A 72,089-nucleotide genomic window follows, 5' to 3' on the forward strand; every position below is an offset into this window, starting at 1 on the left:
CGCAAGAATTGCTATTGAACTCAAAACGATGCTAACAGTAACATAATGATAGTTGCCAATAAACTCAGTGATGCTTACAGTAATGTAATAAGTGTTTGGAACAACCTCAAAGTGATGCTGAAAGTCATGTAGTAAGAGTTGCTACTAACCTCAAAATGATGCTAACCGTAATGTAGTGATAGTTGCTCATGAACTCAAGATGATGTGACAGTGATGTCAGAAGAATTGCTAAAGATCTCAAAATGATGCGACAGTGATTTAGTAAGAATTACTAATGAACTCAAAATGATGCTAACAGTAATGGAGTGAAAGTTGCTAATAAATTCAAAGTGATGCTCACAGTAATGTACGAAGAGTTGTTACGAACCTCAAAATAATGCTACAGTCATGTCGGAAGAATTGCTTTTGAACTCAAAACGATGCTAACAGTCATGTAGTGATAGTTGCTAATAAAGTCAAAATGATGCTGACAGTAATGTAGTCAGTGTTTCGAACAACCTCAAAGTGATTATGTCAGTAAAGTAGTAAGAGTTGCTTCGAACCTCAAAATAATGCGACAGTGATGTCAAAATAATTGTTAATGATCTCAAACTGATGGGACAGTGATGTTGTAAGAATTGCAAATGAACTCAAAATGATGCGAACAGTAATGTAGTGATATTTGCTACGAACCTCAAAATAATGCGACAGTGATGTCAGAAGAATTGCTAAAGATGTCAAAATGATGCGACAGTGATTTAGTAAGAATTGCTAATGAATTCAAAAATGATGCTAACAGTAATGGAATGAACGTTTCGAATAACCTCAAAGTGATGCTGACAGTCATGTAGTAAGAGTTGCTACGAACCTCAAAATAATGCGACATTGATGTCGGAAGAATTGCTAATGATCTCAAAATGATGCGACAGTTATGTAGTAAGAATTGCGAATGAACTCAAAATGATGCTAACAGTAATGTACTGATAGTTGCTATTCAACTCAGTGATGCTAACAGTAATGGAGTGAACGTTTCGAATAACCTCAAAGTGATGCTGAAAGTCATGTAGTAAGAGTTGCTACGAACCTCAAAATAATGCGACAGTGATGTCAGAAGAATTGCTAATGATCTCAAAATGATGTGACAGTGATGTTGTAAGAATTGGTAATGAACTCAAAATGATGGTGACAGTAATGGAGTGAAAGTTTCGAAAAACCTCAAAGTGATGCTGACAGTCATGTGGTTTGAGTTGCGAGTAAATTAAAAATGATCCTGACAGTGATGTCGTAAGAATTGCTATTGACCTCAAAACGATGCTAACAGTAACGTAATGATAGTTACTCATAAACTCAGTGATGCTTACAGTAATGTAGTAAGTGTTTTGAACAACCTCAAAGTGATGCTGACAATCATGTAGTAAGAGTTCCTACTAACCTCAAAATAATGCGACAGTGATGTCGTAAGAATTGCTAAAAAAACTCAAAATGATGCTAACAGTAATGTAGTGATAGTTGCTAATAAACTCAAAGTGATACTGACAGTAATGAAGTAAGACTTGCTACGAACCTTTAAATAATGCAACAATAATGAAGTAAGAGTTGCTATGAACCTCAAAATAATGCGACAGTAATGTAGTAAAAGTTGCTACGAACCTCAAAATATTGCTACAGTGATGTCGGAAGAATTGCTAATAAACTCAAAATGATGCTAACAGTAATGTAGTAAAAGTTGCTACGAACCTCAAAATATTGAGACAGTGATGTCGGAAGAATTGCTAATGATCTCAAAATAATGTGACAGTGATGTCAGAAGAATTGCTAATGAACTCAAAATGATGCGAACAGAAATGGAGTGAAAGTTTCGAATAACCTCAAAGTGATGCTGAAAGTCATGTACTAAAAGTTGCTACGAACCTCAAAATAATGCGACAGTAATGTATTAAAAGTTGCTACGAACCTCAAAATATTGCTACAGTGATGTCGGAAGAATTGCTAATAAACTCAAAATGATGCTAACAGTAATGTAGTGAGAGTTGCTACGAACCTTTAAATAATGCAAAAATAATGTAGTAAGAGTTGCTACGAACATCAAAATAATGCGAAAGTGATGTCGGAAGAATTGCTAATGATCTCAAAATGATGCTAACAACAAAGGAGTGAAAGTTTCGAATAACCTCAAAGTGATGCTGACAGTCATGTAGTAAGAGTTGCTACTAACCTCAATTTAATGCCACAGTGATGTGGTGAGAGTTGATAGTAATTTCAAAATCACGCTAAAGTGATGTAATGAGAGTTGCTTCTTACCTAAGAAATGATGCTACAGTGATGTGGTGAGAGTTGCTACGAACCCAAAAATGATGCTACAGTGATGTAATGATAGTTGCTACTTACCTAAGAAATGATGCTACAGTGATGTGGTGAGAGTTGCTGCCAACCTCAAAATGATGGTACAGTCATGTAATGAGAGTTGCAAGGAATCTCGAAATGATGCTCCAGTAATGTCGTGAGAGTTGCGACTATCCTCAAAATTATGCTACAGTGATGAAATGAGAGTTGCTACAAACCTAAGAAATGATGCTACAGTGATGTGGTGAGAGTTGCTACGATCCTCAAAATGATTCTACAGTGATGTGATGACAGTTGCTACTAACCTAAGAAATTATGCTGACAGTGTTGTGATGAGAGTTGATAGTAATTTCAAAATCATGCAAAAGCGATGTCATGAGAGTTGCTTCTAACCAAACAAATGATGCTACAGTGATGTGGTGAGAGTTGCTACGAACCTCAAACTGATTCTTCCAGTAATGTCGTGAGAGTTGCTACAAACCTCAAAATGATGATGCAGTGATGTCATGGGAGTTGCTACTAACCGAAGAAATGATGCTACAGTGATATAATGAGAGTTGCTACAAATGTCAAAATGATGCAACAGTGATGTAGTGAGAGTTGATAGTAATTTCAAAATCACGCTAAAGTAATGTCTTGAGAGTTGCTACGATCCTCAAAATGATGCTAAAGTGATGTAATGAGAGTTGCTACTTACCTAAGAAATGATGCTGCAGTGATGTGGTGAGAGTTGCCACGAATCTTAAAATGATGCAGGGTGACTTTGTGGAAAGTCTTGCACTCCCAACACATTCATTCTCACTAATGCAGTGACAGGTCAGAGCCAAGGGAGCCTCCATGTCCACAGATGTCCACATGGCAGCTGGACTTCCTTTTCCACTCCTTCCCGTTCCTCCTGGTACTTTTTGGCCACCGTTTGTTTGATGGTCTGAAAATGACACCCAGAGTAAATCAATACATTGAAATTAGAGATGAAATAAACTGGAGATATCAACGACTGCTTTAGATCATTTCCACACAAACCTTTCTGGTTGGCAAACATATGAGGCTCAAGGACCTGAACCAGTTCCCTGAACCCTTCCCTCTCAACAGTGCTGAGGGGCTGGCAGTCCTTCAGGATCAAATTCAGCAGAGCCTCATCCAGCATCTGCTTCCTGGAAGCCGGATGGTTAAAGATGAAGGAGAGAAGAAATGAATAGGAATTAATGATCAATGAAGCAACTGTGAGTCAGTTGGAGAGTGGCTGTATACCTGAGTTCATCCTGGTGGATCTGGGACTTCATTCTCATGCCTGGCCCCATCATGCCTCAGCACTGAAGAGGTGCTTTTGTTGAGATGAGACGCTTCTGTCCAACAAATGCCACATTCAACCTGCAGAAAAGAACATGAGTGCTCAGCTAAAAGTTCCTTTCTTCATGGTGACTGGTGTTTCTTCGTCTGAGACCACCAGGTTTCCAATGAGGTGTATCGGATACGTTGTTGTGTGCCGCTGAAATCCGTCCAATTCCGGCGTTGTTTCCTCATGAAATATGTTTGCCTTAAAGCTCATTAAAGTGTTGAACCACAATATCGTTCACCATAACTTAGTCAACTTCAAGATAACCTACTTCTACATTCCAGTCCCGGCTGCTCCTGTTCTGCTGCAGTCCAGAAAACAACAACCCGATACAATTAGCGCTCCTTCCCACAGCTCCGGCCCGGATCCGCATGGTTCCGCTAACTGACTGTGAGACGCGCTCCCCCCAGAGTTGCACAGCCCGATGGGGGTCCTTATCTGGCACGGGGGCGTAAAACAGGTGCGACTGACAAGCCTGGTTTATTCTGAGTCGAGGGAACGCGTTGCTCTGCAATTCACCGCCAAGCCGCTAGGGGGTGGGGCTTTGTCTTTGTATTGTTTACGGGCTCTTGTCGGATTCCTTGGTTTTCTTCCGGTCACAGACAACAATTGTTGGCCATTTGTCAGTCTTTGTAGTGCCGCGAAGAGGCGTTGTAGAGGTGGTCGTACTTGAGCACCTCCTCGATAATCCTTTCTTCAGCTTGGTCCATTTTTTCTTGGAGCTTTTACCACAGAAACTTTGAAAATGGCGGTGTTGTGCTGCGACTGAACCGGAAATGACGTTTTGGGCAGACCAATCACAGTCCTCGACGTTGACGTCACCACGCGTCGACGCGTTGCGTATGCAGGATTTTTTGGAGGCGCGTTTCAGGCTACGGCGGAGGTATGAATACTACTCGACACAGAAGCATAAATCAGGCTTTAATCAGGCTTTATAGTCCAACAGGAAGTTAGCATGTCAGGGATGAGACACCCTTATCGTCCAACAGGAAGTTAGCATGTCAGGGATGAGACACCCTGATAGTCCAAAAGGAAGTTAGCATGTCAGGGATGAGACACCCCCATAGTCCAACAGGTAGTTAGCATGTCAGGGATGAGACACGCTTATCGTCCAACAGGAAGTTAGCATGTCAGGGATGGGACATGCCTATCGTCCAACGGGAAGTTAGCATGTCAGGGATGAGACACGCTTATCGTCCAACAGGAAGTTAGCATGTCAGGGATGAGACACCCTGATAGTCCAACAGGAAGTTAGCATCTCCATGGTTCCCTTGACCAGAAGCCAGTGGGATCGTTCCATTCTGACATCTTGATTGACATTTGTCCTTCTCTTAGCTAAATAGCTGGCAATTATTTGAAAAAAAACTTGATTTACTTTTTGTATTTTGATCTTCAGCTCATTTGCATACTTTTGTTAAAATTCTGCCCTTTTTGTCTTTTTTTTCTGCTCTTTTTCGCACAAAGTCCACCTGGTGCCTAAAGACCAGTTCAGCATGGACTACGTTGAACCTTCAGTCCGGTGCATCAGCACCCATGGACGGTTCCCCCCTGACAGGAGGATTCTGGTGAGGAACATTAGTGGGACAGCGCTCTTGTTAGAACGGTTCTGATCCACCTTCCCTCCCCCTGTAGCTCCTCCTGTGTCCCCTCAGCGCTCTTGTTAGAACGGTTCTGATCCACCTTCCCTCCCCCTGTAACTCCTCCTGTGTCCCCTCAGCGCTCTTGTTAGAACAGTTCTGATCCACCTTCCCTCCCCCTGTAGCTCCTCCTGTGTCCCCTCAGCGCTCTTGTTAGAACGGTTCTGATCCACCTTCCCTCCCCCTGTAGCTCCTCCTGTGTCCCCTCAGCGCTCTTGTTAGAACGGTTCTGATCCACCTTCCCTCCCCCTGTAGCTCCTCCTGTGTCCCCTCAGCGCTCTTGTTAGAAGGGTTCTGATCCACCTTCCCTCCCCCTGTAGCTCCTCCTGTGTCCCCTCAGAGCTCTTGTTAGAATGGTTCTGATCCACCTTCCCTCCCCCTGTAGCTCCTCCTGTGTCCCCTCAGCGCTCTTGTTAGAACGGTTCTGATCCACCTTCCCTCCCCCTGTAGCTCCTCCTGTGTCCCCTCAGCGCTCTTGTTAGAAGGGTTCTGATCCACCTTCCCTCCCCCTGTAGCTCCTCCTGTGTCCCCTCAGCGCTCTTGTTAGAACGGTTCTGATCCACCTTCCCTCCCCCTGTAGCTCCTCCTGTGTCCCCTCAGGCTCTTGTTAGAACGGTTCTGATCCACCTTCCCTCCCCCTGTAGCTCCTCCTGTGTCCCCTCAGCGCTCTTGTTAGAACGGTTCTGATCCACCTTCCCTCCCCCTGTAGCTCCTCCTGTGTCCCCTCAGCGCTCTTGTTAGAACGGTTCTGATCCACCTTCCCTCCCCCTGTAGCTCCTCCTGTGTCCCCTCAGCGCTCTTGTTAGAATGGTTCTGATCCACCTTCCCACCCCCTGTAGCCCCTCCTGTGTCCCCTCAGCGCTCTTGTTAGAACGGTTCTGATCCACCTTCCCTCCCCTTGTAGCTCCTCCTGTGTCCCCTCAGCGCTCTTGTCAGAACGGTTCTGATCCACCTTCCCTCCCCCTGTAGCTCCTCCTGTGTCCCCTCAGCGCTCTTGTTAGAACGGTTCTGATCCACCTTCCCTCCCCCTGTAGCTCCTCCTGTGTCCCCTCAGGCTCTTGTTAGAACGGTTCTGATCCACCTTCCCTCCCCCTGTAGCTCCTCCTGTGTCCCCTCAGTGCTCTTGTTAGAACGTTTCTGATCCACCTTCCCTCCCCCTGTAGCTCCTCCTGTGTCCCCTCAGCGCTCTTGTTCGAACGGTTCTGATCCACCTTCCCTCCCCTTGTAGCTCCTCCTGTGTCCCCTCAGCGCTCTTGTCAGAACGGTTCTGATCCACCTTCCCTCCCCCTGTAGCTCCTCCTGTGTCCCCTCAGTGCTCTTGTTAGAACGTTTCTGATCCACCTTCCCTCCCCCTGTAGCTCCTCCTGTGTCCCCTCAGCGCTCTTGTTCGAACGGTTCTGATCCACCTTCCCTCCCCTTGTAGCTCCTCCTGTGTCCCCTCAGCGCTCTTGTCAGAACGGTTCTGATCCACCTTCCCTCCCCCTGTAGCTCCTCCTGTGTCCCCTCAGCGCTCTTGTTAGAACGGTTCTGATCCACCTTCCCTCCCCCTGTAGCTCCTCCTGTGTCCCCTCAGCGCTCTTGTTAGAACGGTTCTGATCCACCTTCCCTCCCCCTGTAGCTCCTCCTGTGTCCCCTCAGCGCTCTTGTTAGATCGGTTCTGATCCACCTTCCCTCCCCCTGTAGCTCCTCCTGTGTCCCCTCAGCGCTCTTGTTAGAACAGTTCTGATCCACCTTCCCTCCCCCTGTAGCTCCTCCTGTGTCCCCTCAGCGCTCTTGTTAGAACGGTTCTGATCCACCTTCCCTCCCCCTGTAGCTCCTCCTGTGTCCCCTCAGCGCTCTTGTTAGAACGGTTCTGATCCACCTTCCCTCCCCCTGTAGCTCCTCCTGTGTCCCCTCAGCGCTCTTGTTAGAACGGTTCTGATCCACCTTCCCTCCCCCTGTAGCTCCTCCTGTGTCCCCTCAGTGCTCTTGTTAGAACGGTTCTGATCCAACTTCCCTCCCCCTGTAGCTCCTCCTGTGTCCCCTCAGTGCTCTTGTTAGAACGTTTCTGATCCACCTTCCCTCCCCCTGTAGCTCCTCCTGTGTCCCCTCAGCGCTCTTGTTAGAAGGGTTCTGATCCACCTTCCCTCCCCCTGTAGCTCCTCCTGTGTCCCCTCAGCGCTCTTGTTAGAACGGTTCTGATCCACCTCCCCTCCCCCTGTAGCTCCTCCTGTGTCCCCTCAGCGCTCTTGTTAGAAGGGTTCTGATCCACCTTCCCTCCCCCTGTAGCTCCTCCTGTGTCCCCTCACATTTCCAAACTCCCTCCCACTGGCTGGTGCTGAAGGAGGGCCAGAGCTCCTCCTACAGGAGCCCATCCTGGCCTCCCCCGCTGCAGCTCCTCCACTGACCTCCCACCAGAGAGATGAGCCCCCTGGTTCAGAGGTGACAGACCACCTCTGGGAGCAGACAACAGAGACCACATCAGGCTGGACTCCGTGCAGGTACGGAGGCTGACGGCTGCTGAGTGAGTGAGTTTACGACGCTCCCACCACTGCTGCTGGATTGATTTAACACATCTGGAATATTTAGATTGATTCTGGGTCAACATCTGCATCTGTTGAAGGATTACGTCCTGGTGGTGCCTGAGAGCAGCTCCAGCTCCAGCTCCCTGAACCAAGAACCACTGGAGAAATCTGACCACTTCATCAGCAACTGTGGCCTCAACAGCTTTCATGTCAAGTCGGTGTCTCTCAGCCTGAGTTGGTCCCTGTTCTGTATCCCTGAATGTTCTAGAGGAACTAAACTGGGCCTGACTGGGACGCTTCTGTCTGCTCAGATTTGGGTTGTGAATGCATTCAGATGTCATTTACAAGCATTGGAACGAAAGACCTGAGCCTCAAGAATATTTAGTTCTTGATTTACTTTCTCTTGCAGGGTTTCATTTTGTGCTAATTTTCTTTTTAAGATCTTTGTTTTTTGTTGTCCTTCCATTTCGCAAGTTTGGCTAAGAACCTTTTCCCCACTAAACTAATTTTCCTAAAATGTCTCGCTAACGTTTCCTTTTTCTCTGTCGTCCCTCCTGTCCTTCGTCTCCATTCTGTCTCAGCTCAGCTGTATCTCTTGGGCTCTCTTCACCAATGGCGCCCTGCCTTGTGCCTGCCATGAGGTTGGAGCTGAGAGTGACACCTGAAAGTCATTTGGTGGTCGGTGCCGCTGCAGGCCCCACGTGATTGGCCGAGACTGCTCCATGTGGGCCGCGGGCTGCTGGGGATTCCCCACTGCAGACGTGAGTGTCAGATTGGATGAATGATGAGGAATAAGGGCTTTTAATGATGAGTGAGAGGACGGACCAAACCAACCTGTCCAACCATGAGAGGACAGTTTGTTGTTCTAGTTTCAACTCTTACTACATTACTGTTAGCATCACTGAGTTTATTAGCAACTATCACTCCATTACTGTCAGCATCATTTTGAGTTCATTAGCAACTCTCACTACATTACTGTCGCATCATTTTGAGATCATTAGCAATTCTTCCGACATCACTGTCGCATTATTTTGAGGTTCGTAGCAACTTTTACTACATTACTGTCGCATTATTTTGAGGTTCGTAGCAACTCTTACTACATTACTGTCATCATCATTTTGAGTTTATTAGCAACTATCACTACATTACTGTCTGCATCATTTTGAGTTGTTGAGCAATTCTCACGACATCATTGTAGCATTAAATTGAGTTCATTAGCAACTCTTACTAAATGACTGTCAGCACCACTTTGAGGTTGTTCGAAAGTTTCACTCCATTACTGTATGCATCATTTTGAGTTCATTAGCAATTCTTCCGACATCACTGTCACAATATTTTGAGGTTCGTAGCAACTTTTACTACATTACTGTCGCATTATTTTGAGGTTCGTAGCAACTCTTACTACAATACTGTCATCATCATTTTGAGTTTATTAGCAACTATCACTACATTACTGTAAGCATCATTTTGAGTTGTTGAGCAATTCTCACGACATCACTGTAGGATTAAATTGAGTTCATTAGCAACTCTTCCTAAATGACTGTCAGCATCACTTTTAGGTTGTTCGAAACACTTACTACATTACTGTAAGCATCACTGAGTTAATTAGCAACTATCACTACATTACTGTGAGCATCATTTTGAGTTCATTAGCAATTCTTCCGACATCACTGTCGCAATATTTTGAGGTTCGTAGCAACACTTACTACATGACTGTCAGCATCACTTTGAAGTTATTCGAAACTTTCACTCCATTACTGTTAGCATCATTTTGAGATCATTAGCAATTCTTCCGACATCACTTTCGCATCATTTTGAGGTTTGTAGCAACTCTTATAACATGACTGTCAGCATCACTTTGAGGTTATTCGAAACGTTCACTCCATTACTGTTAGCATCATTTTGAGATCATTACCAATTCTTCCGACATCACTGTCACAATATTTTGAGGTTTGTAGCAACTTTTACTACATTACTGTCGCATTATTTTAAGGTTCGTAGCAACTCTTAGTACATGACTGTCAGCATCACTTTGAGGTTATTCGAAACACTTTCCACATTACTGTAAGCATCACTGAGTTGATTAGCAACTATCACTACATTACTGTTAGCATCATTTTGAGTTCATTAGGAATTTTTCCGACATTACTGTCGCATTATTTTGAGGTTCGTAGCAACTCTTACTACATTACTTTCAGCATCACTTTGAGTTTATTAGCAACTATCACTACATTACTGTTAGCATCATTTTGCGTTGTTGAGCAATTCTAACGACATCACTGTAGCATTAAATTGAGTTCATTAGCAACTCTTACTAAATGACTGTCAGCATGACTTTGAGGTTGTTCGAAACTCTTACTACATCACTGTAAGCATCACTGAGTTGATTAGCAACTATCACTACATTACTGTTAGCATCATTTTGAGTTGTTGAGCAATTCTCACGACATCACTGTAGCATTAAATTGAGTTCATTAGCAACTCTTTCTAAATGACTGTCAGCATCACTTTTAGGTTGTTCGAAACACTTACTACATTACTGTAAGCATAACTGAGTTAATTAGCAACTATCACTACATTACTGTGAGCATCATTTTGAGTTCATTAGCAATTCTTCCGACATCACTGTCGCAATATTTTGAGGTTCGTAGCAACACTTACTACATGACTGTCAGCATGACTTTGAAGTTATTCGAAACTCTCACTCCATTACTGTTAGCATCATTTTGAGATCATTAGCAATTCTTCCGACATCACTGTCGCAATATTTTGAGGTTCGTTGCAACTCTTACTACATTATTGTTGCATTATTTTAAGGTTCGTAGCAACTCTTACGACATTACTGTCATCATCACTTTGAGTTTATTAGCAACTATCACTACATTACTGTTAGCATCATTTTGAGTTGTTGAGCAATTCTCACGACATCACTGTAGGATTAAATTGAGTTCATTAGCAACTCTTACTAAATGACTGTCAGCATCACTTTTAGGTTGTTCGAAACACTTACTACATTACTGTAAGCATCACTGAGTTAATAAGCAACTATCACTACATTACTGTGAGCATCATTTTGAGTTCATGAGCAATTCTTCCGACATCACTGTCGCAATATTTTGAGGTTCGTAGCAACTCTTACTACATGACTGTCAGCATCACTTTGAGGTTATTCGAAACGTTCACTCCATTACTGTTAGCATCATTTTCAGATCATTACCAATTCTTCTGACATCACTGTCGCATCATTTTGAGATCTTTAGGAATTCTTCTGACATCACTGTCGCATTATTTTGAGGTTCGTACCAACTCCTACTACATGACTGTCAGCATCACTTTGAGGTTGTTCAAAGCACTTACTACATTACTGTAAGCATCACTGAGTTGATTAGCAACTATCACTATATTACTGTTAGCATCGTTTTGAGATCATTACCAATTCTTCTGACATCACTGTCGCATCATTTTGAGATCTTTAGCAATTCTTCTGACATCACTTTCGCATTATTTTGAGGTTCGTAGCAACTCTTACTACAACTGTCAGCATCACTTTGAGGTTGTTCGAAACACTTACTACATCACTGTCAGCATCACTGAGTTGATATGCAACTATCACTACATTACTGTAAGCATCATTTTGAGGTTAGAAGCAACTTTTACTACATGACTGACAGCATCACTTTTAGGTTGTTCGAAACACTTACTACATTACTGTATTCATCACTGAGTTAATTAGCAACTATCACGGCATTACTGTGAGCATCATTTTGAGTTCATTAGCAATTCTTCCGACGTCACTGTCGCAATATTTTGAGGTTCCTAGCAACACTTTCTACATGACTGTCAGCATCACTTTGAGGTTATTCGAAGCGTTCACTCCATTACTGTTAGCATCATTTTGAGTTCATTGGCAATTCTTACTTAATCACTGTCGCATCATTTTGAGATCTTTAGCAATTCTTCTGACATCATTGTCGCATCATTTTGAGGTTCGTAGCAACTCTTACTACATGACTGTCAGCATCACTTTGAGGTTGTTCGAAACTCTTACTACATTATTGTAAGCATCACTGAGTTTATTAGCAACTATCACTACATTACTGTTAGCATCATTTTGAGTTCATTAGCAATTCTTACTACATCACTGTCGCATCATTTTGAGATCATTAGCAATTCTTCTGACATCACTGTCGCATTATTTTGAGGTTCGTAGCAACATTTACAACATGACTGTCAGCATCACTTTGAGGTTATTCGAAACTTTCACTCCATTACTGTTAGCATCATTTTAAGGTCATTAGCAATTCTTACTCCATTACTGTAACATCACTTTGAGATCATTAGCAATTCTTCCGACATCACTGTCGCATTATTTGGAGGTTCGTAGCAACTCTTCGTATATTACTGTTGCATTGTTTTTAGGTTAGTAGCAACTCTCACTACATGACATTCAGCATTACTTTGAGGTTATTCGAAACTTTCACTTCATTCCTGACAGCATCACTGAGTTTATTAGCAACAATCACTACATTACTGTTCGCAGCATTTTGAGTTTATTAGCAACTCTTACTACATGAATGTCAGCATCACTTTTAGGTTTTTCGAAACACTTACTACATTATTGTCAGCATCACTTTGAGATCATTAGCAACTGTCACTACATTACTGTTAGCATCATTTTGAGTTTATTCGCAATTCTTACTCCATCACTGTCGCATCATTTTGAGATCATTAGCAATGCTTCCAACATCACTGTCGCATTATTTTGAGGTTCGTAGCAACTCTAACTACATGACTGTCAGCATCACTTTGAGGTTATTCGAAACTTTCACTACATTACTGTTATCATTTTGAGTTCATTAGCAACTATCACTACATTACTGTAAGCATCATTTTCAGTTCATGAGCAATTCTTCCGACATCACTGTAGCATTTTTTTGTGGTTAGTAGCAACTCTTACTACACGATTGTCAGCATTACTTTGAGGTTGTTCGAAACACTTACGACAATACCTTTAGCATCTTTATTAGTACATTAGCAATTCTTAATCCATTACTGTCACATCATTTTGCGATCATTAGCAATTCTTCCAACATCACTTTCGCATTATTTTGAGGTTCTAAGCAACTCTTACTACATGACTGTCAGCATCATTTGGAATTGTTCGAAACACTTACTACATTACTGTAAGCCTCACTGAGTTAATAAGAAAATTATCACTACATTACTTTTAGCATCATTTTGAGTTCATTAGCAATTCCAACGACATCACTGTAGCATTATTTTGTGGTTAGTAGCGACTCTTACTACATGACTGTCAACATCACTTTGAGATCATTAGCAATTCTTCCAACATGACTGTCAGCATCACTTTGAGGTTGTTCGAAAAACTTACTACATTACTGAAAGCAATATTTGAGTTTATTAGCAACTATCACTACATTACTGTTAGCATCATTTTGAGTTTATGAGCAATTCTTACTCCATCACTGTCGCATCATTTTGAGATCATTAGCAATACTTCCAACATCACTGTCGCATTATTTTGAGGTTCGTAGCATCATTTGGAGTTTATGAGCAATTCTCACGACATCACTGTAGCATTGAATTGAGTTCATTAGCAACTCTTACTAAATGACTTTCAGCATCACTTTGAGGTTATTCGAAACACTTACTACATTACTGTAAGCATCACTGAGTTGATTAGCAACTATCACTACATTACTGTCAGCATCATTTTGAGTTCATTAGCAATTCTTCCGACATCACTGTCGCAATATTTTGAGGTTCGTAGCAACTCTTACTACATTACTGTTGCATTATTTTAAGGTTCGTAGCAACTCTTACTACATTACTGTCAGCATCACTTTGAGTTTATTAGCAACTCTCACTACATTACTGTTAGCATCATTTTGAGTTTTTGAGCAATTCTCACGACATCACTGTAGCATTAAATTGAGTTCATTAGCAACTCTTACTAAATGACTGTCAGCATCACTTTGAGGTTGTTCGAAACTCTTCCTACATTACTGTAAGCATCACTGAGTTGATTAGCAACTATCACTACATTACTGTTAGCATCATCTTGAGTTCATTAGCAATTCTTCAGACATTACTGTCGCATTATTTTGAGGTTCGTAGCAACTTTTACTACATTACTGTCGCATTATTTTGAGGTTCGTCGCAACACTTACTCCATGACTGTCAGAATCACTGAGGTTATTCGAAAGTTTCACTCCATTACTGTGAGCATCATCTTTAGTTCATGAGCAATTCTTACTACATCACTGTCGCAATATTTTGAGGTTCGTAGCAACTTTTACTACATGACTGTAAGCATCACTTTGAGGTTATTCGAAAGTTTCACTCCATTACTGTTAGCATCATTTTGAGTTCATTAGCAATTCTTACTACATCACTGTCGCATCATTTTGAGATCATTAGCAATTCTTCTGACATCACTGTCGCATTATTTTGATGTTCGTAGCAACTCTTAGTACAAGACCGTCAGCATCACTTTGAGGTTATTCGAAACGTTCACTCCATTACTGTTAGCATCATTTTGAGATCTTTAGCAATTCTTCTGACATCACTGTCGCAATATTTTCAGGTTCGTAGCGAATTTACTACATTACTGTGAGCATCATTTTGAGGTTCGTAGCAACTCTTACTACATGACTGTCAGCATCACTTTGAGGTTATTCGAAACTCTTACTACATTACTGTAAGCATCACTGACTTGATTAGCAACTACCACTACATTACTGTTAGCATCATTTTAAGTTCATGAGCAATTCTTTCTGAATCACTGTCGCATCATTTTGAGATCTTTAGCAATTCTTCCGACATCACTGTCGCAATATTTTCAGGTTCGTCGCGACTTTTACTACATTACTGTCGCATTATTTTGAGGTTCGTAGCAACTCTTACTACATGACTGTCGGCTTCACTTTGAGGTTATTCGAAACTCTTACTACATTACTGTAAGCATCACTGACTTGATTAGCAACTACCACTACATTACTGTTAGCATCATTTTAAGTTCATGAGCAATTCTTCCGACATCACTGTCGCAATATTTTGAGGTTCGTAGCAACTTTTACTACATTACTGTCGCATTATTTTGAGGTTCGTCGCAACTCTTAGTACATGACTGTCAGCATCACTTTGAGGTTATTCGAAACACTTACTACATTACTGTAAGCATCACTGAGTTGATTAGCAACTATCACTACATTACTGTTAGCATCATCTTGAGTTCATGAGCAATTCTTCCGACATCACTGTCGCAATATTTTGAGGTTCGTAGCAACTTTTACTACATTACTGTTGCATTATTTTTGAGGTTCGTAGCAACACTTACTACATGACTGTAAGCGTCACTTTGAGGTTATTCGAAAGTTTCACTCCATTACTGTTAGCATCATTTTTAGTTCATTAGCAATTCTTACGACATCACAGTAGCATTAAATTGAGTTCATTAGAAACTCTTACTACATGACTGTCAGCATCACTTTGAGGTTGTTCGAAACACTTAGTACATTACTGTAAGCATCACTGACTTGATTAGCAACTATCACTACATTACTGTTAGTATCATTTTGAGGTTAGTTGCAACTCTTACTACATGACTGTCAGCATCACTTTGAGGTTGTTCGAATCACTTCGTACATTACTGTAAGCATCACTGAGTTGATTAGCAACTATCACTACTTTACTGTTAGCATCATTTTGAGTTCATTAGCAATTCTTCCAACATCACTGTTGCAATATTTTGAGGTTTGTAGCAACTTTTACTACATTACTGTCGCATTAGTTTGAGGTTCGTAGCAATTCTTACTACATGACTGTCAGCATCACTTTGAGGTTATTCGAAACTTTCACTCCATTACTGTCAGCATCATTTTTAGTTCATTAGCAATTCTTACGACATCACAGTAGCATTAAATTGAGTTCATTAGAAACTCTTACTACATGACTGTCAGCATCACTTTGAGGTTGTTCGAAACACTTAGTACATTACTGTAAGCATCACTGACTTGATTAGCAACTATCACTACATTACTGTTAGCATCATTTTTAGTTCATTAGCAATTCTTCTGACATCACTGTCGCATCATTTTGAGATCATTAGCAATTCTTCTGACATCACTGTTGCATTATTTTGATGTTCGTAGCAACTGTTTCGACATTACTTTAGCATTATTTTGAGGTTCGTAGCAACTCTTACAACATGACCGTCAGCATCACTTTGAGGTTGTTCGAAACTCTTACTACATTACTGTAAGCATCACTGAGTTGATTAGCAACTATCACTACATTACTGTTAGCATCATCTTGACTTCATTAGAAATTCTTCCGACATCACTGTTGCAATATTTTGAGGTTTATAGCAACTTTTACTACATTACTGTCGCATTATTTTGAGTTTCGTTGCAACACTTACTACATGACTGTCAGCATCACTTTGAGGTTATTTGAAACTTTCACTCCATTACATTTAGCATCATTTTGAGTTCATTAGCAATTCTTCCGACATCACTGTAACATTATTTTGAGGTTCATAGAAACTCTTACTACATGACTGTCAGCATCACTTTGAGGTGATTCGAAACGTTCACTCCATTACTGTTTGCATCATTTTGAGTTCATTAGCAATTCTTACTAAATCACTTTCGCATCATTTTGAGATCTTTAGCAATTCTTCCGACATCACTGTCGCAATATTTTGAGGTTCTTATTAACTCTGACTACATGACTGTCAGCATCACTTTGAGGTTATTCGAAACTTTCACTCCATTAATGTTAGCATCATTTTAAGTTCATTAGCAAATCTTACTAAATCACTGTAGCATCATTTTGAGTTCAATAGCAATTCTTCCGACATCACTGTCGCAATATTTTGAGGTTGTTAGCAACTTTTACTACATTACTGTCGCATTATTTTGAGGTTCGTAGCAACTCTTACTACATGACTGTCAGCATCACTTTGAGGTTATTCGAACCTTTCACTCCATTACTGTTGGCAGCATTTTGAGTTCATTAGCAATTCTTACGAAATCACTGTCGCATCATTTTGAGATCTTTAGCAATTCTTCTGACATCACTGTCGCATTATTTTGAGTTTTGTAGCAACTCTTACTGCATGACTTTCAGCATCACTTTGAAGTTGTTCGAAACACTTACTACATGACTGTCAGCATCACTTTGAGGTTGTTCGAAACTCTTACTACATTACTGTAAGCATCACTGAGTTGATTAGCAACTATCACTACATTACTGTTAGCATCATTTTGAGTTCATCAGCAATTCTTTCGACATCACAGTAGCATTAAATTGAGTTCATTAGCAACTCTTACTACATGACTGTCAGCATCACTTTGAAGTTGTTCGAAACTCTTACTACATTACTGTTGCATTATTTTGAGGTTAGTAGCAATTCTTACTACATCACTGTCGCATCATTTTGAGATCATTAGCAATTCTTCCGACATCACTGTCGCAATATTTTGAGGTTCTTATTAACTCTGACTACATGACTGTCAGCATCACTTTGAGGTTATTCGAAACTTTCACTCCATTAATGTTAGCATCATTTTGAGTTCATTAGCAATTCTGACTAAATCACTGTAGCATCATTTTGAGATCATTAGCAATTCTGACTAAATCACTGTAGCATCATTTTGAGATCATTAGCAATTCTTCTGACATCACTGTCGCATTATTTTTTAGGTCCGTAGCAACTCTTACCACATGACTGTCAGCATCACTTTGAGGTTGTTTGAAATGTTCACTCCATTAATGTTAGCATCATTTTGAGTTCATTAGCAATTCTTACTAAATCACTGTCAGCATCATTTTGAGTTCATTAGCAATTCTTCCATCATCACTGTCGCAATATTTTGAGGTTCGTAGCAACTCTTACTACATTACTCTTGCATCATTTTGAGTTCATTAGCAATTCTTACTAAATCACTGTCGCATCATTTTGAGATCTTTAGCAATTCTTCTGACATCACTGTTGCATTATTTTGAGGTTAGTAGCAACTCTTACTACATGACATTCAGCATCACTTTGAGGTTGTTCGAAACTCTTACTACATTACCGTAAGCATCACTGAGTTGATTTGCAACTATCACTACATTACTGTTAGCATCGTTTTGAGTTCAATAGCAATTCTTTCGACATCACTGTCAGCATCATTTTTTATTTACTCGCAACTCAAACCACATGACTGTCAGCATCACTTTGAGGTTATTCGAAACTTTCACTCCATCACTGTTAGCATCATTTTGAGTTCATTAGCAATTCTTACTAAATCACTGTAGCATCATTTTGAGAACATTAGCAATTCTTCTGACATCACTGTCGCATTATTTTGAGGTTCGTAGCAACTCTTACTACATGACTGTCAGCATTACTTTGAGGTTGTTCGAAACTCCTACTACATTACTGGAAGCATCACTGAGTTGATTAGCAACTATCACTACATTACTGTTGGCATCGTTTTGAGATCAATAGCAATTCTTCCGACATCACTGTCGCATCATTTTGAGATCATTAGCAATTCTTCTGACATCACTGTCGCATTATTTTGAGGTTCGTAGAAACTCTTACTACATGACTGTCAGCATCACTTTGAGGTTGTTCGAAACACTTAGTACATTACTGTATGCATCACTGAGTTGATTAGCGACTATCACTACATTACTGTTAGCATCCTTTTGAGATCAATAGCAATTCTTGTGACATCACTGTCAGCATCATTTTTTATTTACTCGCAACTCAAACCACATGACTGTCAGCATCACTTTGAGGTTATTCGAAACTTTCACTCCATTACTTTGAGCATCATCTTGAGTTCATTCGCAGTTCTTACTACATCACTGTCGCATCATTTTGAGATCTTTAGCAATTCTTCCGACATCACTGTCGCAATATTTTGAGGTTCGTATTAACTCTTACTACATGACTGTCAGTATCACTTTGAGGTTATTCGAAACTTTCACCCCATTAATTTTAGCATCATTTTGAGTTCATTAGCAATTGTTACTAAATCACTGTAGCATCATTTTGAGGTTCGTAGCAACTTTTACTACATTACTGTCGCATTATTTTGAGGTTCGTTGCAACACTTACTACATGACTGTCAGCATCACTTTGAGGTTATTCGAAACTTTCACTCCATTACTGTTGGCATCATTTTGAGTTCATTTGCAATTCTTACTTCATCACTGTCGCATCATTTTGAGATCATTAGCAATTCTTCCGACATCACTGTCGCATTATTTTGAGGTTCGTAGAAACTCTTACTACATGACTGTCAGCATCACTTTGAAGGTATTCGAAACGTTCACTCCATTAATGTTAGCATCATTTTGAGTTCATGAGCAATTCTTACGAAATCACTGTCGCATCATTTTGAGATCATTAGCAATTCTTCCGACATCACTGTAACATTATTTTGAGGTTCGTAGCAACTCTAACTGCATGACCTTCAGCATCACTTTGAGGTTGTTCGAAACACTTAGTTCATTACTGTAAGCATCACTGAGTTGATTGGCAACTATCACGACATTACTGTTAGCATCATTTTGAGTTCATTAGCAAATCTTTCGACATCACTGTCGCAATATTTTGAGGTTCGTAGCAACTTTTACTACATTACTGTCGCATTATTTTGAGGTTCGTAGCAGCTCTTACTACATGACTGTCAGCATCACTTTGAGGTTATTCGAAACTTTCACTCCATTACCGTTAGCATCATTTTGAGTTCATTAGCAATTCTTACTAAATCACTGTAGCATCATTTTGAGATCATAAGCAATTCATACTAAATCACTGTAGCATCATTTTGAGATCATTAGCAATTCTTCTGACATCACTTTCGCATTATTTTTTAGGTTCGTAGCAACTCTTACTACATGACTGTCAGCATCACTTTGAGGTTGTTCGAAACGTTCAATCCATTACTGTTAGCATCATTTTGAGTTCATTAGCAATTCTTACTACATCACTGTCGCATCATTTTGAGATCATTAGCAATTCTTCTGACATCACTGTAACATTATTTTGAGGTTCGTAGCAACTCTTACTACATTACTGTTAGCATCATTTTAAGTTCATTAGCAATTCTTTCGACATCACTGTCGCAATATTTTGAGGTTCGTAGCAACTTTTACTACATTACTGTCGCATTATTTTGAGGTTCGTAGCAACTCTTACTACATGACATTCAGCATCACTTTGAGGTTGTTCGAAACACTTACTAAATTACTGTCAGCATCACTGAGTTGATTAGCAACTCTTACTACATGACTGTCAGCATCACTTTGAGGTTCTTCGAAACACTTACTACATTACTGTAAGCATCACTGAGTTGATTAGCAACTATCACTACATTACTGTTTGCATCATCTTGAGTTCATTAGAAATTCTTCCGACATCACTGTCGCAATATTTTGAGGTTCGTAGCAACTTTTGCTACATTATTGTCGCATTGTTTTGATGTTCGTTGCAACACTTACTACATTACTGTCAGCATCACTTTGAGGTTGTTCAAAAAGTTCACTCCATTACTGTTAGCATCATTTTGAGTTCATTAGCAATTCTTACGACATCACTGTAGCATTAAATTGAGTTCATTAGCAACTCTTACTACATGACTGTCAGCATCACTTTGAAGTTATTCGAAACTCTTACTACATGATTGTAAGCATCACCGAGTTTATTAGCGACTATCACTACATTACTGTTAGCATCATCCTGAGTTCATGAGCAATTCTTCCGACATCACTGTCGCAATATTTTGAGGTTCGTAGCAGCTTTTACTACATTACTGTCGTATTATTTTGAGGTTCGTAGAAACTCTTACTACATGACTATCAGCATCACTTTGAGTTTATTCGAAACTGTCACTCCATTACTGTTAGCATCATTTTGAGTTCATTAGGAATTCTTACGACATCACAGTAGCATTAAATTGAGTTCATTAGCAACTCTTACTACATGACTTTCAGCATCACTTTGAAGTTGTTCGAAACACTTACTACATTACTGTCAGCATCACTGAATTGATTAGCAACTCTTACTACATGACTGTCAGCATCACTTTGAGGTTCTTCGAAACACTTACTACATTACTTTAAGCATCACTGAGTTGATTAGCAACTATCACTACATTACTGTTAGCATCATTTTGTGTTCATTAGCAATTCTTCTGACATCACTGTCGCAATATTTTGATGTTCGTAGCAACTTTTACTACATTTCTGTCGCATTATTTTGAGGTTCGTAGCAACTCTTACTACATGACTGTCAGCATCACTTTGAGGTTATTCGAAACGTTCACTCCATTACTGTTAGCATCATTTTGAGTTCATTAGCAATTCTTACTAAGTCACTTCGCATCATTTTGAGATCTTTAGCAATTCTTCACACATCACTGTCGCATTATTTTGAGGTTTGAAGAAACTCTTACTACTTTACTGTTGCAATATTTTAAGGTTCGTAGCAACTCTTACTACATGACTGTCAGAATCACTTTGAGGTTGTTCGAATCACTTCCTACATTACTGTCAGCATCACTTTGAGTTCATTAGCAACGATCACTACATTACTGTTAGCATCAGTATGAGGTTAGTAGCAACACTTACTACATGACTGTCAGCATCACTGAGTTTTTTAGCAACTATCACTACGTTACATTTAGCATCATTTTTAGTTCATTTGCAATTCTTACGACATCACTGTCCCATCAGTTTGAGATCATTACCAATTCTTTTGACATCACTGTCGCATTATTTTGAGGTTCGAAGCAACTCTTACTACATTACTGTCAGCATCACTTTGAGTTCATTCGCAACTATCACTACATTACTGTTAGCATCATTTTGAGTTCATTAGCAGTTCTTCCGACATCACTGTCGCAATATTTTGAGGTTCGTAGCAACACTTACTACATGACTGTCAGCATCACTTTGAGGTTATTCGAAACGTTCACTCCATTACTGTTAGCATCAGTTTGAGTTCATTAGCAATTCTTCTGACATCACTGTCGCATTATTTGGAGTTTCGTAGCAACTCTTACTTCTTTACTGTTGCATTATTTTTAGGTTAGTATCAACTCTTATTTGACTGTCAACATCACTTTGAGGTTGTTCGAAACACTTACTACATTCTTGTAAGCATCACTGAGTTTATTAGCAACTATCACTACGTTACTGTTAGCATCATTTTGACTTCATTTGCAATTCTTACTACATCACTGTCGCATCATTTTGAGATCATTAGAAATTCTTCCGACATCACTTTCGCATTTTTTTGAGGTTCGTAGCAACTCTTACTACTTTACTGTCGCATTATTTTGAGGTTAGTAGCAACTCTTACTACAAGACTGTCAGCATCACTTTGAGGTTATTCGAAACTTTCACTCCATTACTGTTAGCATCATTTTGACTTCATTAGCAATTCTTACTACATCACTGTCAGCATCATTTTTAATTAATCGCAACTCAAACCACATGACTGTCAGCATCACTTTGAGGTTATTCGAAACGTTAACTCCATTACTTTTAGCATCATTTTGAGTTCATTAGCAATTCTTACTACATCACTGTCGCATCATTTTGAGATCATTATCTATTCTTCCGACATCACTGTCGCATTATTTTGAGGTTCTTAGCAAGTCTTACTACATTACTGTCAGCATCACTGAGTTTATTAGCAGCTATCACTACATTACTGTTAGCATCATTTAGAGGTTAGAAGCAACTGTCACTACATGACTGTCAGCATCACTTTGAGGTTATTCGAAACTTTCACTCCATTACTGTTAGCATCATTTTGAGATCATTAGCAATTCTTCCGACATCACTGTCGCATCATTTTGAGGTTACTCGCAACTCTTACTATATTACTGTTGCATTGTTTTGAGGTTAGTAGCAACTCTCACTACATGACTGTCAGCATCATTTGAAATTGTTCGATACACTTACTACATTACTCTAAGCCTCACTGAGTTTATACAAAAACTATCACTACATTACTTTTAGCATCATTTTGAGTTCATTAGCAACTCTTACTACATGACTGTCAGCATCACTTTGAGGTTGTTCGAAACACTTACTACATTACTGTAAGCATCACTGACTTTATTAGCAACTATCAATACATTACTGTTAGCATCATTTTGTGTTCATTAGCAATTCTTACTACATCACTGTCGCATCATTTTGAGATCATTATCAATTCTTCCAACATCACTGTCACATTATTTTTAGGTTCGTAGCAACTCTTACTACATGACTGTCAGCATCACTTTGAGTTTCTTAGCAACTATCACTACATTACTGTTAGCATCATTTTGAGTTCATTAGCGATTCTTCCGTCATTACTTTCGCATTATTTTGAGGTTATTTGCAATTCCTACGACATCACTGTCGCCTTATTTTGAGGTTCGTAGCAACTTTTACTACATGACTGTCAGCATCACTTTGAGGTTATTCGAAACACTTACTACATTACTGTTCGCATCATTTTGAGTTCATTATCAATTCTTACTAAATCACTGTCAGCATAATTTTTGAATTCATGAACAATTCTTCCTACATCACTGTAGTATTACTTTGAGGTTATTAGCAACTCTTACTACATTACTGTCAGCATCACTTTGAGTTCATTTGCAACTATCACTACATTACTGTTAACATCATTTTGAGTTTATTAGCAATTCTTCCTACATCATTGTCGCATTATTTTGAGGTTATTAGCAACTCTTACTACATCACTGTCGCATTATTTTGAGGTTCGTAGTGTGGCAAGGCGAGCGGTGGGGAACAGTTGCCAACAACGCCACCTGGGGGCTTTCACCCCAGGATATAAACAAAATTTCAAAATGACCAGGCTTCCATTTGAAGAAAGGCACACAGGTCGAGAGATACAACAGGACAGGACCGTGATTTCCAATTATAAAAATACTTTTATTAGAAAAATAGTTTAAAATTAGCAACAGACTAAATGAATACCAATGGATATAATAAGGAGTGCAAGAGGAATTACCGAAAGGAAAAGGGGACAGGGCTGGGGCTTACCACGACAGCGGTAACGAAAAGGGGAGGGATCCAAAAAAAGAATACCACACTGCACCCGTGACACAGCAAACCAAAAAAACACGTATAAGGAACCACCACCAGGGGGACCGCTGCCGCTCTGGGCCCTCAACACCTGTCAAAGAAAAGAAAAGAACACCATCAAAAACATGAAATCAAGGCAACCCTCACACACGAACTAAATATCGCTACCCCAAATAACCCAACAGAAACTGGTTTAAATCCAAATGATCAAAATTAAGGAAATGTCTGCCCCTCTAATTAAAACCAGTCTCCAAGGGGGATGGCTCAGCGCCGATGAGGGTCGGGATGCCCTCTCTTGGCCCACGTTGAGGCTCTTATAAAGGCCGTAGTGCACGGCTTTAACCGCCGTCACTGGGAGCAGAGCCGTTATGAGCCGAATCAGCAAGAATCCAGACTGAAGAAGAGGAGAAGAGAAGAAGAAGAACCAAAACAGCAGCGAGGCTCACAGCAGCAATTGACGGCTGCACACTGCAAAATAAACAAGTTCACCTAATTAAAATGTGGATGAAGGGCATTACAGAATAACAAAAGCTAAGAATAAACATTTCCTACCGGAGAGCAGAATCGTGGCGTCAGACGAGGCAGGAGGAGGAAGCCCACAGCCCAGACTACACAAACGATGGCCGGGAGAGGATAATCAGAACACCACAGACCATCGGCAGCTTGATATGAAAGGCAGACAACTACGCGTCTTACCCCCAGAAAGCGCACCACGCACACACCGGCCCAAGGGAGACAGCCCAGCTCCCGGTAACACCACACCGCTGGACGGAGCAAAACTGGAGTAAACAGGGGGCCCATGACACTGAATAATGGAGCAGAGCAAGCATGCATACCTTTGTTTGTAACCGATCTGCTGACCAGCGAGACGCCACCACGCACGGCTGTCGGCTCCGTAAAGGAGGGAGAGGAAGTGGAAAGGACGGAGAAGGGTCGGACCAGGTCTACTGCTAGGTGACCACTCACTATCGTCTGCCACACTGCCCCTCACGGTGGGGAGTGTAGCGCCATCCTGACACAACACTCACACACACACACACTCACACACACACACACACACTCACTCCCAGTCACTAACCCATATTTTCATCACTTAAACACCACTGGAGTATTGACAGAGATTCCACATGTTGGTCAACCAGAGAAGCTCCAACTGGTGAAGGTCATCCAACCCTGCATGAAGGTCAACCTGAGGATGGTTTTGATCCATCAACCTCTGGGTTCTGGGCCCACCTCTCTTCCTCTGCTCTACCATTTATTAAACAGGCCTTGATTTAGTATTATTTATTTCTTTTATTATTATTATTAATTATTTTATTGACTTCACCCTGATAACCAGGAGGTAACCTGTTAGTCAGAGTGCTCAGGTCTGTGGACTCAGAGGAGGATTATGTCTGGATCTTTTCTTTTGATGTCCTGCTGTCTGCTCTTTGCTTTTGGAGCTTCCTTCCCAACAACTACCAGGCCTCCTGGGTACTGTAGGAAACATGGTCAAGTTCTTCTGACTGCTCCAGGAACGTCCTGCTCACATTGGTCTGTCTTCTTTTTGACTCCTCCCACTGCCACAATGACCAGCCTTTATACTCTTGGTGACTGGGGCCCTGGTTGCTGCAGGCCTCAACACCAGCCTGTGGTTGAGAGCAGGGCAGAACAGAACTGACAGTATCTCCCATGCAGGACCTGGGTCAGCGCCTGGTGCCAGCTGGCCAACGTCCTGGAGTTCATTCAGCCTGGAGAACCAGGTGCTGGTTCCTTCTTTTACCAGGCAGGAACGGGCAGCAGATCCAAGATCAGTAGGTGTGGATGAAAAAATGAAGAAAAAATAAAAACGAGAAAAAGCAGTTTGGTTTGGAGTGCATTCCTGCCTGATGATCTTGATTGGTACAACTCTCCTTCAAGTGTGGGGAAAACAGCAAAAAGAGTAAAACACTTGACATTGAGAGAACAAAGACTTCTAAGATCAAACACAAAACTCTGAGATCAAAGGTTGAAGTTCCCCAAGGTTCAGTTTTAGCTCAGACCCTCTTCAAGGTGGAACCAGCAGAGGAGCTCAGTAGAGACAACTGGACAGCAGCAGGACAGAACAGAGGCTCTCCACAATGGCAGGAGACAAGAAACAGGTTTGGACCATCTGGGCTTCTGTCCACTTTGATGTTTTTCAAACATTGAAGGAAATTGTAAAAATCAACATTGTGGGAAACGCTGGTTTTTCAGTGTGTTTACATCAGGATTTATATTTGAGAGTGTTTGCTCATGTGTTCCAGAAGCTTCTTCTAGAGTTGACCCTGGATGAGTGGAGGGACCTTTTTGACCATCAGGACTGGTTTTTGATGGCCTGATGGTGCATCAGGGTCTTCATGGTCCTCCTCCACCTGCAGGGGTTCCAGGACTGTTGTGGTGTTTGTTGGAACTGCAGGGGGGAGCCCTCAGACCTGGAGAGGAAGTCCTGACACCAGCAGACCCCTCACCACCTGCAGCCTTTTTCCAGCTCCACCAAACCCACCATTCACTGCCTCCTCATCATCTGGGCATCAAAAGCAGCTCAGACCTGCTGCAGCTCAGAGACCTCAGCCATTTTTAGGATGTCTCCATGATTCTCCTTCACAGGATTTTCATTCAGAAACAAGAGAACTGTCAAAGACCACAACAGTTTTCAGCTTGCTGCTAAACAGTACTTCAACTACCATTCCACTGTGTAATGGCAGTGACTGATGTGTACTATATGCAGTACTAATCAAGTACAGCCCTGACTGATACTTTATCTCCAATGCTAGGAAGGATAAGAATGTTGAAATGGACCCAGCAGGAAGAGAATCTCAAGTCATGGCAACTTTACTGAGCAGCACTCAGTTAAGTTCAGGAAACACCAGACATTTTTACCACCTGTCAATGAAGTAGTCAGTAAAATAAATACCGTAAATCACCAATTAACAGCCTGGTGTCAAAGTGCCGCCGGGTCTCATTTGATGGCCGAGGGTCCGACCTCATTTTGTAAAATAGACGCCTGTCTCAAATAAACGCCAGGCTTGTTTAAACGCCTGGGGGCCGTTATTTGAGATCAATGTTATATTAACTTGGTTTCATGTAAGATTTTGCAATTTTTTTTAACTTACTATCAATCCATGCGTGGGCTCCACGGTGGTGCAGTGGTCAGCACTGTGGCCTCACAGCAAAAAGGTTCAGGTTTCGAGTCCTGGCTCAGGCGCGGGATCTTTCTGTGTGGAGTTTGCATGTTCTCCCTGTACCTGCGTGGGTTCAGACGGCTGACGTGTTGTCACCTTGTAGATCTGCTATTTTGTCCACATCAGACTGTCGTGGAAGTGGAAGGATACGGGCCTCAAGTTGTCACGCCCCTTTCCTTACTAATAAAGTGTTCTTGTGTAAAGTGTTCTCTGGACAATCTTGATATTTGCACTACTGTTCTTTAAAGTACTTCAGTATATTGTTATACCTTGTATAATAATAATAATGGTCCAGTGCTGGCCAGTGCCAAAATAAAAGCCTGTTACCAAGAGACGCCTGGTCTCTTTTAAACGCCCGGGGTCCACATCGACTTTGGAAAAATAAACGCCTATTAACTACTAACTGGTCATTTACGGTACGACACTAAACAGTGGTTGAGGGAGAGCAAAGCTGGAAATAAGACATTACTGCAAGGGCAATAAATCTAAAACAAAAAAAGTTTTTTTTGTTTTTAAAGTTTTCTGTCATTTTCTGTCTCAAATACTTGACAAGTTCCAACTTGGTCCAAAACCTGCTCACCTCTCTGGGGTCAAGTGTGTCTTCACCGTCTGACCAAACTGCATCAGTGGCGCTCCCTCCATGACAGTCGAATGTGTGAGTGTGATTTCCTCAAATCAACTCTGGGCAGTGTTGATTAAAAGAAGAAAGAAAAGTGGAAAAAAAGTGCTGTTAAGTAACATTAGAACCAGGCTCTGACCAAAGTCTGGTGCTTTTCAGTTTTCAGTCAGTGAGTAATGCTCTATTCATTTATGTCACTCTATCTCACATTGATACAGGGATTGATATTTGGAGAAAGTTCAATCATTCAGCTGCAGTTACAGTGACTTACAACACTGCAACAACAAAAAACACCCTCCACAAACACTCTTGTCCAACTTTTGTGCCCAAATTTTCTCCTCATGAGGCACCAAATCACTACAAAAACAGCCATTAAGTTGATCTGGTTGGGCACTGGTATTTGTTCTTGCTGCAGCTCATTTCCAGCTCTTAACAAGAACTCAGGAGTGATTCAGAGGAAGAGTTTCAGAACAGCCAAGGTTGGGGACTGGAATTTTGAAGTTTCCCCTGGAACCAGACAACCTTTGGAGGTAAAATCTCCAATCATAGCCACTCAGATGCAGCAGCAGTAGAAGCTGTCATCTACCCTGACAGTCAGAGCATCAAGTCAAGAAAACATCACCATCTTGTAGTTCCAAACCTCCACCTGTCAGATTCAGCTACTTCTTATTGTGGGACTTTAAACTTGAACACAATGGAATTTGGACAAGGAGTTTTCCTTCCAGTCCAAACATCATCGTCCAGCCTCCAACCAGAGGTCCATCAGTTATCATGGAGCCACAGGTGGAGTCTGGATTCTTTTCTGGAATGAGACGGCAATGAGAGTCCTGCCAAGTGACATCACTGACATGAATGGATGACTTCAGTCACGTGACTGGATGACTTCAGTCACGTGACTGGATGACTTCAGTCACGTGACTGGATGACTTCAGTCACATGACTGGATGACTTCAGTCACGTGACTGGATGACTGGATGACTTCAGTCACATGACTGGATGACCTGAATGAACAATAAATCAAATATAAAAATGCTTTATTTTAAGATCTAGAATATCTTGTGAATATCTGGAGCTTCATTCCAGCAGCAGACCTCCTCAGGTGATGACTTCATATTTGAAATGTTTACCATTCAATGAGACTCATTGTCAGTCCATTGAAATCTACTGGTGTTCCTGGTGAGTTGATTTAACAACATGAGCTGACAGAATCTACGTTCAGGTAGGAACCACCACATCCAGGGGTCTGGACCTTTGAGCAGGCAGAGCCATCAAAGTAGCAGACTAAGCTAGCAGACGTTAGCATTGAGAAGAAACTGATACCTGAGCCTACTTTTGGGTCTGGACCTTTGAGCAGGCAGAGCCATCAAAGTAGCAGACTAAGCTAGCAGACATTAGCATTGAGAAGAAACTGATACCTGAGTCTACTTTTGGGTCTGGTCAAGTGATGACACAATAATATGACATCATTGTCAGACTGACGCCTGCTCAACACTGACCAAACACTGCCCTATTGCATTGTGGGAAATTTCTGCTTGGCTTGTGTCCATCAATACACACAAAGAAATTTATCTCATGCTGCCGTGACCCGGATTCCAACCAGGGTTGCTGCGGCCACAACGCAGAGTACTAACCACTCTAGGATCAGGGCCTCCTCAACAGCAGCTTGAGCTTCTATGTCTTTGTCTCATTGAGTGTTAGGGCGAACAGCTGTTGAACAGCTGAGGCGCGACTGCGGCGGCCCCTGATGCAGGAGACGGGCCAGGCCCCGTTCAGAAGGTGGTGGATATTATTCTTGGTGTTTTTAGGGCATGTTTCGGCCTGTCAAATCCTGATCGGGGCCAGTTTGGTTGTGTTGTCTGCAGCGCCTGGCGCGCTCAGCGGGAGCGAGTCCGATCATTATAAAGGTGGGTCAAACAATTTAGGTTGAGACGAAGGACGGCACGGGCAGAGCAGACGCAGGTCTTCATTCCACCCGCAGAGCTGTAGAGCATGGATCATGTCAAGGACTAAATGAGGGGAAAGAGAGCAGGAGAGCAGGGCAGAGACAAAGACAGATAATGCTGTCCTAAAACAAGGACTGTTCCGTCAATGGTAGAGCAGAGTGGCGCAGAGGAAGCGTGCTGGGCCCATAACCCAGAGGTCGATGGATCAAAACCATCCTCTGCTAAAAGAACAAAATAAAATTAACCTTAGAAATGTGTGTCTGTTAAAAAGAGGTTCATAAGGATTTTGTCTTCCTCCACAATCACCAACCATTGTGAGAGTTAACAACAGTCCACTTTCTGACTGAAGCAAAAGTAGACTTCAAAAGGTTTTTCTGATTCAACATAGCAGCTAAATTTTCATTTCCTGAACAGGACAGGTTAAAAAAAAGGGAATGTCATGACTTCCTCTGTATGTTAGAATATGAACGACTAAAAATGTTCATGCCCAGTTTAAAGTTAGAATTAAACTGAAAATACAAAAATCTTCCCTCTTCAATCCTGTCACTCAGTGTTTTAAACTGTTTCAAACAAATTCTACTGTTCAACAGTTCAAGTGTTTCTAATGAGATGGTTTCCAAATCAAATCGGTTGTCACAAGGGAAAATCTGCATGGGAACACACACACACACACACACACACACACACACACACACACACACAGAGTCCTACTGACTAACCCATGTTTTTCTTCACTTAAACCACCACTGGAGTATTGAAAGAGATTGCATGAGACACCATCAACTTACATTAAAAACCCCTGACTGCCTTTAATTCCCTCCTGGCTGCAGGAAATTAGACAGACCAGCCCATAGCGGGGCTGCACGGTGGTGCAGTGGTCAGCACTGTGCCCTCATTGCGAGAAGGTCCGGGGTTCGAGTCCCGGCTCGGGCATGGGATCTTTCTGTGTGGAGTTTGCATGTTCTCCCCGGGCCTGCGTGTGTTCTCTTCAGGTACTCCGGCTTCCTCCCACTGTCCAAAGACATGGACATTAGGGGACTAGGCTGATTGATACTCTAAATTGACCGTAGGTATGAGTGTGTGGGTGAATGGTTGTTCGTCTCTGTGTGTTGGCCCTGTGATGGACTGGCGACCTGTCCAGGGTGAACCCCGCCTCTCGCCCGTAGATGCTGGGATAGGCTCCAGTTTATTTGACAGCTGATTGGAACAGCAACATTGAACCAAGTACAGGATTGGAGGGAGACTGATGGTCACTGTTTGGGTTTTTGAAGAACAAGGAGGGTGTGGCTTCAAGGTGGATTCTCAGAGACTATTTCCCAAACCTCTACATTGGCATCTACATTGTCATCCAGTCGCATGACTGAAGTCATCCAGTCACATGACTGAAGTCATCCAGTCATGTGACTGAAGTCATCCAGTCATGTCAGTGATGTCACTCTGCAGGACTGTAATTGCCGTCACATTCTAGAAAAGAATCCAGACTCCACATTTATGGGGCAGTTTTGCTCTTTAAACACTTGACAGTTCCAGGAAATTTAGTCTGGCTCAAGCTCTTCAGATCAACCCAGGACAGAAGGCTATGACTCCATTGGATTGTATCGTTGGAGCATTCAGAGATCTGGTGGATCTCAGTAGGAGCTGTATTTATCCACTGAATGATCCTGGTCAATGTGATCCTGCTCCTCCATCTCTAAGGCTGACAGAGCAGGAGGACCTGACTGAGAAGAAAGCTGCACTTGAGCAGCTTCAGTCTCTGAGTGACAACACACAGGCAGAAAACCAGAATTTGAGGGAACAAGTTTCTACTCTTGAACGTGAGAATAAAAGAGCAATCCAGGAGCTCCAGAACCTCACTGCTGTGGTGGCCAACCTCCAAACGGTCCAGGACAAGAACCAGACTCAGATAGAAGACCTGAACGCAACAGTCCACAGTCTTCAGTGTGAGGGGAGGAAGGTTGATGGAGAGAACAATGAGCTCAGAAAAGAGCTGACCCAGGTTCAGTCTCTGAGGGAGAGTGAACAGGTGGAGATGAAATGTCTTGAGGAAGACCTGACTGAGAAGAAAAGTGCACTTGATCAGCTTCAGTCTCTGTGTGACAAGAGATGGACAGAAAACCAGAATTTGTGGGGACAGGTTTCTAGTCTTGGACAAGAGAAGATCATTGCATATCAGCTGGTAGAGAACATGTCTGCCATGGTGGGCAACCTTGAATCTGTGAGGGAGGAGAACCAGACTCAGATCAGAGACCTGAACACACAAGTCCACAATCTTCAGCTTGAGGTGAAGATGGTTTACAAGGAGAAGTGTGACCTCAAGTGTGAGCTCAACTCCATCCAGGCAGAGAAGAACAAAATGAGAGAAGAACTCACTGAGAAGAAGACGACTCTTGAACAGCTGAGGTCCCAGAGTGAGGAGAGAGAGGCAGAAAATGGATGTTTGAGGAGACGAGTTTCTACTGCATCTCAGGAGACAGAGACCTTCACTGCTGAGTTGGCCCACCTTGAATCAAGGAAGGACCAGGACCCCACAAAGACTGGCAGTCTGAACGGTGAAGTTCAGAGTCTTCTATGTGCAGTGACAGCACAAAAGAAGAAAAGGAGCAGTGCTCAGTGGGAAATCCTGGGAAATCTTCATGATTTAAAAAGCTGTTTGAAAGAGGAAAATCATGACCTTCAAGTGAAGGTCCAGCAAACTTCTGAAGAGCAAACAGACTCTCCCCTACGTCCAGCCAGAGAAGAGCAAGCAGACTCTCCCCTACGTCCAGCCAGAGAAGAGCAAGCAGACTCTCCCCTACATCCAGCCAGAGAAGAGCAAGCAGACTCTCCCCTACGTCCAGCCAGAGAAGAGCAAAAAGACTCTCCCCTACGTCCAGCCAGAGAAGAGCAAGCAGACTCTCCCCTACGTCCAGCCAGAAAAGAGCAAGCAGACTCTCCCCTACGTCCAGCCAGAGAAGAGCAAGCAGACTCTCCCCTACGTCCAGCCAGAGAAGAGCAAGCAGACTCTCCCCTACGTCCAGCCAGAAAAGAGCAAGCAGACTCTCCCCTACGTCCAGCCAGAGAAGAGCAAGCAGACGCTCCCCTACGTCCAGCCAGAGAAGAGCAAGCAGACTCTCCCCTACGTCCAGCCAGAGAAGAGCAAGCAGACTCTCCCCTACGTCCAGCCAGAGAAGAGCAAGCAGACTCTCCCCTACGTCCAGCCAGAGAAGAGCAAACAGACTCTCCCCTACGTCCAGCCAGAGAAGAGCAAGCAGACTCTCCCCTACGTCCAGCCAGAGAAGAGCAAACAGACTCTCCCCTACGTCCAGCCAGAGAAGAGCAAACAGACTCTCCCCTACGTCCAGCCAGAGAAGAGCAAGCAGACGCTCTCACATGTTCTTCTGCAGAGGAGCGACGGGATTCTGCTGCATGTCCTGCAACTGAAAAGCAGAATGATGGGGGCACCCTGGAGACTGGACCTGCTGCGGGTCAAACTAGAGGTCTACTGAGCCGTGTGACATCTGGTGTAGAAGATGCTCTGTTCATGTTCATAGTTTTTTCTTTGTGTGCTTTTCCTCAACTCTGTTTTCTTTGTTTGTTATATATGATGATACCTTGATCACCACAGCAGTTGATCCCAGCTTGATTAGCTGAGTGCTTTGCAGTCTAAAGCACTTCAGTGATACCTGTGGGGTCCCTTATCCTCCCTGACCACAGGGATTCAGCCTCACTGAAGGAGAGGGAACCTTCCAGGTTGCAGCTCCTAGAATCTGGAACGCTCTCCCACTGGACATGAGGACGCTGAGGACGCCTTCAGAAAGAAGCTAAAGACCCATTTGTTTAGTAATATTATTGTTCATGATGGAATTGTCCCTCTGTACCTGCCCACACAGGTCAAGAGGTCAAATGATTCCCTGTTTAAAACAGCTCTTCCATCACATGGATGTCCATCCCAACAGTCAGAGCTCACAGATGCTCCTATTCCCTCCAGTGGGAGGCACTACGAGTGACTGATGAGGGTCAGGGGGGTCAGGCTCGTCCAGATAGTGGGTCTGTATGAGGTTGTTAGGGAGGGATAAGGTAGTGGCAGAGTTCAGGCTGTAGTTGTGCTCCAACAGTTGAGACAGGGCAGACAAAAAATGACATCCTGATGGCGTTAGGAGTGATTCTTACAAGAACCAATCAGTGACAGTGGGTGGTGACCTGCTCATGTGACGCTTGTGTTGATGATTACTGGGTCTCCTCCATGCTCATTTATCATGAATGAATCCCTCTGAGTAGAACACCTGATAACTCCTGAGTTGTTTCACAAAATGTGTGTGTGTGTGTGTGTGTGTGTGTGTGTGTGTGTGTGTGTGTGTGTGGGCAATCACTACAAGTTATCTATGTATAGATCAAACAGTTATTCATCAATTGGATACATTGACAGTGGAAGTTCAGGTTTCCTGTAATTCAGTTTGCAGACAACACAGAAAACTGCCCCTGACCCCTCCCCTCATTCTGGAGGCTTTAACATGAAAAAGAAAATGCTGACAGACACAAATGCAAATCAGGGTATTTGACCAGAGGTGACATATCTTTTAATGCTTTTCTTGTTATATTTGTTCTATCTGTTCTGTATGGTTATATTTGTTATGGTTGTTATGGAGTTTCTGGTTATTATCTCTGTTTCTTGTGTCTTTGTCTTTGTTGTCCTCCCCTTCGTCCGTCCTGGATTTTTGACCTTGGTTGCAGGAAGCGTGTGACCTCAACTCCTTTTTCTGTGTTGCTGAACGTAGAGCCTTGCTTCATTGTGCTAGCTAAAGTGTGATCCTCCCTGCTAATTCCTTATTTCATTGACTAATTACCCACCAAAAATTAATACCTACTTGCTTTATCTGGCTGAAGTTTAAAAGACCATCATTCTGGTAGCAACAGTCTTTCTGCCTTGTAAACACGCTAAGCTAACGATGGCTTCTCCCTCTTGTTCTCCTCTCTCCTGCTCAGAGTGCCACATGTTTTGTTCCTCCTCTGCCTCCTTTAGTGATACTGATAAGTGTGTTAAATGTAGTTTTTTGTTGTGTTGGAGGCTTAGCGATGTTGAATTGGACCTGCAGCTGCTCTGCACCAAAAGCTGCAAGAGCTAGCCAGCCCTCACTAGCTGGTGCAGACCACCTTAGCTTAGCTACTAGCTTAGTCCCAACTAGCGCTCCCCCAGCAGCTCCCAAGCATCTGGGAGAGCGCCAAGAAAAGTTGGGCCTAAGCTAGGATGTGCTTGCTCATGAAGAATTGTTGGGTGTAAATTCATTTAAGGAGTGTTGAACTGGACCTGTTCTACTTGTAAAGTGTAACTTTTGTTATTTGGTGCTTTACAGGGTGATGACTTGACTTCACTGCAGCTTTGACCTGAGCAGGTGTTCATCCTCATCTCAGTAACAGGGGACACTTTATCACACCAGTGGACAAACATCAGCATTCATCACCCAGCAGCTCCTCTGATCAACAGAACAAGTTAAAGTATTCTGGAGAATGAGGGCATCGATCCCTCTACCTCTCACATGCTAAGCTAGCACTCTACCATTGGAGCTAATTCCCCTGTTAAGGAGCACAGCAGATAATGGAGGTTGACCTTCATGCATGGTTGAATGAGCATCACCAGTTGAAGCTTCTCTGGTTGACCAATGTAATGGAGACCAAGGGTTCCATGACATGAATGATTAATTGAAGGTAGCATTTGTCTTGGTGTTAACAGTTTATGTAAATTAGAGGCACACACACATGTTAATGGTCAGGTTTATTGAATCAGCAAACATGTGAAACATTTTTTATGCCATGTGTTCCAGGGAGGGACCTGGGAAGCACAGGGGGACCGGCCATCCTGCCTGTGGAAAATGAAGACACCAGTGTCAGTCAGTGGTAATCACTGTGCAAGGCCTGGTATTTTGTGTTTGTCAAGTTTGTCTCATGTAAATGTGGCAGTTTCAGTCGTCACGTCAGTCCTCACCTCTTCCTGGTGGTTTCCTTAAAGGGGTGGAGCCAAAAGGGGAGAGTGGTCCAAGGAAGCTCCTTAAGAGCTGTAGGTGCAAACCTTTGCTCCCAGATGGGGGAGGGGGTACAATCACAGGCAAGGTTCATTGAATGATTATGCATGTGGATGTATTATTGAGTTGGTGTAGTAGTCTGTAATCATGTATATATTTAGTCAGGTTATGTTATTGAGATGGTGCTGGTTTGATGTAAATATTGATTGTAGAGCATGGTTGTGGTCTCACCTCCACTCCATGGGCTGGTCTGTCTAATTTCCTGCAGCCAGGAGGGAATTAAAGGCAGTCAGGGGTTTTTAATGGAAGTTGATGGTGTCTCATGCAATCTCATTCAATACTCCAGTGGTGGTTTAAGTGAAGAAAAACATGGGTTAGTCAGTAGGACTCTGTGTGTGTGTGTGTGTGTGTGTGTGTGTGTGTGTGTTTGTGTGTTTCCATGCAGATTTTCCCTTGTGACAACCGATTTGATTTGGAAACCATCTCATCTAAATCTCCTCTCCAAAAACCCTCTTCTGCAACTTTGTACCCAAGTTGTCTCCTCACCAGGCACCACAGTATCCAGTAGGTTCAGTTAAAACAGTCATCAGTGATTAATGTTCATGTTCAATGATGAGGTTTTGATTTATTCTTCCAGAATCATCTGAACAAACCCTCCTCAACACAGTGAAGCCTTCATCTGACAGGAGGAGTTTCTTTTCCCAGTGATTCCACTGATAATGAAAAGCTTTGTTCATCAGACTGGTCTGATAGGATCAACTACTGGTTGCTCTGGATTGGAAACAGCAACCTGTCAGGAAACATTAGTCAGATCAAAGCCAAGATTAAAGCAAGAGCCTCCAGATCAAAGTCAGAATTGATGACGATGTCATCAGGGGGCTTTGATGGTGTATTTATTTGTACCTGGAATTCTGTCTTTGATCTCAGGAGGACATGAAAGAAACCCAATTGAGGAAAGCAGAGGAGAACATTCAGCTTCATTAGAAACACTTGAACTGTTGAACAGGAGAATTTGTTTGAAACAGTTTACAACACTGAGTGACAGGATTGAAGAGGGGAGATTTTGGTATTTTCAGTTTAATTCTAACTTTAAACTGGGCATGAACATTTTTAGTCGTTCATATTCTAACATACAGAGGAAGTCATGACATTCCCTTTTTTTTAACCTGTCCTGTTCAGGAAATGGAAATGGAAATTTAGCTGCTATGTTGAATCAGAAGAACCTTTTGAAGTCTACTTTTGCTTCAGTCAGAAAGTGGACTGTTGTTAACTCTCACAATGGTTGGTGATTGTGGAGGAAGACAAAATCCTTATGAACCTCTTTTTAACAGACACACATTTCTAAAGACACTGGTTCATTTTATTTTTCTTCTTTTAGCAGAGGATGGTTTTGATCCATCGACCTCTGGGTTCTGGGCCCAGCACGCTTCCTCTGTGCCACTCTGCTCTACCATTGACTGAACAGGCCTTGTTTTAGGAGAGCATTCTCTGTCTTTGTCTCTGCCCTGCTCTCCTGCTCTCTTTCCCCACAACCGGTCAAAGCAGAAGGCCGTCCCCACTGATCCTGGATCTGCTCCACGTTCCTGCCTGTTAAAAGGAAGGTTTTCATCACCACTGTTGCAGGATGTGCTGCTGATGGAGAATTGTTGGGTGGAGGTTCATTGAAGGAGTTTGGTGCTGGACCTGCTCTACTAGTAAAGAGTCATGAGAGAACTTTGTTGTGATTTGACTTGACTTGACTTGACACACACACACACACACACACACACACACACACACACACACACACACACACAATCCTAAACAGGATAAGTGGAAGAAAATGGATGGATGGATGTTTCCCAGTTTGGCTCTGCAGCAGGAGGTCTTGTAGAAACAGGGACTGACCTGACACCAGCTCCCTCTGGAACAATGGTTCATTCATTCATCGGTGCCAGGAGGCCTAAAAACACAAAACACCAATTCAATCCAGGACCTTGGAGCCTGAACTGAAACTCCATCACACGGTGGCTCTGCTGGGGCTCCCACAGGTGAGTGAGGCTGAGCTCCAGTCTGCTCTGAGGAGGCAGCAGACATCTGCACCACTCAGAGGTTTGGTTGGTGTCTTTGACAAAATCCCAACAAACTCAAATCCTGTTGAAGCAGGAAGTTCTAGTTGAACTCTCATCCACGTCACATGACCAAGAAAACCTCCTCTTTCATTCAGACCAGAACAGACAAACATAGAAACATTGACACCACAGGTGGGCACCGTCAACTTCAAGCACGTTAAAATGGCAAAATATGAGGCCATGCATGCATTTATTATGCAAAATATTTAATACTTTATTGATAAGAAGGATTCCAAGAAACTTTCTGAAACCAGGCCGACCTGTGCCGTGTGCTAGCCTATGGAAACAAACAGACCCAGAATCAGATATAGAGGTTCAGGTTCTGGATGGTTCTGGTTGGTTCCTGCAGTAATTGAAGCAGTTAAAGGCATGTATATCCAAGTGTGTGTGTGTGTGTGTGTGTGTGTGTGTGTGCGCATGCATATGTACCGTAAATGACCAATTAGTAGCCCGGGCGTTTAAAAGAGACCAGGGGCCCGTTTCACAAAGCAGGTTTAGAGTGCTGCTCAGTAAAGTTGCCATGACTTGAGATTCTATTCCTGCTGGGTCCAAAAACACCAAGAATAATATCTGTTCTTCTAATCTGTTCTTCTTCTTCTGTTCTAATATCTGATGTTCCTAGCAACTCTCACCACATCACTGTAGCATCATTTCTTAGGTAAGTAGCAACTCTCATTACATCACTGTCGCATCATTTTGAGGATCGTAGAAACTCTCACGACATCACTGCCACCTCTTTTTAAGGATCGTAGCAACTCTCACCACATCACTGTCACATCATTTTGAGGATCGTAGCAACTCTCACTACATCACTGTCGCATCATTTTGAGGACAGTCGCAACTCTCACGACATTACTGTAGCATCATTTTGAGATTCGTAGCAACTCTCATTACATCACTGTAGCATCATTTTGAGGTCCGTAGCAACTCTCACCACATCACTCTAGCATCATTTCTTAGGTAAGTAGCAACTCTCATTACATCACTCTAGCATCATTTCTTAGGTAAGTAGCAACTCTCATTACATCACTTTAGCATGATTTTGAAATTACTATCAACTCTCACCACATCACTGTAGCATCATTTCTTAGGTTTGTAGCAACTCTCATTACATCACTGTAGCATCATTTGGACATTTGTAGCAACTCTCATTACATCACTGTAGCATCATTTTGAGGATAGTCGCAACTCTCACTACATTACTTTAGCATCATTTTGAGGTTTTTAGCAACTCTCATTACATCACTGTAGCATAATTTCTGAGGTTAGTAGTCACTATCAATACATCACTTTAGCATCACTTCTTAGGTTAGTAGCAACTCTCACCACATCACTTTAGCATCATTTTGAGGTTCGTAGCAACTGGCACTACATTACTGTAGCATCATTTTGAGGTTTTTAGCAACTCTCACTGCATCACTTTCAACATCATTTTGAGGTTAGTAGCAATTCTCACGAAATGACTGTAGCATCATTTTGAGGTTTTAAGCAACTCTCAACACATCACTGTAGTTTCATTATGAGCTTCATCGCAATTATCACATCACTGTCGCATCATTTTGAAGATAGTAGCAACTATCACGACATTACTGTAGCATCATTTTGAGATTCGTAGCAACTCGCACTACATCACTGTTGCATCATTTCTTCGGTTTGTAGAAACTCTCATTACATCACTCTAGCATCATTTGGACATTTGTAGCAACTCTCATTACATTACTGTCGCATCATTTTGAGGATAGTCGCAACTCTCACGACATTACTGGAGCATCATTTTGAGATTCCTAGCAACTGTCATTACATCACTGTAGCATCATTTTGCGGTTCGTAGCAACTCTCAATACACCACTTTAGCATTATATTGAAATTGGTATCAACTCTCACCACATCACTGTAGCAAGATTTCTTAGGTTTGTAGCAACTCTCATTACATCACTCTAGCATCATTTGGACATTTGTAGCAACTCTCATTACATCACTGTCGCATCATTTTGAAGATCGTAGCAACTCTCACTACATCACTGTCGCATCATTTTGAGGATAGTCGCAACTCTCGCGACATTACTGTAGCATCATTTTGAGATTCGTAGCAACTCTCATTACATCACTGTAGCATCATTTTGAGGTTCGTCGCAACTCTCACCACATCACTCTAGCATCATTTCTTAGGTAAGTAGCAACTCTCATTACACCGCTTTAGCATTATTTTGAAATTACTATCAACTCTCACCACATCACTGTAGCATCACTTCTTAGGTTTGTAGCAACTCTCATTACATCACTTTAGCGTCATTTTGAGGATCGGAGCAACTCTCACCACATCACTGTCGCATCATTTTGAGGATCGTAGCAACTCTCACTACATCACTGCCACCTCATTTTAAGGATCGTAGCAACTCTCACCACATCACTGTCGCATCATTTTGAGGTTCGTAGCAACTCTCACCACATCACTCTAGCATAATTTCTTAGGTAAGTAGCAACTCTCATTACATCACTTTAGCATGATTTTGAAATTACTTTCAACTCTCACCACATTACTGTAGCATCATTTCTTAGGTTTGTAGCAACTCTCATTACATCACTGTAGCATCATTTGGACATTTGTAGCAACTCTCATTACATCACTGGAGCATCATTTTGAGGTTCGTAGCAACTCTCACCACATCACTGTAGCATCATTTCTTAGGTAAGTAGCAACTCTCATTACATCACTGTCGCATCATTTTGAGGATAGTCGCAACTCTCACGACATTACTGTAGCATCATTTTGAGATTCGTAGCAGCTCTCATTACATCACTTTAGCATCATTTTAAGGATCGTAGCAACTCTCACCACATCACTGTCAGCATCATTTTGAGATTCGTAGCAACTCTCACTATATCACTGGAGCATCATTTCTTCGGTTAGTAGCAACTCTCATTACATCACTGTAACATCATTTTGAGGTTCGTAGTAACTCTCACCACATCACTTTAGCATCATTTTGAGGTTCATAGCAACTGGCACTACATTACTGTAGCATCATTTTGAGGTTTTTAGCAACTCTCACTACATCACTTTCAAAATCATTTTGAGGTTAGTAGCAACTCTCACGAAATGACTGTAGCATCATTTTGAAATTACTATCAACTCTGACCACATCACTGTAGCATCACTTCTTAGGTTTGTCGCAACTCTCATTACATCACTTTGGCATCATTTTGAGGATCGGAGCAACTCTCACTACATCACTGTCGCATCATTTTGAGGATAGTCGCAACTCTCACGACATTACTGTAGCATCATTTTGAGATTCGTAGCAACTCTCACTACATCACTGTTGCATCATTTTGAGGATAGTCGCAACTCTCACGACATTACTGTAGCATCATTTTGAGATTCGTAGCAACTCTCATTACATCACTGTAATATCATTCTGAGGTTTGTAGCAACTCTCACAACATCACTGTAGCATCATTTCTTAGGTAAGTAACAACTCTCATAACATCACTGTAGCATCTTTTTGAGTTTAGTAGCAACTCTCATTACACCACTGTAGCATAATTTCTGAGGTTAGTAGCAACTTTCACCACATCACTTTAGCATCATTTTGAGGTTCGTAGCAACTGGAACTACATTACTTTAGCATCATTTTGAGGTTTTTAGCAACTCTCACTACATTACTTTCAACATCATTTTGAGGTTAGTAGCAACTCTCACGAAATGACTGTAGCATCATTTTGAGGTTTTAAGCAACTCTCAATACATCACTGTAGTTTCATTATGAGCTTCATCGCAATTATCACATCACTGTCGCATCATTTTGAGGATAGTAGCAACTCTCACGACATTACTGTAGCATCATTTTGAGATTCGTAGCAGCTCTCATTACATCACTGTAGCATCATTTCTTAGGTTTGTAGAAACTCTCATTACATCAGTCTAGCATCATTTGGACATTTGTAGCAACTCTCATTACATCACTGTAGCATCATTTTGAGGTTCGTAGCAACTCTCACCACATCACTCTAGCATCATTTCTTAGGTAAGTAGCAACTCTCATTACATCACTCTAGCATCATTTCTTAGGTAAGTAGCAACTCTCATTACATCACTTTAGCATGATTTTGAAATTACTATCAACTCTCACCACATCACTGTAGCATCATTTCTTAGGTTTGTAGCAACTCTCATTACATCACTGTAGCATCATTTGGACATTTGTAGCAACTCTCATTACATCACTGTAGCATCATTTTGAGGATAGTCGCAACTCTCACTACATTACTTTAGCATCATTTTGAGGTTTTTAGCAACTCTCATTACATCACTGTAGCATAATTTCTGAGGTTAGTAGTCACTATCAATACATCACTTTAGCATCACTTCTTAGGTTAGTAGCAACTCTCACCACATCACTTTAGCATCATTTTGAGGTTCGTAGCAACTGGCACTACATTACTGTAGCATCATTTTGAGGTTTTTAGCAACTCTCACTGCATCACTTTCAACATCATTTTGAGGTTAGTAGCAATTCTCACGAAATGACTGTAGCATCATTTTGAGGTTTTAAGCAACTCTCAACACATCACTGTAGTTTCATTATGAGCTTCATCGCAATTATCACATCACTGTCGCATCATTTTGAAGATAGTAGCAACTATCACGACATTACTGTAGCATCATTTTGAGATTCGTAGCAACTCGCACTACATCACTGTTGCATCATTTCTTCGGTTTGTAGAAACTCTCATTACATCACTCTAGCATCATTTGGACATTTGTAGCAACTCTCATTACATTACTGTCGCATCATTTTGAGGATAGTCGCAACTCTCACGACATTACTGGAGCATCATTTTGAGATTCCTAGCAACTGTCATTACATCACTGTAGCATCATTTTGCGGTTCGTAGCAACTCTCAATACACCACTTTAGCATTATATTGAAATTGGTATCAACTCTCACCACATCACTGTAGCAAGATTTCTTAGGTTTGTAGCAACTCTCATTACATCACTCTAGCATCATTTGGACATTTGTAGCAACTCTCATTACATCACTGTCGCATCATTTTGAAGATCGTAGCAACTCTCACTACATCACTGTCGCATCATTTTGAGGATAGTCGCAACTCTCGCGACATTACTGTAGCATCATTTTGAGATTCGTAGCAACTCTCATTACATCACTGTAGCATCATTTTGAGGTTCGTCGCAACTCTCACCACATCACTCTAGCATCATTTCTTAGGTAAGTAGCAACTCTCATTACACCGCTTTAGCATTATTTTGAAATTACTATCAACTCTCACCACATCACTGTAGCATCACTTCTTAGGTTTGTAGCAACTCTCATTACATCACTTTAGCGTCATTTTGAGGATCGGAGCAACTCTCACCACATCACTGTCGCATCATTTTGAGGATCGTAGCAACTCTCACTACATCACTGCCACCTCATTTTAAGGATCGTAGCAACTCTCACCACATCACTGTCGCATCATTTTGAGGTTCGTAGCAACTCTCACCACATCACTCTAGCATAATTTCTTAGGTAAGTAGCAACTCTCATTACATCACTTTAGCATGATTTTGAAATTACTTTCAACTCTCACCACATTACTGTAGCATCATTTCTTAGGTTTGTAGCAACTCTCATTACATCACTGTAGCATCATTTGGACATTTGTAGCAACTCTCATTACATCACTGGAGCATCATTTTGAGGTTCGTAGCAACTCTCACCACATCACTGTAGCATCATTTCTTAGGTAAGTAGCAACTCTCATTACATCACTGTCGCATCATTTTGAGGATAGTCGCAACTCTCACGACATTACTGTAGCATCATTTTGAGATTCGTAGCAGCTCTCATTACATCACTTTAGCATCATTTTAAGGATCGTAGCAACTCTCACCACATCACTGTCAGCATCATTTTGAGATTCGTAGCAACTCTCACTATATCACTGGAGCATCATTTCTTCGGTTAGTAGCAACTCTCATTACATCACTGTAACATCATTTTGAGGTTCGTAGTAACTCTCACCACATCACTTTAGCATCATTTTGAGGTTCATAGCAACTGGCACTACATTACTGTAGCATCATTTTGAGGTTTTTAGCAACTCTCACTACATCACTTTCAAAATCATTTTGAGGTTAGTAGCAACTCTCACGAAATGACTGTAGCATCATTTTGAAATTACTATCAACTCTGACCACATCACTGTAGCATCACTTCTTAGGTTTGTCGCAACTCTCATTACATCACTTTGGCATCATTTTGAGGATCGGAGCAACTCTCACTACATCACTGTCGCATCATTTTGAGGATAGTCGCAACTCTCACGACATTACTGTAGCATCATTTTGAGATTCGTAGCAACTCTCACTACATCACTGTTGCATCATTTTGAGGATAGTCGCAACTCTCACGACATTACTGTAGCATCATTTTGAGATTCGTAGCAACTCTCATTACATCACTGTAATATCATTCTGAGGTTTGTAGCAACTCTCACAACATCACTGTAGCATCATTTCTTAGGTAAGTAACAACTCTCATAACATCACTGTAGCATCTTTTTGAGTTTAGTAGCAACTCTCATTACACCACTGTAGCATAATTTCTGAGGTTAGTAGCAACTTTCACCACATCACTTTAGCATCATTTTGAGGTTCGTAGCAACTGGAACTACATTACTTTAGCATCATTTTGAGGTTTTTAGCAACTCTCACTACATTACTTTCAACATCATTTTGAGGTTAGTAGCAACTCTCACGAAATGACTGTAGCATCATTTTGAGGTTTTAAGCAACTCTCAATACATCACTGTAGTTTCATTATGAGCTTCATCGCAATTATCACATCACTGTCGCATCATTTTGAGGATAGTAGCAACTCTCACGACATTACTGTAGCATCATTTTGAGATTCGTAGCAGCTCTCATTACATCACTGTAGCATCATTTCTTAGGTTTGTAGAAACTCTCATTACATCAGTCTAGCATCATTTGGACATTTGTAGCAACTCTCATTACATCACTGTCGCATCATTTTGAGAATAGTCGCAACTCTCACGACATTACTGGAGCATCATTTTGAGATTCCTAGCAACTGTCATTACATCACTGTAGCATCATATCTTCGGTAGTAGAAACTCTCATTGCATCACTGTAGCATCATTTTGCGGTTCGTAGCAACTCTCACTACATCACTGTAGCATCATATCTTAGGTAAGTAGCAACTCTCATTACATCACTGTAGCATCATTTTGCGGTTCGTAGCAACTCTCATTACACCACTGTAGCATTATTTTGAAATTACTATCAACTCTCACCACATCACTGAAGCATCACTTCTTAGGTTTGTCGCAACTGTCATTACATCACTTTGGCATCATTTTGAGGATCGGAGCAACTCTCAGTACATCACTGTCGCATCATTTTGAGGATAGTCGCAACTCTCATGACATTACTGTAGCATCATTTTGAGATTCGTAGCAACTCTCACTACATCACTGTCGCATCATTTTGAGGATAGTCGCAACTCTCACGACATTACTGTCGCATCATTTTGAGATTCGTAGCAAGTCTCATTACATCACTGTCGCATCATTTTGAGGATAGTCGCAACTCTCACGACATTCCTGGAGCATCATTTTGAGATTCCTAGCAACTGTCATTACATCACTGTAGCATTATTTCTTAGGTAATAGCAACTCTCATTGCATCACTGTAGCATCATTTTGCGGTTCGTAGCAACTCTCACTACATCACTGTAGCATCATATCTTAGGTAAGTAGCAACTCTCATTACATCACTGTAGCATCATTTTGCGGTTCGTAGCAACTCTCACTACATCACTGTCGCATCATTTTGAGGATAGTCGCAACTCTCATGACATTACTGAGCATCATTTTGAGATTCGTAGCAACTCTCACTACATTACTGTCGCATCATTTTGAGATTCGTAGCAAGTCTCATTACATCACTGTCGCATCATTTTGAGGATAGTCGCAACTCTCACGACATTCCTGGAGCATCATTTTGAGATTCCTAGCAACTCTCATTACACCACTGTAGCATTATTTTGAAATTACTATCAACTCTGACCACATCACTGTAGCATCACTTCTTAGGTTTGTCGCAACTCTCATTACATCACTTTGGCATCATTTTGAGGATCGGAGCAACTCTCACTACATCACTGTCGCATCATTTTGAGGATAGTCGCAACTCTCACGACATTACTGTAGCATCATTTTGAGATTCGTAGCAACTCTCACTACATCACTGTTGCATCATTTTGAGGATAGTCGCAACTCTCACGACATTACTGTAGCATCATTTTGAGATTCGTAGCAACTCTCATTACATCACTGTAGCATCATTCTGAGGTTTGTAGCAACTCTCACAACATCACTGTAGCATCATTTCTTAGGTAAGTAACAACTCTCATAACATCACTGTAGCATCTTTTTGAGTTTAGTAGCAACTCTCATTACACCACTGTAGCATAATTTCTGAGGTTAGTAGCAACTTTCACCACATCACTTTAGCATCATTTTGAGGTTCGTAGCAACTGGAACTACATTACTTTAGCATCATTTTGAGGTTTTTAGCAACTCTCACTACATTACTTTCAACATCATTTTGAGGTTAGTAGCAACTCTCACGAAATGACTGTCGCATCATTTTGAGGTTTTAAGCAACTCTCAATACATCACTGTAGTTTCATTATGAGCTTCATCGCAATTATCACATCACTGTCGCATCATTTTGAGGATAGTAGCAACTCTCACGACATTACTGTAGCATCATTTTGAGATTCGTAGCAGCTCTCATTACATCACTGTAGCATCATTTCTTAGGTTTGTAGAAACTCTCAATACATCAGTCTAGCATCATTTGGACATTTGTAGCAACTCTCATTACATCACTGTCGCATCATTTTGAGAATAGTCGCAACTCTCACGACATTACTGGAGCATCATTTTGAGATTCCTAGCAACTGTCATTACATCACTGTAGCATCATATCTTCGGTAGTAGAAACTCTCATTGCATCACTGTAGCATCATTTTGCGGTTCGTAGCAACTCTCACTACATCACTGTAGCATCATATCTTAGGTAAGTAGCAACTCTCATTACATCACTGTAGCATCATTTTGCGGTTCGTAGCAACTCTCATTACACCACTGTAGCATTATTTTGAAATTACTATCAACTCTCACCACATCACTGAAGCATCACTTCTTAGGTTTGTCGCAACTGTCATTACATCACTTTGGCATCATTTTGAGGATCGGAGCAACTCTCAGTACATCACTGTCGCATCATTTTGAGGATAGTCGCAACTCTCATGAAATTACTGTAGCATCATTTTGAGATTCGTAGCAACTCTCACTACATCACTGTCGCATCATTTTGAGGATAGTCGCAACTCTCACGACATTACTGTCGCATCATTTTGAGATTCGTAGCAAGTCTCATTACATCACTGTCGCATCATTTTGAGGATAGTCGCAACTCTCACGACATTCCTGGAGCATCATTTTGAGATTCCTAGCAACTGTCATTACATCACTGTAGCATTATTTCTTAGGTAATAGCAACTCTCATTGCATCACTGTAGCATCATTTTGCGGTTCGTAGCAACTCTCACTACATCACTGTAGCATCATATCTTAGGTAAGTAGCAACTCTCATTACATCACTGTAGCATCATTTTGCGGTTCGTAGCAACTCTCACTACATCACTGTCGCATCATTTTGAGGATAGTCGCAACTCTCATGACATTACTGAGCATCATTTTGAGATTCGTAACAACTCTCACTACATTACTGTCGCATCATTTTGAGATTCGTAGCAAGTCTCATTACATCACTGTCGCATCATTTTGAGGATAGTCGCAACTCTCACGACATTCCTGGAGCATCATTTTGAGATTCCTAGCAACTGTCATTACATCACTGTAGCATTATTTCTTAGGTAATAGCAACTCTCATTGCATCACTGTAGCATCATTTTGCGGTTCGTAGCAACTCTCACTACATCACTGTAGCATCATATCTTAGGTAAGTAGCAACTCTCATTACATCACTGTAGCATCATTTTGCGGTTCGTAGCAACTCTCACTACATCACTGTCGCATCATTTTGAGGATAGTCACAACTCTCATGACATTACTGAGCATCATTTTGAGATTCGTAGCAACTCTCACTACATCACTGTCGCATCATTTTGAGGATAGTCGCAACTCTCACGACATTACTGTAGCATCATTTTGAGATTCGTAGCAACTCTCACTACATCACTGTTGCATCATTTTGAGGATAGTCGCAACTCTCACGACATTACTGTACCATGATTTTGAGATTAGTAGCAACTCTCATTACATCACTGAAGCATCATTTTGAGGTTCGTAGCAATTCTCACCACATCACTGTAGCATCATTTCTTAGGTAAGTAGCAACTTTCACCACATCACTGTAGCATCATTTTGAGGATCGTAGCAACTCTCACTACATCACTGTCGCATCATTTTGACATATGTAGCAACTCTCATTACATCACTGTAGCATCATTTCTTAGGTTAGTAGCAACTCCCATGACATCACTACAGCATCATTTCGAGGTTTGTAGCAACTATCACTACATCACTGTCGCATCATTTCGAGGTTTGTAGCAACTCTCACTACATTACTGGAAGCTTCAGTTTGAGCATCGTAGCAACTATTCCTACATCACTGTAGCATCATTTCTTCGGTTAGAAGCAACTCTCATGACATCACTGTAGCATGATTTTGAAATTACTATCAACTCTCACCACAACACTGTCAGCATAATTTCTTAGGTTAGTAGCAACTGTCATAACATCACTGTAGCATCATTTTGAGGATCGTAGCAACTCTCACCACATCACTGTCAGCATCATTTTGAGATTAGTATCAACTCTCACTACATCGTTGTCGCATCATTTTGAGGATAGTAGCAACTCTCATTACATCACTGTAGCATCATTTTGAGGTTCGTAGCAACTATCACCACATCACTGTAGCATCATTTCTTAGGTAAGTAGCAACTCTCATTGCATCACTTTAGCATGATTTTGAAATTACTATCAACTCTCAGCACATGACTGTAGCATCATTTCTTAGGTTTGTAGCAACTCTCATTACATCACTCTAGCATCATTTGGACATTTGTAGCAACTCCCATTACATCACTGTAGCATCATTTTGAGGATCGTAGCAACTCTCGCTACATTCACTGCCGCATCATTTTGACATTTGTAGCAACTCTCATTACATCACTGTAGCATCATTTCTTCGTTTAGAAGCAACTCTCATGACATCACTTTAGCGTGATTTTGAAATTACTATCAACTCTCACCACATCACTGTCAGCATAATTTCTTAGGTTAGTAGCAACTGTCATGACATCACTGTAGCATTATTTTGAGGATAGTCGCAACTCCCACGACATCACTGTAGCATCATTTTGAGATTTGTAGCAACTCTCATTACATCACTGTAGCATCATTTTCAGGTTCGTAGCAACTCTCACCACATCACTGTAGCATCTTTTCTTAGGTAAGTAGCAAGTCTCATTACATCACTGTAGCGTCATTTTGCGGTTCGTAGCAACTCTCACTACATCACTGTAGCATCATATCTCAGGGAAGTAGCAACTCTCAATACACCACTGTAGCATTATATTGAAATTACTATCAACTCTCACCACATCACTGTAGCATCATTTTGAGGATCGTAGCAACTCTCACTACATCACTGTTGCATCATTTTGACATTTGTAGCAACTCTCATTACATCACTGTAACATCATTTCTTAGGTTAGTAGCAACTCCCATGACATCACTGTAGCATCATTTTGAGGTTTGTAGCAACTCTCACTACATTACTGGAAGCATCAGTTTGAGCATCGTAGCAACTCTGCCTACATCACTGTAGCATCATTTCTTCGGTTAGAAGCAACTCTCATGACATCAATTTAGCATGATTTTGACATTACTATCAACTCTCACCACATCACTGTCAGCATAATTTCTTAGGTTAGTAGCAACTGTCATAACATCACTGTAGCATCATTTTGAGGATCGTAGCAACTCTCACCACATCACTGTCAGAATCATTTTGAGATTAGTATCAACTCTCACTACGTCATTGTCGCATCATTTTGTGGATAGTAGCAACTCTCATAACATCACTGTAGCATCATTTTGAGGTTCGTAGCAACTATCACCACATCACTGTAGAATAATTTCTTCGGTAAGTAGCAACTCTCATAACATCACTTTAGCATGATTTTGAATTTACTATCAACTCTCAGCACATGACTTTAGCATCATTTCTTAGGTTTGTAGCAACTCTCATTACATCACTCAAGCATCATTTGGACATTTGTAGCAACTCTCATTACATCACTGTCGCATCATTTTGAGGATAGTCGCAACTCTCATGACATTACTGTAGCATCATTTTGAGGTTCGTAGCAACTCTCACCACATCACTGTAGCATCATTTCTTAGGTAAGTAGCAACTCTCACCACATCACTGTAGCATCATTTTGAGGATCGTTGCAACTCTCATTACATGACTGTCGCATCATTTTGACATTTGTAGCAACTCTCATTACATCACTGTAGCATCATTTCTTAGGTTAGTAGCAACTCCCATGACATCACTTTTGCATCATTTCTTAGGGAAGTAGCAACTCTCATTCCATCACTTTAGCATCATTTTGACATTTGTATCAACTCCCATGACATCACTGTCGCATCATTTTGAGGATCGTAGCAACTCTCACTACATCACTGTCGCATCATTTTGAGGATAGTCGCAACTCACGCGACATTACTGTAGCATCATTTTGAGATTCGTAGCAACTCTCATTACATCACTGTCGCATCATTTTGAGGATAGTCGCAACTCACGCGACATTACTGTAGCATCATTTTGAGATTCGTAGCAACTCTCATTACATCACTGTAGCATCATTTTGAGGTTCGTAGCAACTCTCACCACATCACTCTAGCATCATTTCTTAGGTAAGTAGCAACTCTCATTACATCACTTTAGCATGATTTTGAAATTACGATCAACTCTCATCACATCACTGTAGCATCATATCTTAGGGAAGTAGCAACTCTCATTACACCACTGTAGCATTATATTTAAATTACTATCAACTCTCACCACATCACTGTAGCATCACTTCTTAGGTTTGTCGCAACTCTCCTTACATCACTTTGGCATCATTTTTAGGATCGGAGCAACTCTCACTACATCACTGTCGCATCATTTTGAGGATCGTAGCAACTCTCACTACATCACTGTTGCATCATTTTGAGGATAGTCGCAACTCTCATTACATCACTGTCGCATCATTTTGAGGTTCGTAGCAACTCTCACCACATCACTGTAGCATCATTTCTTAGGTAAATAGCAACCCTCATTACATCACTGAAGAATTATTTTGAGGTTCGTAGCAACTCTCACCACATCACTGTAGCATCATTTCTTAGGTAAATAGCAACCCTTTTATATTACTGTAGCATCATTTTGCGGTTCGAAGCAACTCTCACTACATCACTGTAGCATCATTTCTTAGGGAAGTAGCAACTCTCATTTACCGCTTTAGCATTATTTTGAAATTACTATCAACTCTCACCACATCACTGTAGCATCACTTCTTAGGTTTGTAGCAACTCTCATTACATCACTTTAGCGTCATTTTGAGGATCGTAGCAACTCTCACCACATCACTGTCGCATCATTTTGAGGATCGTAGAAACTCTCACGACATCACTGCCACCTCTTTTTAAGGATCGTAGCAACTCTCACCACATCACTGTCACATCATTTTGAGGATCGTAGCAACTCTCACTACATCACTGTCGCATCATTTTGAGGACAGTCGCAACTCTCGCGACATTACTGTAGCATCATTTTGAGATTCGTAGCAACTCTCATTACATCACTGTAGCATCATTTTGAGGTTCGTAGCAACTCTCACCACATCACTCTAGCATCATTTCTTAGGTAAGTAGCAACTCTCATTACATCACTCTAGCATCATTTCTTAGGTAAGTAGCAACTCTCATTACATCACTTTAGCATGATTTTGAAATTACTATCAACTCTCACCACATCACTGTAGCATCATTTCTTAGGTTTGTAGCAACTCTCATTACATCACTGTAGCATCATTTGGACATTTGTAGCAACTCTCATTACATCACTGTAGCATCATTTTGAGGATAGTCGCAACTCTCACTACATTACTTTGGCATCATTTTGAGGTTTTTAGCAACTCTCATTACATCACTGTAGCATAATTTCTGAGGTTAGTAGTCACTATCAATACATCACTTTAGCATCACTTCTTAGGTTAGTAGCAACTCTCACCACATCACTTTAGCATCATTTTGAGGTTCGTAGCAACTGGCACTACATTACTGTAGCATCATTTTGAGGTTTTTAGCAACTCTCACTGCATCACTTTCAACATCATTTTGAGGTTAGTAGCAATTCTCACGAAATGACTGTAGCATCATTTTGAGGTTTTAAGCAACTCTCAACACATCACTGTAGTTTCATTATGAGCTTCATCGCAATTATCACATCACTGTCGCATCATTTTGAAGATAGTAGCAACTATCACGACATTACTGTAGCATCATTTTGAGATTCGTAGCAACTCGCACTACATCACTGTAGCATCATTTCTTCGGTTTGTAGAAACTCTCATTACATCACTCTAGCATCATTTGGACATTTGTAGCAACTCTCATTACATTACTGTCGCATCATTTTGAGGATAGTCGCAACTCTCACGACATTACTGGAGCATCATTTTGAGATTCCTAGCAACTGTCATTACATCACTGTAGCATCATTTTGCGGTTCGTAGCAACTCTCAATACACCACTTTAGCATTATATTGAAATTGGTATCAACTCTCACCACATCACTGTAGCAAGATTTCTTAGGTTTGTAGCAACTCTCATTACATCACTCTAGCATCATTTGGACATTTGTAGCAACTCTCATTACATCACTGTCGCATCATTTTGAAGATCGTAGCAACTCTCACTACATCACTGTCGCATCATTTTGAGGTAAGTAGCAACTCTCATTACACCGCTTTAGCATTATTTTGAAATTACTATCAACTCTCACCACATCACTGTAGCATCACTTCTTAGGTTTGTAGCAACTCTCATTACATCACTTTAGCGTCATTTTGAGGATCGGAGCAACTCTCACCACATCACTGTCGCATCATTTTGAGGATCGTAGCAACTCTCACTACATCACTGCCACCTCATTTTAAGGATCGTAGCAACTCTCACCACATCACTGTCGCATCATTTTGAGGTTCGTAGCAACTCTCACCACATCACTCTAGCATAATTTCTTAGGTAAGTAGCAACTCTCATTACATCACTTTAGCATGATTTTGAAATTACTTTCAACTCTCACCACATTACTGTAGCATCATTTCTTAGGTTTGTAGCAACTCTCATTACATCACTGTAGCATCATTTGGACATTTGTAGCAACTCTCATTACATCACTGGAGCATCATTTTGAGGTTCGTAGCAACTCTCACCACATCACTGTAGCATCATTTCTTAGGTAAGTAGCAACTCTCATTACATCACTGTCGCATCATTTTGAGGATAGTCGCAACTCTCACGACATTACTGTAGCATCATTTTGAGATTCGTAGCAGCTCTCATTACATCACTTTAGCATCATTTTAAGGATCGTAGCAACTCTCACCACATCACTGTCAGCATCATTTTGAGATTCGTAGCAACTCTCACTATATCACTGGAGCATCATTTCTTCGGTTAGTAGCAACTCTCATTACATCACTGTAACATCATTTTGAGGTTCGTAGTAACTCTCACCACATCACTTTAGCATCATTTTGAGGTTCGTAGCAACTGGCACTACATTACTGTAGCATCATTTTGAGGTTTTAAGCAACTCTCACTACATCACTTTCAAAATCATTTTGAGGTTAGTAGCAACTCTCACGAAATGACTGTAGCATCATTTTGAGGTTTTAAGCAACTCTCAATACATCACTGTAGTTTCATTATGAGCTTCATCGCAATTATCACATCACTGTCGCATCATTTTGAAGATAGTAGCAACTATCACGACATTACTGTCGCATCATTTTGAGATTCGTAGCAACTCTCACTACATCACTGTAGCATAATTTCTTCGGTTTGTAGCAACTCCCATTACATCACTCAAGCATCATTTGGACATTTGTAGCAACTCTCATTACATCACTGTCGCATCATTTTGAGGATAGTCACAACTCTCACGACATTACTGGAGCATCATTTTGAGATTCGTAGCAACTCTCATTACATCACTGTAGCATCATTTTGAGGTTCATAGCAACTCTCACCACATCACTGTAGCATCATTTCTTAGGTAAGTAGCAACTCTCATTACAACACTGTAGCATCATTTTGCGGTTCGTAGCAACTCTCATTACACCACTGTAGCATTATTTTGAAATTACTATCAACTCTGACCACATCACTGTAGCATCACTTCTTAGGTTTGTCGCAACTCTCATTACATCACTTTGGCATCATTTTGAGGATCGGAGCAACTCTCACTACATCACTGTCGCATCATTTTGAGGATAGTCGCAACTCTCACGACATTACTGTAGGATCATTTTGAGATTCGTAGCAACTCTCACTACATCACTGTTGCATCATTTTGAGGATAGTCGCAACTCTCACGACATTACTGTAGCATCATTTTGAGATTCGTAGCAACTCTCATTACATCACTGTAGCATCATTCTGAGGTTTGTAGCAACTCTCAACACATCACTGTAGCATCATTTCTTAGGTAAGTAGCAACTCTCACGACATTACTGTACCATGATTTTGAGATTAGTAGCAACTCTCATTACATCACTGTCAGCATCATTTTGAGATTAGTATCAACTCTCACTACATCGTTGTCGCATCATTTTGAGGATAGTAGCAACTCTCATTACATCACTGTAGCATCATTTTGAGGTTCGTAGCAACTATCACCACATCACTGTAGCATAATTTCTTAGGTCAGTAGCAACTCTCATTACATCACTTTAGCATGATTTTGAAATTACTATCAACTCTCAGCACATGACTGTAGCATCATTTCTTAGGTTTTTAGTAACTCTCATTACATCACTCTAGCATCATTTGGACATTTGTAGCAACTCCAATTACATCACTGTAGCATCATTTTGAGGATCGCAGCAACTCTCGCTACATTCACTGTCGCATCATTTTGACATTTGTAGCAACTCTCATTACATCACTGTAGCATCATTTCTTCGTTTAGAAGCAACTCTCATGACATCACTTTAGCATGATTTTGAAATTACTATCAACTCTCACCACAACACTGTCAGCATAATTTCTTAGGTTAGTAGCAACTGTCATAACATCACTGTAGCATTATTTTGAGGATCGTAGAAACTCTCACCACATCACTGTCAGCATCATTTTGAGATTCGTCGCAACTCTCACTACATCACTGTTGCATCATTTTGAGGATAGTCGCAACTCTCACGACATTACTGTAGCATCATTTTGAGATTCGTAGCAACTCTCATTACATCACTGTAGCATCATTCTGAGGTTTGTAGCAACTCTCAACACATCACTGTAGCATCATTTCTTAGGTAAGTAGCAACTCTCACGACATTACTGTACCATGATTTTGAGATTAGTAGCAACTCTCACTACATTACTGTCGCATCATTTTGAGGTTTTTAGCAACTCTCACTACATCACTTTCAACATCATTTTGAGGTTAGTAGCAACTCCCACGAAATGACTGTAGCATCATTTTGAGGTTTTAAGCAACTCTCAGTACATCACTGTAGTTTCATTATGAGCTTCATCGCAATTATCACATCACTGTCGCATCATTTTGAAGATAGTAGCAACTCTCACTACATTACTGTAGCATCATTTTGAGGTTCGTAGCAACTCTCACCACATCACTGTAGCATAATTTCTTCGGTAAGTAGCAACTCTCATTACATCACTTTGGCATGATTTTGAAATTAGTATCAACTCTCACCACATCACTGTAGCATCACTTCTTAGGTTTGTCGCAACTCTCCTTACATCACTTTGGCATCATTTTGAGGATCGGAGCAACTCTAACTACATCACTGTCGCATCATTTTGAGGATAGTCGCAACTCTCACGACATTACTGTAGCATCATTTCTTAGGTAAGTAGCAACTCTCACCACATCACTGTAGCCTCATTTTGAGGATCGTAGCAACTCTCACGACATCACTGTCGCATCATTTTGACTTTTTTAGCAACTCTCATTACATCACTGTAACATCATTTCTTAGGTTAGTAGCAACTCCCATGACATCACTGTAGCATCATTTTGAGGTTTGTAGCAACTCTCACTACATTACTGGAAGCATCAGTTTGAGCATCGTAGCAACTCTGCCTACATCACTGTAGCATCATTTCTTCGGTTAGAAGCAACTCTCATGACATCACTTTAGCATGATTTCTAAATTACTATCAACTCTCACCACAACACTGTCAGCATAATTTCTTAGGTTAGTAGCAACTGTCATAACATCACTGTAGCATCATTTTGAGGATCGTAGCAACTCTCAGCACATGACTGTAGCATTATTTCTTAGGTTTGTAGCAACTCTCATTACATCACTCAAGCATCATTTGGACATTTGTAGCAACTCTCATTACATCACTGTCGCATCATTTTGAGGATAGTCGCAACTCTCACGACATTACTGGAGCATCATTTTGAGGTTCGAAGCAACTCTCGCTATATCACTGTAGCATCAGTTCTTACGGAAGTAGCACCTCTCATTACATCACTTTAGCATGATTTTGAAATTACTATCAACTCTCACCACATCACTGGAGCATCATTTCTTAGGTCAGTAGCAATTCTTATGACATCACTGTAGCATCGTTTAGAGGTTTTAAGCAACTCTCACTACATCACTTTACATCACTTTCAGCATCATTTTGAGGTGAGTAGCAACTCTCACTAAATGACTGCAGCATCATTTTGAGGTTTTTAGCAACTCTCACTACATCACTGTCGCATTATTTCTGAGGTTAGTAGCAACTCTCATTCCATCACTGTAGCATCATTTCTTAGGTTCGTAGCAACTCTCATTACATCAGTGTAGCATCATTTTTAGGTTCGTAGCAACTCTCACTTCATCACTGTAGCATCATTTTGAGGATAGTAGAAATTCTCACGACATCACTGTAGCATCATTTTGAGGTTTTTAGCAACTCTCACTACATCACTTTCAGCATCATTTTGAGGTTAGTAGCAACTCTCATTACATCACTGTAGCATCATTTTGAGGTTCGTAGCAACTCTTACTACATTACTGTTGTATTATTTTGAGGTTAGTAGCAACTCTTACTACATGACTGTCAGCATCACTTTGAGGTTGTTCAAAACACTTACTACATGACTGTAAGCATCACTGAGTTTATTTGGAAATATCACTACATTGCTGTTAGTATCATTTTGAGTTTATTAGCAATTCTTACGACATCACTTTCACATTATTTTGAGGTTATTAGCAACTCTTACTACATTACTGTCAGCATCATTTTTAGGTTACTCGCAACTCTAACCACATGACTGTCAGCATCACTTTGAGGTTATTCGAAACTTTCACTACATTAACATCAGCATCATTTTGAGTTCATTAGCAATTCTGACGACATCACTGGCGCATTATTTTTAGGTTCGTAGCAACTCTCACTTCATTACTTTCAGCATCACTTTGAGTTCATGAGCAACTATGACTACATTACTGTTAGCATCATTTTGAGTTCATTAGCAATTCTTCCGATATAATTGTCGCACTATTTTGAGGTTAGTTTCAACTCTTCCTACATTACCGTCAGCATCATTTTGAGTTCATTAGCAATTCTTACGACATCACTGTCGCATAATTTTTAGATCATTAGCAATTCTTCCGACATGACTGTCGCATTATTTTGAGGTTATTAGCAACTCTTACTACATCACTGTCGCATTATTTTGAGTTTTTTAGCAACTATCACTACATCACTGTAAGCATCATTTTGAGGTTATTAGCAACTCTTACTACATTACTGTCCGCATCATTTTTAGGTTACTCGAAACTCTAAAAACATGACTGTCAACATCAATTTGAGGTTATTCAAAACTTTCACTACATTACTGTTAGCATCATTTTGAGTTCATTAGCAATTCTTACCACATGACTGTCAGCATCACTTAGAGGTTATTCAAAACTTTCACGACATTACTGTCGGCATCATTTTGAGTTCATGAGCAATTCTTACTACATCACCGTCGCATCATTTTGAGATCATTAGCAATTCTTCCGACATCACTGTCGCATTATTTTGAGGTTCATAGCAACTCTTACTCCATGAATGTAAGCATCACTTTGAGGTTATTCGAAACCTTCACTACATTACTGTTAGCATCATTTTGAGTTCATTCGCATTTCTTACTTCATCACTGTCGCATCATTTTTAGATCATTAGCTATTTTTCCGACATCACTGTCGCATTATTTTGAGGTTCATCGCAACTCTTACTACATGACTGTCAGCATCACTTTGAGGTTATTCGAAACCTTCACAACATTACCTTCGGCATCATTTTTAGATCATTAGCAATTCCTATTCTGAGGTTAGTAGCAACTCTTTCTTCATGACTGTCAGCATCACTTTGAGGTTGTTCAAAACACTTACTACATTACTGTAAGCATCACTGAGTTTATTTGCAACTATCACTACGTTACTGTTAGCATCATTTTGAATTTATTAGCAATTCTTACGACATCACTGTTGCATCATTTTGGGATCATTAGCAATTCTTACGACATCACTGTCGCATTATTTTGAGGTTATTAGCAACTCTTACCACATGACTGTCAACATCACTTTGAGGTTATTCGAAACCTTCACAACATTACCTTCGGCATCATTTTTAGATCATTAGCAATTCCTATTTTGAGGTTAGTAGCAACTCTTTCTTCATGACTGTCAGCATCACTTTGAGGTTGTTCAAAACACTTACTACATTACTGTAAGCATCACTGAGTTTATTTGCAACTATCACTACGTTACTGTTAGCATCATTTTGAATTTATTAGCAATTCTTACGACATCACTGTTGCATCATTTTGGGATCATTAGCAATTCTTACGACATCACTGTCGCATTATTTTGAGGTTATTAGCAACTCTTACCACATGACTGTCAACATCACTTTGAGATTATTCGAAACTTTCACTACATTACTGTCGGCATCATTTTGAATTCATTAGCAATTCTTACTACATCACTGTCGCATCATTTTGAGGTTCATAGCAACTCTTACTACATGACTGTCAGCATCACTTTGAGGTTATTCGAAACCTTCACTACATTACTTTTAGCATCATTTTGAGTTCATTAGCATTTCTTACTACATCACTGTCGCATCATTTTTAGATCATTAGCAATTCTTCCGACATCACTGTCGCATTATTTTGAGGTTCGTAGTGTGGCAAGGCGAGCGGTGGGGAACAGTTGCCGACAACGCCACCTGGGGGCTTTCACCCCAGGATATAAACAAAATTTCAAAATGACCAGGCTTCCATTTGAACAAAGGCACACAGTTCGAGAGATACAACAGGAAAGGATCGTGATTTCCAATTATAAAATACTTTTATTAGAAAAATAGTTTAAAATGAGCAACAGACTAAATGAATACCAATGGATATAATAAGGAGTGCAAGAGGAATTACCGAAAGGAAAAGGGGACAGGACTTGGGCTTACTACGACAGCGGTAACGAAAAGGGGAGGGATCCAAAAAAGCTACACTGCGCCCGTGACACAGCAACCCAAAAAAACATGAATAAGGAACCACCACCAGGGGGACCGCTGCCGCTCTGGGCCCTCAACACCTGTCAAAGAAAAGAAAAGAACACCATCAAAAACATGAAATCAAGGCAACCCTCACACACGAACCAAATATCGCTACCACAAATAACCCAACAGAAACTATTTTAAATCCAAATGATCAAAATGGGGAGCAAAAGGCAATAATAATAATAATAATAATAAGGGTTCTAAACAATAAATCAAATGTAACCCACAAAAACTAACTAATAATTCAAAGAAAGAAATAACAAATAGAAAAGGAATAAACTCAAGTAATTAAGGAAATGTCTGCCCCTCTTATTAAAACCAGTCTCCAAGGGGGATGGCTCAGCGCCGATGAGGGTCGGGATGCCCTCTCTTGGCCTACGTTGAGGCTCTTATAAAGGCCGTAGTGCACGGCTTTAACCGCCGTTACTGGGAGCAGCGTCCGTGATGAGCCGAATCAGCAATCATATAATTTTGAGATCATGAGCAATTCTTCCGACATCACAGTCGCATTATTTAGAGGCTTGTAGCAACTCTTACTACATGACTGTCAGCATCATTTTGAGGGAGTTCGAAACACTTACTACATTACTGTCAGCATCACTTAGAGGTTATTCGAAACTTTCACTACATTACTGTTAGCATCATTTTGACTCCATGAGCAATTCTTACTACATCACTGTCGCATCATTTTTAGGTTCGTAGCAACTCTTTCTACATGACTGTAGCATCATTTTGAGGGAGTTCGAAACTTTCACTACATTACTGTAAGCATAAACATTTCCTACCGGAGAGCAGAATCGTGGCGTCAGACGAGGCAGGAGGAGGAAGCCCGCAGCCCAGACTACACAAACGGTGGCCGGAAGAGGATAATCAGAACACCACAGATCATCGGCAGCTTGATATGAAAGGCAGACAACTACGCGTCTTACCCACAGAAAGCGCACCACGCACACACCGGCCCAAGGGAGACAGCCCAGCTCCCGGTAACACCACACCGCTGGACGGAGCAAAACTGGAGTAAACAGGGGGCCCATGACACTGAATAATTGAGCAGAGCAAGCATGCATACCTTTGTTTGTAACCGATCTGCTGACCAGCGAGACGCCACCACGCACGGCTGTCGGCTCCGTAAAGGAGGGAGAGGAAGTGGAAAGGACGGAGAAGGGTCGGACCAGGTCTACTGCTAGGTGACCACTCACTATCGTCTGCCACACTGCCCCTCACGGTGGGGAGTGTAGCGCTATCCTGCCACAGTACATTTGTTTCATTCTTTTGCTCTTGCACTTTAATTAAAATGGACTTGACTTGAGAATGTTTTGTTTCAAAATATAGATGAATTCCCAGATTTATAGGTAGCATGAGTATGAAGTTGCACTTGCACCCGGTGGGAAAATGTCCTCTGCATTTGACTCTAACTATGTAGGAGCAGTGGTAGCAGTGTCAGCCTGGGGGCTTGGTCAAGATCAATGACAGGAGTAGCAGACAGGTAATATCCATAGCATGCATGTTGTTTTAGAGGAGTAAGGGTACACTGTTGGTCTCTCACCTGATGCGCTGTCATCAGCACAAATGATCTGTTCCTAAACATCAAAATCTACCATCCCCCCTGAGTGTTTTTTACAACTCGAGTACTGGTTAACACTTTAGAAAGCCTTCATTCAGAGCTGTGAAGAACCTTGAACCTGATATCCCAGACATCAAAGTGGGCCACTAACCACTGACCCTGAGATCAAAGTGAGCGCTCCGATCTCAGAGGTCTGGAATATTTCCCATCCCATGGCCCTTCAAAAAAGAGCCCTGTGTCACTGTCTCAAAGTTTTCAACCGTATTTGTTTGTTAAATTAAAACCAGACGACCACTGTGGTCCTTTTTACATGGTAAGTAAAGCACAGATGCCCTGGTGGACCTGTTTGCACCCTGGACTTTGAATCCAGTGACCTGAGTCCAAGTCTCAGTTCCAGCAGGTTTCCTGCAGCCTTCAGCAGAGCTGCCATGTTTCTCTGTAGAGAACTAAGTGATGCTCTCAGCAGGTTGAGGGCACCACCAACAAGTGAGGTATGAACCTCTGACTTCCTTCTTGTCAAACAGGAAACTCCTAATACGTCATTTGAGTAAAGTACCTCATTTTCCTGACATCCAAGTAGTAGTGAAGTGGAGGAAGAAGGGAGGAGATCTCCAACAGGATCCTTCTTTCCTCTGTCCTCCTTGATCTCATGGATCACCACAGTCAAGGGGAGACCCAAGCTACCGGATGGATCTGGCACTCAGGAACTGCTGAGTTTTCCAGTGGACTTTGTTCCATCCATGGTTCTGGTTTACCTGGTATCTTTCCACCCAACTGTGGGTTCTTGGAGAATTTTTCATGTCATGTCAAGAAATCAGGCTGGTGGGTTTTTTAATGAGAGAAATTCTGGTAACTTAATTAAGTGGCATGTTTGTTGAAGCAGTAATTAACTGATAAATTAAGGAAGGCCTGGCCAGTCTTTGCTCCCAGGTCATACGATGGAGTTAGAAAGTCATAATAAATCTGGAGTTCCATGATTTCCTTGTGGTTCATGTTCCTTTTGCCAATGTAGTCTGGAACAAGAGCAAGATGAACCTCCAAATATCAACAGGTTGATTGCAGGTGATGTCAAGTGGTATTTAGAGGAGCCTCCTCCTTGTGTTTGGTTACATGGTGGAATGGTGAGCACTCTGGACTCTGGATCCAGTGATCCCAGTTCAAGTCTTGGTGGGACCTTCCTGTCTGGAATGTGTCCCATGTAACAAACTGATCAAGAGATGTTATGTGGTTCAAATGTTCTGGTTCATTTCTTGTCCTTTAGAAAAATGAAAATCATTTCTTACTGCCATGAACTCAACTCTGCCCTGTGTCACTGTCTAAAAATCATCATTTGTTTGTGAAAAAATCAGGGTAGGTTTGTCAGACTTTGTCAGACCTTTCCCCAAATTATCATTTGTTTGTGGAAATTAGATCCAGAAAACCACTGCAGTCCCTCATACATGATTAGTGCCATAGTTTGTCTCACACGTTTCATCTTTGATGGTTCCATGGTGGAATGGTGAGCACTCTGGACTCTGAATCCAGTGATCCCAGTTCAAACCTCAGTGGAGCCTCCAGCAGGTCTCTGACAGGTGTTGATAGAGGAGTTGAGGCTGCTGACTCCAGTGGAAGACACCATCAACAATGGTGTGTAGAAGCTCTCAGCTCCTTCAGTCACATGACTGGGCCATCCTGTCATGTGACTGATGTCACTTGGCAGGACTGCCATTGCATTCTTAATTCTATAACATCTGAGATTAAAATCTATGGAATTACAACCAACAAGCAGCCAAACACCTGATCAGATGCTCCTTCATCAATCAGGCTGAGAAGAATCAATCTAAACTGGGATGAAGAAAATTAACTGAGAGGAGAAACCTCCTGATTGGCTGACATGGACCCACCTGATCCATGTCAGCCTTGTTGGAGCAGAAAGAGGTGGATCAGAGGAATCAGTGGATCAAGACTCAGGTGGCAGATGAACAGTCTCTGTATTCACAATGAAGTCAGAGAAATCTTCCAACGTGAGAGAACGTGACAGACCATTTTATACCAAAGACAGGCTGTGTGTGTGTGTGTGTGTGTGTGTGTGTGTGTGTGTGTGTGTCCCTACTGACTGGAAACTGAATAATAACCAGACTAACTTTTATCTTTGACCAAGTCTAGTTGACTCACTATATTCATAACTCAAGTGATTATTTAATTAATAAACAGAACATGTGTCTAAAGTCATGATCAAATTCATGTAAAATCTGAGCAACGAGGGTTTGAAAATGTTCCAATGAGCCAAACCAATGTTGACAGTTAAAAGAAGCCAATGTGGGAGGATTCTTTCTGTCTCAGCAGTAAAGACCAATCCCACAGCTCTCGTGAAGCATCAGGTCCTCTGTGAGAGGTGGGAATCCAACCAGGGAACTTTATATCCACACCAATCTTCCCTGACCTCATAGAAACTGGAACCTTTTAACAAATAAATTCAAATTCAACTCAGCAGCAACTCTAGAACAGTTGCTAACTTGCTAATTCCTGTTAGCTCCAGATCAGACAATGCAGGCTCACCTTCACGCTTGGTTGTACGACCGCCACCAGTTGAAGCTTCTTTGGTTCAACAAACTCTGGGGACTCAAGACACAAGTCAGCACCGGTGCAGGTCCAGATCCAGATGGTAGCTGAGGGGGACAATGGCTTAAGGGAGCTCCAGGGAGCTGGTTTGAACTGGTCCCTCATCTCTGTGAGTAGAAACCATCTGAGGTGGAGGGGGAAGGTCTGCTTTGACCTCCTGATCTCCCAGTAAAGCCAGTATAGATGTTGAGCTTGGAGGAGGTGATGGCCTCCTTCATCTTCTTGTTGGAGGTGTTTGCTAAACTCAGCACCACCACAGATCAGAGGAACGTCCACTTGTCAGCTGGACACTGGAGTTTCTAGTGACCTGCAGGATCTTAGTTGTGGTGGCAGCAGGCCTGTTCCAAGAGCTTTGCTCACATTCCTGATCAGGCTCCATAATGGTTCTGGACCACTGAGTGATAGAAGCTGATCCTGGGGGTGGACTGTCTTTAGGGGGCTGAGGTGTCTGGTGGTCTTGGTGGACCCTCTGCATCTCAAGCTGAGACCACAGAGTCCTGTGTTCTTGAGTCATTGTCTATAGTCTCTGTTGTTGGAGAGCTCAGTGTGGTCCCTGATGGTCTAGTGGCTAGGATTCGGCGCTCTCACCACCATGGCCTGAGTTCGATTCCCGGTCAGGGAATGAGTTATTTAGAGGTTGAGGGAGAGGTGATCAGGTGGTCCACATGATGGTGGAGGTGATGAAGTGTGAATCCATCATGGCTCCACTCTCACCCCCATTGTTGTGTTCTTGGTTCACTCTGCCATGGCCCCATGTTGAAGGGTGACTGTCTCATTCAGGTTCAACCCTTTGTTAGACTCTATTAAGTCACTGACTCCTGCAAGGACAAACTGTAATCCTCCTTAGTAGCTTTGGCTCCTTGCAGCACAGAAAGTCCATTCACTGATGTAGGAACTGGAAAACTTAGAGCTCCGGTCCTCGGTTCCTTGCACCAAAGAAAGGAGGGAAATGCAATCAATGTTGAATTCATTTACATTTCTTATATTTGATCAAAGCTAGAACTTAATAAGCTGCCATCGACCTTGATGACCAACTCCTTCACTGTGTAGTTCAAAGTCCCTGGTTTGATTTGTGTCAGGACTTCAGAAGCTCCAATCCTCTCTAAGGTCCAGTGAGAGTGGAAGAGATTATAAATGAGAGAAGCAGGGCCCTCACTCAGAACTGAACCAGCTCAGTTGGGAGAGCGTTAGACTGAAGATCTAAAGGTCCCTGGTCCGATCCCAGGTTTCAGCAGAGCAGCACTGACTTTACTTTCCAGTGGAGGAACTGCAGACATGAAGGAAACTAACATCTTGTCCTGTGCATTCTTGTGACATTCAGGACATTTTTGGAGCCTCTTGTTGGATTTTGCCACAGAGAATCAGAGCCAATCAAAAGCATGGTGGACTTCAACATGGAGGACTGAACAAGTCAAGAAAGCATCAGTTTGACCTTCACAGGTGTTTCTGTTCCTGTCTCAATGCTGTAGAAAGAGCCTGAGGAGCTCATACGGTAGAGCATCAGACTTTTAATCTGAGAGTCCAGGGTTCAAGTCCCTGTTCAGGTGCTGTGGAGGTTCCAGTGTTTGACAACATGGTACTGGATGAAGTTTAGTGTTGAACAAACTGTCATCATCAAAAGTAGAAGTGTTCTTGTCTTGCCACTGTGAGACTGTTGCTAGGAAAGTGACCACTAATAATTTCATGTGACATGCAATTAACAAAAGACCTACATTGATGGTCGAGGGGGGGTGGAGCCTATCCCAGCATCTACGGGCCAGAGGCAGGGTTCACCCTGGACAGGTCGCCAAAACCATTCACACTCACATCTACAGTCAATTTAGAGTGTCCAATCAGCCTCATCCCAAATTACATGTCTTTGGACGGTCGGAAGAAGCCGGAGTACCCAGAGAGAACCCACGCATGCACGGGGAGAACATGCAGATTCTGCACCCGAGCCTGGACTCAAATCCAGAACCTTCTTGCTGTGAGGCCACAGTGCTCACCACTAAACCATCATGCTGCGGTGGTCTCATATACTTTTCTAAATTGTGTTTCTTTCATGTCCTCCTGAGATCAAAGACAGAATTCTAGCTACTGTCAAAGCCCTGATGACATCATCAGGAATTCTGACTTTGATCTGGAGACTCTTGCTTTAATCTGAATTTGATCTGACTAATGTTTTAGTTTAGGTTGCATGATACCGACCACCTCATTTCTCCTGATGGACTGGTGACCTGTCCAGGGTGAACCCTGCCTCTTGAACAATGTCACCTGGGATCGCCCCCCCCCCCTCCATGACCCTGAAAGGATAAGAATAGAAAGTGGATGGAGGGATGGACTCAACACTGAAATCAGCTGATCTGATCCACATTCTAATGTTTCCTGTCCCTCTTTAGGAGTCAATGAGAATAGTAGTGTATATAATAATGTATATCCAACCTTGTAGTATCTTTCCAAGGCTTTTAGTACTTCTTCTTGTTTCTACTTGTAGTTTTAGTGTCTGGATCTTTTCTTTTGATGTCCTGCTGTCTGCTCTTTGCTTTTGGAGCTTCCTTCCCAACAACTACCAGGCCTCCTGGGTACTGTAGGAAACATGGTCAAGTTCTTCTAACTTCTCCAGGAACGTCCTGCTCACATTGGTCTGTCTTCATTTTGACTCCTCCCACTGCCACAATGAGCAGCCTTTATACTCTTGGTGACTGGGGCCCTGGTTGCTGCAGGCCTCAACACCAGCCTGTGGTTGTGAGCAGGGCAGAACAGAACTGACAGTATCTCCCATGCAGGACCTGGGTCAGCGCCTGGTGCCAGCTGGGGCACCGCTTTAACCTGGACCCCTAGAAGATCTTCTCCAGGAACTGGCCTTTTTGGTTCCATCAAGGCCTGAGAGGATGGTGAAGAGTGATCCACCACCAGGCAGCACAGTCAGCAGCAGCCATTTTGTTCCACTAGAATCAAGTATGATAGTGACAGACTGGTGAGTACTTGCTAACTAACACTTCCTGTTTTTCCTGCTATTCTTCCATGAATGTGCTCATGTTGGCTGGTCCCCAACCACAGTTTCAAAGCCATGATGACATCTTTCATCAACAATCAGACTTATTTTTTCTCTATTTGGACAAATAAGGTTTCAACTGACACGGCTGGCCAACGTCCTGGAGTTCATTCAGCCTGGAGAACCAGGTGCTGGTTCCTTCTTTTACCAGGCAGGAACGGGCAGCAGATCCAAGATCAGTAGGTGAAGATGTCTGCTTTGACTGGTAGGAGGAAAGAGAGCAGGAGAGCTGGTCAGAGACAAAGACAGATCATGAAGAAGGAGTGCTGTATTCTGCTAGCACATGCTAGTGACAGTCAGAGATCAGGAGTCTCAGCAGGGAAAGATTCATCTCTTATTTCAGAGGACAATTGGACGTTCACTGGAAGACTGTGAATGTTTGAGGGTCAGAGGAGAAAAGAGGACAAGTGCACCTGTTGTGTGTGATGGGGCACCAGCATGGAGGAAGTTGTCAAACATTTTGAGTGAAAAAGCGTGAATCTTCAAGTAAAGAATTAAAATGATTTAGTTAACAATGAGGTCTCTGTCATAAAACAAAAGGAACAACTGACTCCCTCACCATTTCCACCTTCTTCAACAGATTCACATTTCAAAACAACCAGGTTTATTTTGTTCCCTTCTTTTAGCAGAGGATGGTTTTGATCCATCCACCTCTGGGTTCTGGGCCCAGCACGCTTCCTCTGTAAATCCATATTTTGGGTTCTGGCTTGTTCTGCTTTTCATTTTGTGTTTGTATTAAAGTTCTGTTGCTGGAAAAAATACTTTTTTTCCTTTTTAAAAACACACACACACACACACAAATAGTTTGTCTTTGAGAGAGGACAAAAAAATATTTGACTGTGCTGACATTAAGATGAATTTTTGAATTTCAGTCTCCTACAAAAGTGTGTGAGTGTAGTTGTTGTGGCCGAGTGGTGAAGGCGATGGACTAGAAATCCATTGGGGTCTCCCTGCTCAGGTTGGAGTCCTGCCAACAACGTTGAACTGTTGACAATTTAAATTTGACTCATTTTTCCCCCACACTGTCCTTCATCACATCATTTAACATCAGGACTGCTCCCAGATCAGCTCCATGACCTCATCCCTGCACCAGAGTCCCACCCAAGTTCATCAAAAACGGCCAAGCATAAATATATAAAATGTATATAATGTGAACACACCTTTACAGGTGCGTTAACGTGCTTAATAATAGAGAATGAGTGAAGGGTTTGTTCAGAGTGGAGTGCAGTACCACAGTCAGGCCAGCAGGTGGGGCTTTCATTGGTGCTGCCGACCTAATTGCAGTATCTGTGCTCTGCCAGGAGAGGTCGTGCTTCACCACCAATCTTCTCGGGTGTCTGAGTGGTGCCGCCATGTTTAGGTCGTAGCAGGAGGACGTAGGTTGGTACTTGGCAGTTCGGACGTAGCGAAAGTCAGTTATGAATGGAGGGCTGAGTTGGAGCAGAGGGGGGACAGGATCCTGGGGGTGGACTGTCTTTCGGGGGCTGAGGTGTCTGGTGGTCTTGGTGGACCCTCTGCATCTCAAGCTGAGACAACAGAGTCCTGTGTTCTTGAGTCATTGTCTATAGTCTCTGTTGTTGGAGAGCTCAGTGTGGTCCCTGATGGTCTAGTGGCTAGGATTCGGCGCTCTCACCGCCGCGGCCCGGTTTCGATTCCCGGTCAGGGAATGAGTTATTTAGAGGTTGAGGGAGAGGTGATCAGGTGGTCCACATGATGGTGGAGGTGATGAACTGTGAATCCATCATGGCTCCACTCTCACCCCCATTGTAGTGTTCTTGGTTCACTCTGCCATGGCCCCATGTTGAAGGGTGACTGTCTCATTCAGGTTCAACCCTTTGTTAGACTCTATTAAGTCACTGACTCCCAAACTCTGTAATCCTCCTTAGTAGCTTTGGTTATTGATGATCTGCAATGGTTCATGGGGGGTGGAGCCTATCCCAGCAGCCTTCAGGTGAGGGGCGGGGTTTATCCTGGACAGGTCACCAGTCCATGGCAGGGCCAACACATAGAGACAGATTGATTATAAAAATGTTCATCCCCAGTTTGAAGTTAGAGACAGGATTTAAGTGTGGAAGGTTTTTGTGTCTTCAATTTAATTCTGAGTGTTGTAAACTGTTTCTAACAAACTCTACTGTTCAACAGTCAAAATGTTTTCTAACCAAGCTGAATGTTCTCATATACTTTTTAAAGTTGGGTTTCTTTCATGTCCTCCTGAGATCAAAGACAGAATTCTAGGTACAAATAAATACACTATCAAAGCCCCCTGATGACATCATCATCAATTCTCTCTTTGATCTGGAGGCTCTTGCTTCAAATAAAAACCGTTGTTCCATGGAAAGATTTGCATATAAACACACAAACAAACAAACAAACACAGACACACAGACACACACACACACACACACACACACACACACACACACACACACACACCCTCCCAGTCACTAACCCATATTGTCACCACTTAAACCACCACTAGAGTATTGACAGAGATTCCACATGTTGGTCAACCAGAGAAGCTCCAACTGGTGAAGGTCATCCAGCCCTGCATGAAGGTCAACCTCCATCATCTGCTGCTCATTAGCAGGGACTTAGCTCCAATGGTGGAGTGCTAGCTTAGCATGTGAGAGGTAGAGGGATCCATGCCCTCCTTCTCAGAATACTTCAGCTTGTTCTGTTGATCAGAGGAGCTGCAGGGTGATGAATGCTGATGTTTGTCCACTGGTGTGATAAAGTGTCCCCCTGTTACTGAGATGAGGATGAACACCTGCTCAGTTCAAAGCTGCAATCAAACCAGGGACTCTGAACCTCCCACACAGTGAAGGAGTTTGTCCTGCAGGTTGATGGACGCTTTGGAATTCCTTCAACATTGATTCCTTTCCTGTCTCCTGCTGAGTCAGCATCCAGAACCTGGTCAAGAGGAGGCTGAGAGCTCAGGAGGTGATGTGACGGCTGGTTGGACAACTCAGCAGCCAGAGCTTCCAGTCTGAGACCCCAGCTCCACACCATGGAGAGCCTCCTGGATGATGTCCTCAAGCAGCGTCCCTGTTTGTCTCCTGGCTGCACCTGGACGCCCTCTCAGCTGTGAGAGTCCAGCAGTGTTGCTCTCTGTCCATCTGATGTCCGTCCTCTCCTGTGTTCATCCGTTGAGGAGAAGGGAGATGGATTTCTCTTCCTCTCTTCTCTCCAGACGACCTTCATGTGTCAAACTACTTTGTGCTGCTCAAAGATCAAACTGATCCAGTGGCTCCAGGTGCCTCCACCTCTCTGGACTCAATTCTGACTTTGATCTGTGTCTGTCCAGCCAGTCCTGAGTGGATCCAACAGTTTCCCATGGGTGACTCTGTCGTGGTCTCTCTCTCCTGCTGTCTCCAACTCTCAGAGTGCTTCTACTGGTTTCTCTCCATCGTCCCTGTTGCTAGGCAGAGCACTGGTGAGGACTGAGGCCAGTGATGTCATCACCTCCAGCTGAGACCTGCCAGGTGGTCCTGCTTCATTCAACTCTGCTGCCTCTGCCACTGCCCTGACTGGTGAGGCTGACAGCAGGTTCTCTCTCATCTAAACTCTCTGTTTACAATGGAGGCTGAAATCCTTGTGATTGGTGGTTCAATCATCACGTCTGTTGAACTCCCAGGTGCCATCACCTGCTGTCTTCCTGGTGCCAAAGTTGTGGACATTATTGAACGTCTCCAGGACTCATCGATCTCCACCCCTCCTGCAGGTTCTCCCTGTCTCTGTGTGGGTTCTCTCTGGTTCTCCAGCTTCCTCCCACAGTCCAAAGACATCAAGAGGGTAGTGGTTACCTGGACACTCTAAATGACTGTGAGTGTGAATGGTTGTCTGTCTGTGTGTGTTGGTCCTGGGATGGACTGGTGACCCATCAAGGGTGAACCCCCTCCTCACCCATTGTCAGCTGTGATAGGCTCCACCCCCACGAACCATTGCAGACAATCAGTATAGAAATGGAAATTTAGCTGCTATGTTGAATCACTAAAACCTTCTGAAGACTTCTTTTGCTTCAGTGGTAAAGTAGAATGTTATTAACTCTCCCAATGGTTTGAATTCTGACTTCCACCTCTTTTTAACAGATCCACATTTCAAAACAACCAGGTTTATTTGGCTCCTTTCTTTTAGCAGAGGATGGTTTTGATCCATCAACCTCTGGGTTCTGGGCCCAGCTCTCTTCCTCTGCTCCTCTCTGCTCTACCATTTATTAAACAGGCCTTGATTTAGTATTATTTATTTCTTTTATTATTATTATTAATTATTTTATTGACTTCACACTGATAACCAGGAGGTAACCTGGTAGTCAGAGCAGCGGTGCTCAGGTCTGTGGACTCACAGGAGGATTATGTCTGGATCTTTTCTTTTGATGTCCTGCTGTCTGCTCTTTGCTTTTGGAGCTTCCTTCCCAACAACTACCAGGCCTCCTGGGTACTGTAGGAAACATGGTCAAGTTCTTCTAACTTCTCCAGTAACGTCCTGCTCTCATTGGTCTGTCTTCATTTTGACTCCTCCCACTGCCACAATGACCAGCCTTTCTACTCTTGGTGACTGGGGCCCTGGTTGCTGCAGGCCTCAACACCAGCCTGTGGTTGTGAGCAGGGCAGAACAGAACTGACAGTATCTCCCATGCAGGACCTGGGTCAGCGCCTGGTGCCAGCTGGCCAACGTCCTGGAGTTCATTCAGCCTGGAGAACCAGGTGCTGGTTCCTTCTTTTACCAGGCAGGAACAGGCAGCAGATCCAAGATCAGTAGGTGTGGATGAAAAAATGAAGAAAAAATAAAAACGAGAAAAAGCATTTTGGTTTGGAGTGCATTCCTGCCTGATGATCTTGATTGGTACAACTCTCCTTCAAGTGTGGGGAAAACAGCAAAAAGAATAAAACACTTGACATTGAGAGAACAAAGACTTCTAAGATCAAACACAAAACTCTGAGATCAAAGGTTGAAGTTCCCCAAGGTTCAGTTTTAGCTCAGACCCTCTTCAAGGTGGAACCAGCAGAGGTGCTCAGTAGAGACAACTGGACAGCAGCAGGACAGAACAGAGGCTCTCCACAATGGCAGGAGACAGGAAACAGGTTTGGACCATCTGGGCTTCTGTCCACTTTGATGTTTT

Source organism: Aulostomus chinensis, chromosome 1 (assembly GCF_037954235.1).
Source record: "Aulostomus chinensis isolate RoL2024-O1b breed Wild chromosome 1, RoL_Achi_v1.0, whole genome shotgun sequence".
Classification (NCBI taxonomy): Eukaryota; Metazoa; Chordata; class Actinopteri; order Syngnathiformes; family Aulostomidae; genus Aulostomus; species Aulostomus chinensis.